At 46.8% G+C, this 71,438-nt stretch overlaps 3 protein-coding genes and 1 long non-coding RNA gene across 4 annotated transcripts; 1 reads left to right on the top strand and 3 right to left on the bottom strand.

Annotated features, from left to right (window-relative positions):
* Positions 1 to 17,164: 17,164 nt before the first annotated feature.
* Positions 17,165 to 32,219, bottom strand: LOC146191581 (rho-related GTP-binding protein RhoC). Its single transcript, XM_084602092.1, has 3 exons — positions 31,836 to 32,219; positions 25,855 to 26,085; positions 17,165 to 18,299 (listed from the first exon to the last, which is right to left on the bottom strand). Exons 1-3 carry the CDS (start codon positions 31,989 to 31,991, stop codon positions 18,108 to 18,110), a joined length of 579 nt encoding a protein of 192 aa, XP_084458218.1. The 5' UTR covers positions 31,992 to 32,219; the 3' UTR covers positions 17,165 to 18,107.
* Positions 32,220 to 33,323: 1,104 nt separating this feature from the next.
* LOC146191579 (uncharacterized) lies at positions 33,324 to 40,387 on the top strand. Its single transcript, XM_084602093.1, has 4 exons — positions 33,324 to 33,504; positions 34,691 to 34,811; positions 37,276 to 37,411; positions 38,678 to 40,387. Exons 1-4 carry the CDS (start codon positions 33,471 to 33,473, stop codon positions 38,720 to 38,722), a joined length of 336 nt encoding a protein of 111 aa, XP_084458219.1. The 5' UTR covers positions 33,324 to 33,470; the 3' UTR covers positions 38,723 to 40,387.
* On the bottom strand, positions 34,217 to 35,062 carry LOC146191580 (uncharacterized). Its single transcript, XR_014706665.1, has 3 exons — positions 35,029 to 35,062; positions 34,838 to 34,905; positions 34,217 to 34,745 (listed from the first exon to the last, which is right to left on the bottom strand). It is a non-coding gene; the product is annotated as an uncharacterized LOC146191580 (long non-coding RNA).
* A 1,507-nt stretch (positions 40,388 to 41,894) lies between the features above and the next one.
* Positions 41,895 to 49,093, bottom strand: Spase22-23 (Signal peptidase complex subunit Spase22-23). The gene is made up of 5 exons (XM_084602091.1): positions 48,870 to 49,093; positions 48,639 to 48,712; positions 48,441 to 48,517; positions 44,901 to 45,016; positions 41,895 to 42,137 (listed from the first exon to the last, which is right to left on the bottom strand). The coding sequence occupies exons 1-5, from the start codon at positions 49,010 to 49,012 to the stop codon at positions 42,008 to 42,010; spliced, it is 540 nt and encodes a 179-aa protein (XP_084458217.1). The 5' UTR covers positions 49,013 to 49,093; the 3' UTR covers positions 41,895 to 42,007.
* Between the last annotated feature and the right edge of the window lie 22,345 nt (positions 49,094 to 71,438).

Here is a 71,438-nt window from a genome sequence, read left to right as displayed (position 1 = left end):
GTAGGAGGGGATTGGCTTTTGTGAGAGGGTAGGTGACCAGCGAAACAGCCAATGCTACAGGCAGCATAGCGTTCTCTATTTTTTATGTGCCTGCTAGAAGGTAGTGTGCGTTGATAGAGGTTTCGCCGTTCAGTGGAGGGAGGCAGTATAATCTAGGCACCCTAGCTGGAAGTAAAACCGTCGAAAGCTGCTGGAACCCAGGAAGCACGTGGTCCAAACTAGGCTTAACAGATTCCTAGATTATAACGAGCTGTATCCTGGCATAGGACTTCGATCGGGACTCTAACCGCTGTCATAAATACTACAATCCGCCTTTTGCGCGAGTTTTCTGCGCATGCGCGAAGTCCCAGCGGCGACTGATGGAAACACATTGGACGGCGTCGAAGGCCTTTCTCGGCGCCGCCAGTGCACGGGGGCTGGCGACATGGTGACCGTCACAGGCTTGGCAAAGCGATGCCAACCACATCTGCCGCATACGATTTCCACTCTCGAGGCGTGCTGGGATGCAAGACTCAGTTTTTCAGGTTCCCTTCGGCGAGCCGCGACCGACAACGACGTGAAGCCTAAATTAGGGCTACCAAGCGTCAAGATGTGAATGGGCGACCTTAGCAACCGAATGCATACTCTCGACTGTGCGAAAAACACTTCGTTACAGGTAAGTATGCATCTAAGGAAAATGTGCATGATGAAAAGCACTGCTGGAGTTATCACCAAGCCTGTAACCCACCAGTGATCGCCGCAATGAGCATGTTTGGTGCGTGTTTGGTTTATGTGCGACGAGGCTTGATCGCGATGTATTTTGTCGTTTGTTTTCTTTATGTGCGAAGGGGCCAGGTAGCGCAGATATTACAGGCGGCTATGTGCGCTATAGACCGTAATATTTAGCATGATTTATCGCGACTGCCGCCCGACTATCAAGAAAAAAAAATACGGCGTTTGTTGTGATGCGCCGCCCGTTCGCGAGCCGAGTAGTTGAGCTTTTCATGAGGCTCGCGAACGGCGGTGCATGCTGCATGCGGTGCATGCTCTAATGCAGGGTTGTTAATAATGGCAGGGACTGTGCGCTGGTCGTTCTCCCTCTCTTGTTCCCGTGAGGCAACCGTGTCGGCAAGAGGCGAGTAGGCTGGTGCTTACTTTATCCGGTTAGCGTGAACCACAGCCGTCGATGCCCCCGTGATCTCCCGAATCCTGAAATTGACTGCCGAGAGCTGCTCTACTACGGTGTATGGTCTTTTCCATTTAGGGGTCAACTTAAGGGCGAGTCCTGTCTTTACCTGAATGCACTCTAGGTATACGCGGTCTCCCACCCTGAATGGAACCGCCCTAGCCCTGGTGTCGTACTGCCTTTTCCTCTGTCGGCTGCTTCCCGTAATACTTCCGCTGTCACGTTATAAGCCACCTCCAATCTAGATGTCAGATCTGCTCGATAATCCTCCAGCTACCCGTATGGCATCCGTCACTCTCCGTCAACCATCGCATTTGGCGTGTCTGGGTCGCGGCGAAATAAAAGGTAGAAAGGCGAGTCTCCGGAGCTCTCATGTACCGCCGTGTTATACGCGAAGGCAGCAAACGGTAATCCACAAATCCCAATTACGTTGATCTCGCGGAACGTAGTGGGATAACAGTTGGCTTGCGGTTTGGTTAAGCCTCATCACAGCGCCGTTACAAGCCGGGTGGTAAGGGGTTGTCTGCCTCTTGTCAACCCCAAAAAAGCCGATAGACAACTTTCATCAATCTCTAGAGAAAGTTTGACCCTTGATCCGTTAACAGCAGCTGCCTTGGAACGCACTGCCGCAAAACGACCGCTTCTACAAAGGCGCGCGCCACGGTTTCTGCGTTTTGGCCAGGCAGTGCCATTATTTCACTGTTTATGTCCAAGGTATCTGACCTGCTACTGGAGAAGTTGGCACTTCGAAGGTTTCAATTTTAAGCCAGCGGCTCGCAATCTGATCAGCATCTCAATTGCCTCGAAATGCTCAACAAAGGTGCTGTAAATGATATGATATCGTCCATGTAGACGAAGCACCTCAGGAAGCTGCATAATCTGGAAACTAGCGACTCTTTGAAACACATTGTGCAGTGGCGTGTTGGAGAACTCGTCCATGTGCGAAAGCTGGGGAACTCAAACATAAAATGCTCACTTTCGTGGGACGTAACGTTCCGCGGTACGTTCATAAGGGGATATATAAAAAAAAAAACAGTGCCAGCGTGCTACCGTTGCGGCACACTGGGGCACAGGGCGGATAATTGTCCCACCCCAGTTAATGAAAGGTGCAGCCTTTGTGGCCAAAATGTGGGGGCTGGAACTGAGGGGTTGGTCCCCCATGAATGCAAACCAGTGTGCATAATCTGCGGGGGCCCGCACCTCACCAGCTCCCGTGAATGCATAGAGAAATTCATCAGGCCTCAACAGCCAAGGCCCAGGACGCCGGGGCCCCCCGCAAAACCAAACGCCAACAAGAGACGCAGAACAGCGGTGGAACGCCAGCAAATGGCAAGACAGCGGCACCAACGTCATCACCTGGAGAAGCGGAGTTCCCAGCTCTACGCCCTCCTACTAGCGGCGTGCCTGCAAACAATCCAAGGTAGGCAGCTGGGAGAGGGTCGCCTCCTCTCCTTCTCCTCCCTCCCTGACCAGCACCGCCGAGACGCAGGAACTTAAACGCGAGCTCGCCCTTTTGCGAGGTCAAAACGAAAAACTAGCCACGAGCTTAACTCGCTGAAAGCAAAAATCACTACTCCGCCCTCCTCGAGCGACGAGAAGGAAAACGACAGGGAGATTCCTAATCCTATGGAGAGTCGCTTCCCGACTCTGGAGACCCGGGTCACCGCTATTGAAACACAATTGGCTGACCTTCCCAATTTCATGGCTGCAGTCTCCTTCCGAGGTAATCTTGGAGCCCAAGAAGAGAAAATCTGTCACAGCTTCCACTTCTTGTCCGTTGATGCTCCAGGAGTTGATAGGGCGAGACGCCATGATTTTCGTCTTTTCAGTTTAAGCCCAAACTTCTCACTTTCTTCTTGTACGCGCCTCAGAAGTCTCTTGAGTTCCACTTCACTTTCTGCCATTAAAGTGGTATCATCCGCATATCTAAGGCTGTTGATACGTTTTCCAGCAATCTTCACTACAGTTGAAGACGAGGGATGTTAACCGCCCCTCAAAATCTAAGAGTCATTTCCGATGAGTCTGACCTTTCTGAAGACTCGATCCTGCATGTCTGCGCCTGGCACTAGCGGACAGGCAAGTCTTAGCAACGTGATCCCAACCTCCGTCTCCGACCATGGTCCTCAACCCTAAGTCGAGAGCCAGAACAACTCAGCCCCTTACACTAACACAGCGGAACTGCAGAGGTCTCAAGAACGACAAGAAGCGGGCTGAACTCCACCTCTACCTTGAGACCAATGAATTCCTCGTCGCCGCGGTTGCCCTGCAGGAACCCGGCACAGGCGTCAAGCTCACAAACTGCACTACATATGAACACAACCCGCAGACATGTATACTTGTTCACAAGCAATATACTGCGCAGGAGGTCGCAACTCCCCATAACACACCCATTCGCATACACGATGGTGTCGGTACTGTCCCAAAGCGGTCTGAATCCACCTGTACACATTCTAAACATTTACTGCCCACCAAAACTTAGGAAGGTTACGTTCAGTGAAATTTTCACACAAGCTATGCAGGAGGCGGGAAGGGACCCCCTTCTGATTGCCGGAGATTTTAACGCTCCAGGCAAGCTCTGGGGGTACCCTCAGGAGGACACACGTGGGCAGAAGCTTGCGGAACTTCTTTCCGCCCTCAGACACACCCTCCACACTGACCCCCGCCAACCCAACACGTGTAGGGAATTCGATTCAACGAGACATTTGCCCGGATCTCACATTTACACACAACATACGCCATGCCGACTGGCTGAACACAGAGGAAACTCTCGGTAGTGACCATTGTATAATCAACGCAGTCATATACATGCGTCCGCTGAAACGCCCACGAACACAAGCTTCTATCCCGGACTGGACAACTTTCCACAACTCTCTATCTGTCGTAGACCCCCTCCAGTCGGGTTATGACACCTGGTACAAATCACTTATATCTGCACTGAAACAACACGAAAAGCAGATACAGCTCACGGAAGCGCAAACGGACGTGGACAACCACCTCCTACATCTTTGGGAGGCCCGCCGCAGCCTCACCAAAAGATGAAAAAAAAACAAACAGAAATATAACAGACGCCTCATAAAGCACATCCTCGAACTCACACATCAAGTCATGGAATATGCTGCTCAGCTAGCCGACACTAACCGGGTGGACAGGTGCAACACGGCTGCGCGCCAGATGTCTGGGTGCAATACGCTCATCGATCCAACACAAACGCGCACGCAAACCCAACGCCACTTACATAGGTCATGCACAACTTTACGAACGACAACACAGCTAGCGCACACACTCAGGGACCGATACCTATGCACCACCAAGGACACCCGGCCGGTTGACTACTCGTATGCAGGCAAAGAGAACACGGAGCTGGACACTCCGTTCCAGCTCTACGCCCTTCGGGTGGTCTTAAGCAAGATGAAGCGCGGCACTGCACCCGGGCTCGACAAGGTTACTGTCAAGCTTTTGGCCAACCTTCCCGACGCAGCCTATGCCATGCTCCTCAAATACATAAATAGTATTTGGGACGGAGACGCTCCTCTCCCTCTCGATTGGAAGTCGGCTCTCGTGACCTTCATCCCGAAGGCCGGGAAACCTATTGATGTGGAGACCTTCGCCCCATCTCTCTCACGTCTTGCGTCGGCAAGCTAATGAAGACAATGGTGCGTGACATACCCTCCGAATTTCTCGAAACACATCACATTTTCTCGGACACCATGTTCGGTTTCCGCCCTCAAAAATCAGCACAGGATATACTCCTTCAGCTCCACCACGGCATCTTAGATTCTGTCAAATGTCCCCGTAACGACAAGGTGGTCCTGGCCTTGGACCTTAAAGGTGCATTTGACAATGTGAAGCACGAAGTAATCCTCGACCATCTCAGTCAGACCGACTGCGGCCATAAAACATTCAATTACATAAGACAATTCCTTACAGACCGCCAAGCCTACATACGCATACAAGATGCGGAACACCGGCCATACACCATCGGCTCGAGGGGAACACCTCAAGGCGCGGTTTTGTCTCCCCTCCTCTTCAATTTGAACATGCTTCATCTTCCCTCCAAATTGGTTTCTCTTCCCTGGATACATCACGCGTTGTTGTCGTTGTGGCTGTAGGAAGAAGGCAAAGAAAATGCACTGGCCTGCTACTGGCTCGATCTGTAGCTGAGCCTCCGCTGCCTCGTGCAGACAGAAGAGAAAATAGAGAAGAAAGAAAAAAAAGAAGGAAAGAAAGACGCGCGCCGCAACAACAGCCGTCGTACACCACCGAAGCGGTGGCGGGTGCAATGACGGCCTACAACCAAAAAATTTGTGGCAGGCTAGACCCCGCCGCAAGCGGCGGTGACCTACCTAGTTGCCCCAACCCCATCAGGGGCAGGTAGGTCATCCCTATCACGCTCTTAACGCGGATGATATTGTTAAGGTTTATTTACAGAGTGATTCTGCACCTTAGTCTGATGTGCTAACCAAGAGATGGTGAGCTTCCTCTTCTTCAACCTCTATTCCGGAGAGCCTCTTTTTGCACTTCCTTGTCCTCTTCTGTGCGCATGCTTGACATTTCCCCCTTCGCAGACGAAGCCCTTGGGCTGTCAGTCAGAGTCCTGAGAGTGGCAGCGCTTCATTCTTGCGACATGAACCACCAGTGTTTTCCGAGAGGGGCGACCTTGGGAACATTGGTGAGACACGGCGTAATTCAACTCATTGATGCGTTTGAGCACAATAAATGGGCCTGTGTAGTGCGACAACAGCTTTTGGGACAAACCACGCTTGCGGAGAAGTGTCCAGAGCCACACTAAGTCGCCGGGAAGGTAGGAGACATCCTGATGTCGACGATCGTAGCGCTGTTTAGAGCGGTCCTGCGAGGCCAGAGTGCGTAATCGGGCGATTCGACGAGCCTCTTCAGCGCGGCAGAGGGTGCTCGTAACAGAAGGCTCGATGTCGAGAGATAATGGCAAAATGGTGTCGAGAGAACGTCAAGGCGGACGGGCGTTGAGGAGGGAAAATGGACTATAAGAAGTTGTCTCATGCTTCGAGGTGTTTAGGCGTAAGTAATCAACGGAAGCAAGTCATCCCAGTTCTTGTGCTGCGAGTCTACATATCGCAAGCATGTTCGTCAGTGACCGGTTTTTACGTTCAACGAAGCCATTTGTCTGTAGAGTGACGCAACTGGCAAGTACAATATAGTGCAGAAGCTGTTCCACAACATCTGCCGTAAACTGGCGGCCTCGGTCACTGATAATTACACGAGGAGGCCCATAACGGAGGACGACAGCGTGAAGAAGAAAGAACGAGACGTCAGCGGCGGTGGCGGAAGGGATGGTGGCAGTTTCACAGTGACGCGTGAGATGATCAACGCACACGATGACCCAGCGATTGCCTTTGGACGAGCGGGGAAACGGGCCTATGAGGTCAACACCCACTTGCTCATATGGTGTGGTCGGTGGTGTCACCGGATGTAAGTGGCCCGGCGGAGAAGTCATGGGGAGCTTGAACCGCTGACACTGCACGCAGGAGCTCACGTAACGCTGAGTCGTTCGACGCATATTTGGCCAGTAGAAACGTTCCTTAATGCGGGTAAGAGTCCTGGCAAACCCCAAGTGCCCAGCTGTAACGTCATCGTGCATAGAGTGTAGAACAGAGGAGTAGAGGCTAGCCGGAACGACTAGCAGAAAGCGTGCACCGCCAGACGAGTATTTTTTTCGATACAGCAAACCATCGCGAATGCAGAAAGGGTTCGCAGATTCCGGATCACGAGCTTTTTCAAAAGTGATACCAAGTCTTGATCTTTTCGTTGTTCTCGCTGGAAAGTGGCAAGATCCGGAAATTGTACGGAAACGGCGTCAAGATAGTCGTCAAAGTTGTGATCGCAGAGGGTAGTTGCGAGAGGCATCCGCGAGAGGCAGTCAGCGTCAGCGTGTTGGCGGCCACTTTTGTACGACACTGTAAAGTTGAACTCCTGAAGGCGTAATTCCCAGCGGGCCAACCGACCGCAGGGGTCGCGTAGATTCACCAGCCAGCAAAGCGAATGATGATCGGTGATGACTGTAAAGGAACGTCCATAAAGGTACGAGCGAAACCGTTGTACGCCAAAAACGACGGCAAGGCACTCTTGCTCCGTCACGGTAGTTGCGTTCAGACTTGCTAAGGGTGCGACTTGCGTAAGCGACAACGTTTTGGTTTCCGTCATGCCGTTGTATGAGCACAGCACCCACGCCGATGCCACTTGCGTCAGTGTGGAGTTCAGTGGGAGCTGTCGGGCTGAAATGACGCAGTATGGGCCACGAGGTAAGAAGAAACTTGAGCTGGCGAAACGCAGAATCAAATTCAGGAGTCCATTTGAAAGGAATATCTTTCTGCAAGAGGCATGTGAGGGGGTAGGCTACGTCAGGGATGAAGCGTCGAAAGTAAGAGCAAAGTCCCAGGAAGCTCCTGAGTTCTTTCAGACTTGGGTTCTTTGACGCAGCTGACAACTTCAATCTTCTGTGGGTCAGGCCTAACACCGTCTTTGTCAACCAAATGCCCAAGCACAACGGTCTGGCGTTCACCGAAGCGGCACTTCTTAGAGTTCAGCACGAGACCCGCTTTCTGCATGCAGTTAAAGACTACAGCTAAACGGCTATTATGCTCGGCGAAGGTCCTCCCGAAAATCACACACGTTATCTAGGTAACACAAGCAAATTTGCCACTTCAGTCCACGCAAAAGAGTGTCCATAAATCTTTCAAAGGTAGCCGGAGCGTTGCATAGGCCGAAAGGCATCACGTTAAATTCATATAACCCATCGGGAGTAACGAATGCAGTCTTCTCCTTGTATTTCGGATGCATCGGTATCTGCCAGTATCCGGACCGTAAATCAACAGATGAAAAGTAGGAAGCTGAATGGAGGCAGTCAATGGCATCAACATGCGGGAGCGGGTAAATATCCTTCTTGGTGACAGTATTGAGGCGGCGATAGTCGACACAAAATCGCCAGGTGCCATCTTTCTTTTTCACGAGAATCACAGGGGCGGCCCATGGGCTAGATGATTCTTGAATGATTCCTCTTTGCATCATATCACGGACCTGTTCGTCAATTATCTTACGTTCTGAAGGTGAAACACGGTAGGGTGTATCGGGTGTGCAGATTCAGTGTCGATCACGTGATGGGTGCGGGAAGGCGGAATCGGTGGTGGCTGATCTCGAGCAAAGTCGAACACGCCCGCATGTTTCATAAGAGCCTCCATCAATATTCGGCGGTGGTTGGTGGGTAGCGATTCATTTATCATGGACTGAAACTGGGAATCAGCATGATCAGGACGTCTAGTTGAACGAGCAACGCCGTCACTGAACGCGGCGATGTGCATAGAAAGGCGTTCTTCAAAGTCGGCGAGTTTCAAACCACGCGGCAATACGGCAGGTTCATTGATATGGTTGACAGTCCAAAGCGTGGCACAGCCCTCGTTCGCTCGAACAACGCTGCGGGGCACCAACACACTCTTTTTGGCACCGGAAAGGGAAGCGGGTTCCACCAGAGCGTCGAAGGCATTGGGAACCGCGCCCGAAGACACAACTGGAACGGAGATGGCGGACATCGCCGGAACGACCTCGAAGACAGAAAACACTTGGACCGCCCGCGGCGATTCTTCTATGAGGGCCGATCGAAGGCTGGGGCTTATTGATATCTCGCCACTGTTGAAGTCGAGAGTTGCGCCACACTGCTGTAAAAAGTCAACTCCTAGAATAACGTCGTGCGTAGAGCGAGGGAGCACCATAAATTCAGTTCTAAACTCGTGTCCAGCCATCGCTACATTTACATAACAAACACCAAGCGGAACCAACGATTTTCCCCCTACACCTCGAAATATGACAGTTCTATCCCAACCAAACATAATTTTGCGGCCGAGACGGGTCTTAAAATCTAAGCTCATCACGGAAACTGTAGCACCCGTATCCACTAAGGCCATAACACAAACACCATCCACTAACACTTCCAGGCGGTTCTTCAGCATAACGACCGGTAGAGGAATTGGCAATATCGATGACCTGGCGACCGCACCTCCATCGGCCGCACACGCTAGTTTCCCGGTGGCGGAGAAAAACGGCGGGGAGAAGGCGAACGTCGGGAGCGGCGGGCAGGAGGAGTCAGGCTGCGATCAGAAACTGGTGAGTCGATGCGTGGTGGTACGTAGCGGTAGGAGCCCGAAGGAGGGGGATAGGTCGGGTCACGGACTTCTGGACTCGCGGTAGAACGGCGATTTGACCATATGCGCTGGTAGCGTGGTGCCGGGTTCCGGCGGCGGCAGAATCTGGATACGTGGCCAAGCATACCACAGCGGTAACAGACGGGTGGTTCACGAGCACGGTCCCAATAATAGTCCTCGGTAACAGGATCGAAGCGATCAGTAACGTCCAGCCGCTGTGGTAGTTGCGGAGGAGGTGGCGCCCTGTAGTGGGAACGAGCTAGGGGAGCAGTGCCATACGAGTCGTTTCGGGGATCACGGACGGGAGGAGGAGCGGTAGAACACCAAGAAGAGCGCTGGATGGGAGCGGCCTGCAGGGAGCAGCTAGCACAGGGGATTGCACTGCGGTTCACATCTTGATGGCGGGATCGAGCTCAACACGGACAATTTGGCGAATCATGTCGGCCAAATGCGGAGGCTCATGTGAATGCTCGTGAGAATCCACGCTTGCAACAGTGGTCACGTTAGGCAGAGGGCCGAATTTCGGGGTTATGCGACGCAGCTTTGAAGTTTCGAACGTACGACAGTGCTTGATCACGGCCGTGGGAGAATGTAAGTTTTCTTTTGTAATTAAAAAGTTATACACGTCCACCGCGATGCCCTTTAAGAGGTGGCCAACTCTGTCTTCGTCAGACATGCTCGGATTCACCGCTTTGCAGAGTTTTAGGACCTCCTCTATGTACATTGTGCATGTTTCACCAGGCCCTTGGGCTCGCTGGAATAAAGTTTGCTCAGCCCATTTCCGTTTTGCCGTGGTATCCCCGAAACAATTTCGAATCTCCTCTTCACAACGATCCCAGCTCGTTAGGGACGCTTCATGGTTCTCAAACCATGTCAGGGCTGTGCAGTCCAAGAAAAAAACATTTGCCAGCATTACAGTGGCATCCCAGCGATTGTACTTGCTCACCCGCTGGTAATTGGTGAGCCACTTGTCCACGTCTTCGCCAGCCTTGCCAGAAAAGGTCCGCGGCTCACGGTAATGCTGCCATGAGGGGGCCGCTGGACCTGGCTGCCGTGCGTCGCCGTCTTGGATCATTGTGGCAGTCAAAGGGGGAAGCCCAGCGAGTCGTCGGCTCGAACGAGGTAGAGAGGAATCCGTGGTGATCGTTGCAGCACCTTCCACCACACAGTTAAGGTTTATTTACAGAGTGATTCTGCACCTTAGCCTGATGTGCTAACCAACAGATGGTGAGCTTCCTCTTCTTCAACCTCTATTCCGGAGAGCCTCTTTTTGCACTTCCTTGTCCTCTTCTGTGCGTATGCCTGACAATATCACAATCTGGGCCACGCAAGGTGCCCGGTCACCAGGGTCTCAAGCGAAACAAACAGGCCGATCAGGCCGCCCGCGCACTCCCTCCCCGGGTTATCTATCTTTCCTTGGAAGCCTATTCCCATCAGACAATCTGGCCCTTACATTCAAAGACATCACCGATTACTACAAGGAGGAGCACAGGGGCTACTCGGCCTCTTGTAAGGGACTGGATCGCGCTGACGAGCGCCTCCTCATCAAAATTTTTACCAATACTGTACTGTGCCCGGTATGGTGCGTGGTTGATGGTGCGTGCCAGTACTATGTGGAGGTGGCTGACATCTTTCACATGGTCTGGGCGTCCCAATCAAATCCATCAATTCACCCCAACGCCAATCCGACCAGAGAGGACTGGGAGGCGGCCCTGCTCGGCTGTCAAGACCTCAAGGCTCAAAAGGCCTTGGTTCAACGGACGCGGGCGGCGTTGCTTGCCAATGGGGCCCCGGAATAGGGGCTCCACCTAGTATTGTGAGGGGAGGAGGCCAATGTCTCCAACCCCAAACACCTCTGTAACAATTTAATGGTTAATAAATGTTTTAACCACCACCACCAGCTTTTCAATCCGCGTTTTTTCATAACTTTTATTTAAATTAGGTTTTGGGGAAAGGAAGGAGCCTTTTGCTTTTGCGTGGACTCCACGGAATTGTGGACACCTACACCTAACCAGGTCAATAATTATATTTTTTCTTGTACGTTGGTTTATAAGGAAGGAATGGCGCAGTATCTGTATTTGACCTTCAATGTTCAAGGTGAAAACCTCCGTGACGCTGACGACTCGTAAATTAGGTTTTGGGGTGCGATGTCAGCGCACGTTAAAGATCCCCAGGTGGTCGAAATTACTCCGTAGCCATCCACTACGGCTCCTCTTTCTCTCTTTTCACTTTCACTCCCACCTTCCTCCCTCCCTCTACGGTGCGGTTCAGGTGTCCACAGAAACAAGTGTGACAGATACTGCGCCTTTCCCTTCCTGTGAACCAATTATTATTATTATAGAAAAGAGCCTTATACTTTTGAGAGAACGCCATGGAATTGTGGACACCTACACCTAATCATGTTTTCATATTTTTTCTTGTATATTGTACACTGGTGTATAAGAAAGTAAATGCGCAGTATGTATTTGACCTTCAAGGTTGCTCAAGGTGACATCGCACAACCCAGAGCTGCCTATTCGTTTTTTTAATTGGTTTATAGGAAACGAGAGGTGCAGTATCTGTACAGGTTCTGCGGATACCTGAACCACATCGTAAGGGAAGGGAAGAAAGTGTGAGTGTAAGTGGAAAGAGCGGTGCAACCACGGTGGAAATTGGTGCCACGGCGAAATCGCTGCATCGCGGCCAATGAAGCTCTCGCTTAAAAAAATGTTCAATTGTTTTTGGTTCATCACACTATTGGCACAAAGGAGAGGTTGCAAGACCAGGCCTGTAAAGGTAAAAGTTTAATTGAGGAGCACGACAACAAAGTTTTCGCTCTGCCACGTGGCGGTGCGTGCGCATAACCCATCTAGGTGGCACGTGCCCATTGAAAATTAGTATTGAGGGAAGGAGAGGCTCATCTCTTGGTTGGAACCCCCAACAACGCCATGAAAGAAAGACAAAAAAAAAAAAAAAAACATTGGACGGTCACGATAAGCTCTACATTTAAGGGCACAATGTTCGTATAATGCATTTTTGACTCGCTTAAATTATTCATGTGCACTCTTCAGCAGCCTTAAAGAGACATTTAATTTTTGGGTAATGATGCGCAAGACATTACATATGGATCACTACGTGGTATTCGCCTACAACCACTAAATAATTTACAATCGAATTTATTAAGGCAAAAGCTTTTAATGGCTCACACTGTCGTTCGCAGGTGTCACACTTTGCGGCCACCCTAGGTCACGTGATGCCACTCAAGATGACGACCACCATAGGTCAAGGTGGGTCACCCAGCTGACATGGCCGAGCACTAACTGGACGCAGGGCGTCCTGACATTATGTTGGCAGGAGCTGCCAACTCGGGCCTCTCCTTTCATACGGGAGGGTGATACCACAATCCGCCTGCCAAAACCCTTGCATTCACGTTATCCCTAGGCCATGCAGGCACATGTTCATATGGCTTGGTTAAAGCAGGGCTTTATATGTTGGCTGGTAGTTTACGCTATTGCGTCATACCGATCCAGGCGTCCGTGCGGCGTCTTTCATTTGGCGCTTCCTCGAACTCCGCACCCTACAGCCAACAGAGGCAGACGCAGTAAAACCAGGAATCACCAAAGTTTCTAACAAAGGCTTTCGCCTTATCGCACTTTAGTGGTCCAAAGTGCCACACAAAGTTTTCCTCCCGTTTCGGTTTCAACCACATGGCTGTGATGTCAAAGTCCAGGTTACGTGAAGGATGAAATAAAAAAAATCGTTCCTTTGTCGTTTGAATTCACTACAACACTAAAGCCAGCCTGCCTCAAGAACAGTAATCACAAGAGTCAGCGACTATATCGATTTTCTTTCATGCCGCGCATGACCTTTGTGACATAACATCCATCTATCGGCTGCTGAAACCGAAACGGTGAGAGAATTCAATTAAATATCAGCGGTCTTAGGCGAGGCTGATCCATATGAAGGAATGTTTTAAGCATCATGAACAATGAGAAAAACTGCACCAAAATTTGGTGTCTATAGTCTTAAGCTAGCACATAATATACATGGATACACCAAACCCACTTATAGTATTTAAGTGCCAAGAAAATGTTGTTATAACAGATAATTGCTATAACTGCATGGGCTAAGCCGAAACAAGAAAACATGACAAACGAGAAATCTTACTGAGGAAGTAGTTTTTTCTTTTTTTCACTTATCTGCAGGCAGGAACCCATAATCAGTAATCTGACTGCTGCACAGAAATCTTGACATCTCCCTGCAGGGCATCCAACTGTTGAATGCAGCCAACCAAGTGAGAACTTTAGCACAGAATAAGTTCTGCAGGGACCTGATAAGGTTGGTACTAAATGACCAAATTAAATTAGTATAACTGATAATCTACTACTACGGCATTTCTATATGTGGGTTATTTTACCATGAACAGATGGTAAAACTGACAGTGCTACAGTTGACCATTGTTATATCTGATATATTGTTCAAAGTGGTATTGCTATAAGTGGGTTTGACTAGGTATAAAGCTGTAATTAGCTCTGGTTAAATCTGGATGGAAGCGAAAGCTTCTTTTGCCTACTACATTATTCCCCTATCACGCCCTATCAGTGTAGGGCAGTACATTATTGGGGACACGAGCTCAGCCTTTAAGGGTATGATGCGAGGCTTTAACCAAGCCTTATGAACCTGCCTGAGTGTCCTAGGGGTAACATGAATGCAAAGGGTTCTGGCAGGCTGACTCTGATATCACCCTCTCATATAAAAGGAGCGACCAGAGCTGACAGCTCCTGCCAGTGGCATAGGAGTAACGTGAATTCAAATGCCATAGCAGGCTGATTCTAATGTCACCCTCCCACTATTTAGTCTACTAGTTAGTCATTAGCCATAACTGTTACTATACTGCGTTTCATACATCAGGTGCAACGCAGCGAAAGCTACGCAAGTAGTCCGCAAGAAAAAAAACAGGAGGCGTATCACTACGCGCTCGTTCTGTAGGCGAGTGGTTCCTGCCGAAACGGGCTCTATTCCGAGCATACACGTTTGCAATAACATGCTTCGCATGCTTAGACATCTTCACAGAGCGGATGTTATAGAAAAAATGCGCACCAAAGAACCATTTTCTCAAAAAGAGATGCGCAGCGCGGAGGGCACAGCCAGCGCCATCTGGTGGCACAGCTGGCAAGGTTGCGGGGCAGCAAAACGCGGCACGAACAAAAATGACATAGAAAAACATACAAATTAGCCGAATCCGACCTTTTCTCCCTATAAAAGGTGCTCTTTATGAAGCTGATGGCAAATGTAAAATGTATTAAGCTTGCAGACAAAGCAACTTTTATTTTCTCTCGTCAAGAGCAGGCACTATTTTTTATCGCGGATGCGGAGAGCGCAAACAAGAGCTGTAGCTTTGGTAGTGTTGCACTTGATGTATGAAACGGAGTATAGTTAAGATGTGACACTACTGACGACATCATTTATTTAAGGTATGGCATACTACACCACTGATGACACCATCAAATTAAAGCGTTACAGACGGATATGAATGTGGCCGTGAGCAAGAGCCATTAAAGGCCTTCGCCTTAAAACATGCCTGCACAGTAGTAGCACCTGAATCCGAAGGTCTCAGAGATTACGATTCCATTCACTACCGCACTCAAAGGAGAAGTCCAAGATGGCATTCCTGCTAACACAGCCATCTCATGCGGTCTCATGACATCACACAATCAGACAACCAATAAATGCCAGGCCATGCCGGCTGCCGGCTACCACCTGCTGAGGTATGCCCGTGACTTTTCGTTCACAATGCTGGAGCCAGATTGTATGGAGAATGAGGCCATAAACTCAAGCTCACAGGGCAGTTACCGCTGTGCAACGCACGATTCATTGACAGTTGTGGTATCTATATTTCACACTAAATTGAACTAAAGAATTCAAAAATGACTTTATGACACTCTTGTACTGCGCCAGAACAATACTTACAAGTACGCATTTCAAGGCTGTAGAGAATAATAAAAGCAGAGGAAAACACCACTGAATGAGACACGCAACAGAATGAACTTCTACTCTTCCCTCCAACTGCACATTCCTCTGCTCTTTCCGAAACTTCCTCATTTCACGTCAATCATCCTCCACCCATGGTGTCAACCCTAAAAATGGTTCCTGTGGGAACTACTCTACAGTTGCGCCTACCATCACCACCCTTATACCGCCACGAAACTCAAGAACGGCCACTTAACAGCCACTGCTCTAAAAACCAACAAAAAAGAGAGGGCTGTACATGAATTTCCACCACTTGAGAAACTGTGTAGAAATCGTCGAGTGCACAGCCATCTTGCACAGAGGAGGCACTGTGCACTCACTGTATTACATTTAAACTCCATGAACACATGGCCACTGTGGCCAGGATTTGGGCAAAGATTACTGAAAAATGGAAATTGGTTTTGAGGAAGGTTATTGGAAAAGGAACAACTGTTCCATTCCTCGGCAGACACTTGAAATGCATGTGAAGGAAGCAAGTGAAGACAAGAGAAAAAGAACTAAAGTGCCAAAGAGGAGTGCTCCTTAAATTTGACCACATAGTGATTTGTTATGTACACTAGCACTAAGCAGCTGAGAAATGAGGCGGCAGACAAGTGAGATAAGGCAAGGTGCAGAGTCACTAAAGCTCGCCAGCATGACGTTGAGGCACTGCAGTTGCGAGCAGAGAAGAGGCATGCTAACTGTACCATTAAGCTCGCTGCATCTCCTCACTCAGCCAGAAAGGGGAGGTTATTAGAGCTAAAGCATGGTAGCTGCCACAATTGTGCATTTGGCACTCAACCATGGTCGAGCTTCACGTTGAGAGGCTACAAGGCCAGGGCAGTATTTTGTCAAAGTATGTCTAAAACGCATTAGCTCGGTTGTTGCCAATATGTTTACTTGTAGTAATGTGAGAAACCCTTTACTTCATATTGACAGAATTAGTTGCTCTGCACAGTTTTAGACCATTACAGGCATAATGTTATCACAGAGCTGTAGAGCTCTGAAATAAACCTGGCATCATTTATGAAAACAGTGCTCTTGCTCAAAGAGCTCTACTGTCTAGCCCATGTGAATGGAATCAAAAGCTTTCATACCAGTTCACATACTGGCTTTTAAACTCTTGCCTTCTGATCTTATGCACACTCCATTTAGGGCATCTAAATGAACAATTTGAACTGTTTCCGATAAGGACAGCTCCAAGTGTTTACACTATAAAGTGGTAACAAACAAAGAAGTGAGAAATCACTTTTAGGTGGTAACCCCACTAGGCGACATCCCTTGGCAATGCGTCGCACGACACCAACGCCACCACCTGTCGTTGCTAGGTCTTGGTGACAGAGTGGAGTGTTTTCAGTGTTGCTCTGTTACCCTGCCTTATCACTCAGTCAAGGAGAGTATAGTTATGCTAGTCTCCCTTTTGAACACAAAACATCATGAAGGACAATAAGACATTGATGTAAGCTAGTGCTGCGCAGTGCTGCATCAAACTACACTGCAATGCAGACTTGCAATAAGCGACTTTCTGCCGCTCCTTTCGATAATTCACAATATCTAGCCACACTAGCCTTTCTTCTCATTTATTACCCTCCCAAAGTTTTAAAACGAATTCTCCGTGCAAAAAAGCCACAGTGGAAGTTGGGAAGCCCCAAAGCCTTGTACCAATGGCTGCCTTGCGAGCTGCTTTTGGGCAACAGGTGAAATATTCTAAAAACCCAGAACCTAAGCAACGAGACGAGCAACAATGCAATGGCGGCTCATCACGCAGAGTGTCGCCTCGTGGTTAGTGCTTTATAGTCTGCTATTTTTAGTGCACTATTTACAAAAGAAAAATCGACCATGGGCTTTGAGACAACATTTATTTATCAACCAAAGAGATCATACATAACACTAAAAAAAAAAAAAAAAAAAAGAACTCTGCATAAAGAATACTTGACGGCGGTTATTCAAAAGCAATGTATTATCAGCATTTCACTGTTCTTCCTCGACAATGTCATGATCTCATTGCTGCAAAAAAATTGCCGCTAACAACTTTGTTCTTTTTAAGTGACATAGCACGCCAGAAAAAAATAAGAAAGAAAACAGGGCAAGACAACGCGCAAAACCGCGATACTTAATGACAAAAAAAAAAAGTTCTTGTGAGTCACGCTGGCATACTAGTCAATTTGGCCACAGGGCATGCTGCATTTTGAGCGATAAACAGCACAGAGCAGAGGAGGAGCCTAACTGTAGCGACAAGGCACGAGTCATGATAGAAAACGTGTGACTGCTGTCTCGTGACACTGCCTCCCCGCAGCGGCCCAAGCAAATATACCGAGTTACCTACTCTCGAGAGGCACGTCCAAAGTGGCTTCTGGAAGGAGCTCATCTGCCTGGACTAACGAAGTGAGTACATAACCAGGTTCACCAGAGAGAATCAATGGCTAGCTTCCCACCAGCAGAAGCCTCACTGGGTGGGGTGGGGGGCACTGGCTTTGCAGCGACCATTGTAAACACTGTAAAGCACTAGTAAAAGAACCAAGATCCTAAAGTGAAAATGAGAACAAGCACAGTCGCCGCAACTTTGCAGTTGGGAAAAACGCAAACCACTGTGAAGCCACAGCAGCAATGTGCGCAGAAGGGAACTGGGAGCAATAAAGCAGAGATAAACTTCATCAAGCGCTTCATAAAAAAAAAGAGGGGGGGGGGGGGGGAGAAAGAGCTGCTGCCAGAGGCTGCCAGTGAGGAGGAGGAGTCTGTGCGAGAGGGGGCGCAAACGGGAGAAGTGGCAGCCAGCCTGTCTTCTACATGAGGCAGCACCTCTTCTTCCTCTTCTTCTTGACCTGGAGCGCTGCCCTGGTGGCCATCTCGAACACCTCCCGCACGCCCTCCTTAGTCTTAGCCGAGCATTCGAGGTAGCCAAAAGCGCTGATCCTGTCAGCCATGGCACGACCCTCGTCGCTCTTCACAGGCTCCTGCTTCATTTTCCCCAGCTCCTGCACAGAAGCACTAAATGTGAGCAACAAATGCAGAGTCCCCACAACACATGCAGTGTAAGGCTGGATAATTTCTCTTGCTCATGTAGGGCCCCCCTTTTGTACACATCCCTCTCTTGTGTCATTATGACTGTTAACCACTCGCTGTTATTTACTAGAGTCATTCTGAAAGCATTTTCCAAAGAGGAAAATGTGAACTGTATGTAAAATGGCTAAAAGTTGAGCACAGGTTTTATCCATTTCAGTCTAGCTAATTACGTTTAGAACAGTCTATTTATTCAAATACCTCATGGGCTCAGATTGGAGTACTATGTGAGGGGGGTCACATAACTGGGGTGCTAAACAGAAGCAAGTAGAAGATGGTTATTTTAACATCGTTATTTTCAAAACGTTATCATTATACAATGGCAAACACAAGAAAAGAGAACAAAATTTGAAAAGTACACTATAGAACACACTTCAGTAACAGCACACTTCAGAACAAAATGCTGCTTATTTTTTCTTTGACTGCTCTAGACTGCTAGGGCACTATCCCTTGTTTATTCCCGATTTTCACAAACTGACTCCACACTGCAGTGGCGAAGCAAACTGGTCCAAGCGGGACTGGCAGAGCACGGAACCATTTGGAGGCCAATTTATGAGTGCATTATAAGCACATTGAGCGGTTGCTGGCAGAATTTTCTCATGAAAATACTGTTGACTCTCACGCCACACTGCCGCCACACCATGGTCCCATCGACAGTGCATGCAAGGATGGTTTGCACAGTGTGATGCTGGTATTAAGAGATTTTTTTTGTAGTACGTCAATAAGATGGGAAAATCCGCAAATATTGTTCCATTGCTTTCTCACTGCCAGCAAACCATATGTTTGTGGCATTTTCAAGAAAAGAACCGCATTCTCCCATGTGAGGATTCGGTGTCACAGCCTTTTTTTATTCAGTTAATCTAGGGTGGTCTATTTATTTGCGGGCCTCAATGCTACTGTAAAGCTCGCAAGTGTCTACCACATGTTAGCACAAGCTGCAAATCAGGCGCCAGCCTTTTATTTGTTTCTCTGTATTTTATATTTTTTCACTACTTCCTGTTTATTCTACATGTTTGTTTCACACTAAAATATTGAGGTGAAGAGAGTAGAGCGGGCAGGTAGGAGCCAGCGGGCAAGGCCACAATAACTCACTGGTGAAGGGTACCATAACGTTCGGCACATCATTTTCTTCTTATACATCTTATTATTTATAATGGGATTGTCCACGAGTTGGATAGAAACCCTAACCTCATTTATCACTTATGCAAATGTATAGCATTAATTTTTCTAGCGTGTCCAGAGAAGGGCATCGGAACTGAATTACTGCACTGGTACCGAGCACGGCGAAAGTGTCAATGTTCACGTCGGCAGTTGGCATTTTGTCTCTTGTGGAATGACTATCTTTACTCCATCAGACTTTATGCATAGCTGCGTGCTATGCTAAAAGAATAAGCAACCTGGACACCACTTTCAATGAAATGTAAAGGAACAAATTGATTTCATGGAGAGCTCTAGTTTGTATCTTTTATTTGCAGAGAGCATATCTTCCTATTTATGTACCATCATATTGCTTTTCATTGTTATTTGTCTGGAGCTAATGGGGAAGTGCCCACACTCGCACAGCCACAACAAGTCCATGTGGGGTAGACAGAAAGTCTGTACATTGCAACTTGTCCGAAGCTAGGTGGGCAGACCCTACGATCAAGTAGCCATACTGACCATATTTCTTTTTGTAAACAGTTTGCCACTGACCTCTCAAGTTTCCCTAAAACCCGGAAATTCGCTTCAAAGACAACGGGAGAGAATAACCTATCTTCACTGGCACAGTCGAGCAGGACAGAACATCTGAGAAATTTTGAGGTGAGAACCGAAGAGCACGAAAAGTACAATGAAAATTCCACCGGTGCCTGAGGCTCACTTCTCATCAATGGCAGTCTGCTGTGGCAGCAAGCGGAGCTATGCCAGAGGGTGTCAGTCAGATCAAGGACAGCAGCGAGAGCATCATAAGGCGCGGAACCCCAGAGCAACTGCACCAGATGGTGGCAGACATGACACCAACCAGAAAGAATGACAGCTAGGTTGGATGCAGCAGCACATGCCAGTTCACTTGTTTATCTTCTGAAGGGTGCACAGACGTCTGAACCGAGTGCTAAGACCACACTGGACTTCACGAACCACAAGAGAAATATGCATCAGTCAGAAGACAGCAAAAGCGAGACTCCTTGGGGTCCCCAAAAGATTCAAGTTGCATGACAAGCAATGAAAGCAGGACAAGTGGAGGAGGCAACGGAAGTATGAGGATACGACAAAAGCACAACCTCAACCTGAAAATAGCTGAAGAAAAGTGACGCACTAATAAATTTGCATCAATTGACTCAAATGCGGGTGTCTGTACAGGTGACGACTTAGGCAACATCGACGCTTGCATCGTCTGCTGAACTGCAATATTATTCTATGCTGCTAAAAGGAGCTTAGCCAAAATTTCCAATGGACGGAGAGGTTCCCATCTGGTTCGAGTTGGCTAAAAGCATTCAATCTACCGAAATCATTTTGAAGCTAAATTGTGTTCCCCACAACTGCAGAGAGGACAGTTTACCTCTTGTTTTATTCCAGAGCAACATTGTGCCGACAAACTGACAAGATCAGGCCGTCAGTGGAAAAATATCACAGGCAATGTTTGACCACGACAAAGAAAAAGACCTGAGAATGTTTGTTATGTGCTTACATAGCTATGATTCATTTCAAGCCAGGTACATTAAATTCTTGCGCTTATAATTTTATTGGGTTTAAACAGAAAAGTGTTCAGATCATCAAAGGTAGAAAATGTGTGGTTGACGGTGTCTTGTTAGTCCGCTCAGTAACTCAAAAAGTTTTTGGAGTAGTACAGACACTGACTCTCGAAGCGTCAGAAGGAATATGATTGCTTTCCTGGTTATATAGGGATGCTCCACAAGCAATTCCAACCTCTCATGCTGCCACAAAGATGCTTGGTTTTGATGTCCGACCCTTGGGCCTTGGTGAAGAGTGCAGGGTGAATCAGGTGCAACACTACCTCCTGTACTCTGACTGTCCTCAAGATGGAAGAGAGTGTGCATACTAGCAGGCAAAAAGTCCCTTTGCGGGCTTATTAGCGAGGCCTGAAGGGCACGAGCATGAGCTGTGGCAAGCTGTGTGAACTGGTTTCATCGGCCCAGACACAATAATGGAAGGCGACCGCCAAGAAGCCGCCCCTCCGCACGCAACACACCGGAAAGACTGATATCTAACAGGCGCAGTTCTGACAACTCTGCCAGAAGTTTCTTGCTTTTTGAAGCCTGTGCGGGGGCGCTACAAATGAAGTGTGTGTTCGAAGTGCAGTGGACGGAATGCAGACAGAATAGATGTGGTGTGTGCAGTGTGACAGCAAGCAGAAGAGCCCACAGAACATGTTCTGTTTTGTCTAATGCTTCAGGAACAGCATCAGGGAGGATTGACTGGAACAGGTACTTGGATTCCTGCCTCGACGACTGCTTGATGGTAATTAGGCTGCTGGGTACGCGGTGACAATAGGAGAGACAGCCAACATGGTTGAGGATATGGAAGCAATCGTGAAAACAATGAAAGCGACGGCTTATGTTGTAGAGAGAAATTTTCATGAAGACTAATAGGTTGTAGGGAAACCTATACAATTGCACTAGGACACTTGCACAAGATCTCATCGCAAAGACCATTTGCTACAAAGGGGAAGTCACACCCAAATGCAAACGTGCATGCAGGGAAATAATATGATGACAAATCAACTGAGACGTAACAATTGCGAGCGGAGCAAAGTGCGGTGATGACACAGGTTAGCTCACTATCGACTGTGCACCCCTGGGAAACTTTTGTGCTTTTGCTCACTTGTTACTCAATCACCTTTCACATCGCCTGCACTGGTTCATGTTACCATTATTTCACCAGGCTTCCATTGCTTGGTCGTGTTTTGAAGCCTAATATGATGCACCATTGAGTTCTAGACTTCTGCCAAAGCAAGACAGGCAATGATGTAGAGGCCTGTCTCCTTCGAAATGCCTTCGGAACTGGCCAATACTATAATAAATGTTAGACCTCCGTCACCACTTTACCGTGAAGCCCATGTCGTTAAATACCGTATTTACTTGCACAATGTATGCACCCCCAACTTTATTCGTCAAAATTTGTATTTTATTCTCCTGCGTAATAAACGCACCCCCAACTTTCGTCCCTTGTAGTCCCGCGAACGGCTGCGCTGTAGCTTTCCCACTTCACTCGATCCGCCTGTTGTCATGGCAACAGAAGCAGCAGCCGTGCACCGCCTCCCTGTCCTAGCGCTGGCGGAAGCAACATGACAAGCTGTGCACTACGAACCAGGAGCGGCATGCCTTTAAGGGACTGAAGACAGGAACGTGTCCTGGTGTGGAAGAAGAGGTCCTAGAATATGTCAGGGACCTGCGAAAGGAAGGCTGTGTCGTTTCATACGAAATGATCAGGAAGCACGTGCGAGCCACAGCCAGGAAGCATGACATCGCGACAACCGCTTTCAAAGAGAGTAATGGGTGAATGACACGCTTTATGCGGTGCAACTGACTGTGCTTGAGGAGGCGCACATCACTCTGTCAGCAACAGCCTCCTTGCTACGAAGACAAGGTAGTGGACTTTCACAAGTTTGTGATATGCCTGCGGCGGGACCAAGAATTTCTCGTCTCTCAAATCGGCAACGCCGATCAGACAACTATCAACTTCGACATGCCAATGAACCAGACGGTCAGTGAAAGAGGAGCCCGCAGCGTGCTCGTCAAAACGACAGGCGCCGAGAAGCAGCGTTTCACAGTAATACTGCCTACCACGGCAGATTGCAGGAAGTTGCCACCCTACGTTATCTTTAAAAAGAAAGCTGTGTTGAAGGCCAACTTTCCAGCTGGCATACGCGTACGAGCCCACGAGAAAGGATGGATATCAGCCGACCTAATGACCGATTGGATCTGGACTGTCTGGGGATGGCAACCTGGCGCCCTGCTTCTAGCATCTTTCGTCGTGCTCGACAGTTTTCGCAGCCACCTGGAAGAGAACCTGCAGCTAAAAGAGTTGCGAACAGAGAGATCATCATCATTTCGGGTGAACTCCCTTCGATGTTGCAGCCCCTTCATGTTTGTGTGAATAAGCCGTTTAAAGACTGTGTGCGCCACTTGTACACAGACTGGATGGTCCAGGGAGAGCACACCCTGATGCCAACTAGCAAGATTAAGAGGCCATCCGTCGAGCTGGTATGATCCTGGATATTGGACGCATGGCGCTCACTATTAGCTGACCTGACCTCAAAAGCTTCAAAAATACTGGCATTGCAAATGCACTGGATGGCACCAGTTGTGGGGGCATGATGTGGGAGTGGCCAGCGATCTGGACGACTGGTCTAGCGATTCTGACAGAGTGAGCACAGAGAAACGAAGATGAGATGAATGCAATAAAAAAAAAAAATCCTGATTGCATATACTGCACTTTTAATTAACTGCAACAGTTCAGCTGTCTAATAAAAAACAGCAAAAAAAAAACACAATTAAGCGGCAGTTTACATTGGCTAAGCACAGATATACACGCCAAAGTAATGTTTACAGGCCATGTTTAGCAATGTTTTGCTTTGTTTTACTACGTCTTGCAGCATTTAAGTATTTAACAGGTTCTCTGGGTTTTCATTAGAATGAAGGAAGCCTAAATAATGTCTTCATAGTGCAAATTTGTCATATACAGAGAGGCCTCACAGCCACCGCGGCGCGAAATCCGGCCTAGATTGTGGGTTGTATTTCTTCCACTAAAAAAAAGGCCTTTTTGCAGAATTGCGAACTTAGATCAGCGCAACACGTATAGTTGGTAAATAAGAAAATGCCATGCAAAAGTGGAAGTCGCAGTAAGAGCTGAAAGTATGCAGTTCGAATGGACGTCTCAAATGTGGTCGATAACTGCACGGCCAGCAAACACACAGTGAACGGATGTGTAAGCGGCGTCCCCTGGATCTCTCCCTCCAGCACATCGCGAAGGGGCTTCAAAGCCGGCAGTGCAGTCAGCACACTTTCCTATTCTAGCCACTGTTGTATGAAGAGAAGTACCGATAATTTTGTTATGATCCATGTTAGAGAGAGAAAAAAATTTTACACGTCCACTGTTGTGGGCTGTAAGCCCGTGGCAGGCACAGCCTCACTGCTCTAGATGGCTGACAGTCCACGTCACTGCAGCATATCCGAGGCCGACGTGGTAGCGGCCTTCTGCCGCTGTGAGTCTGCCGAACGCAGTGGGGCCCTGAGGCCTCCCATTCCTCCCAGGTGGAGAGCTTTGAGCTTGGCGGAGGATGATCAGCTGAAAACTCCGTAAGCTTCTCAACCAGACATCTGCCCATTTGGCCAATGTAGGATGTAGGCCAAAGTAGACAATCGCAACAGCAATTGTAAAGTCTTACTTCTGTAATGCCCTAACAAAAAAGTGCAAGCATTGACTAGAATGCTTTCTCAAGCCACGTGACGCAGTTAAAGGGTCCTGGCTATCTGTGTACACTTTTTGTCGATCTCCAAGAGCAAACTCAGAGAAAGCAGGAATGCGGTTTCAAACAACAGTGGGACAGATACAGATTGGGTAAATAAAGCGCTGGTAATTTCTTACACATACGCCATGGCCCACAAACCAGGGAAAAAAAAATGAAAGGGCAGGTGTGCACATGGCTTTTTTTCTGAACCAAAGACTCTTTCTAAGCTGTGTAAGAAGGTGAACTCAACTGTTGCTGTGAACAATACGGCATTGTTAGGCACCGGCGACACCTTGCAGGGTGCGTAAAAAATCCGGTGCACTCTATACCCTTGCCCTGTGGCTGAGCCTACATCAGCCAAACGGGCCGATGTCTGAACAAGAGGCTCATGGTACAGAACGTTATCGGGGCATCTTGTCGTACACAGCAGTGGCTGCACCCAGTGCAAAGAATGTGGTCCCATTTTGGCAAGAACTGCAATACTTCATAAGTATGTCAACAAATCTGCCAGAGACACAGCTGAGGCTGATCAAATCGTGGAAAAAGCCGATAATCAGCATGCCATTGTGTTGAATGAAAAAGAGCATTTTTAAAGAATTCCAACTTAGCAGACGGTTCAGACTTAGTTTTTTTTTCTCTGCCTCCTTGTACCTTGCCTTTAGTTCACAAGCTTTTTGTTTTCTTCCTTGTATCGATGCAGCATGTATCCTCGTACATTTCCGATGCCGCTGACCGATTTAGCTTGACACTTTGCTTTCTCTTTCATTGATGCACGTGTGCATGGTACTGTATATGTACGCGCTGCACACAGCACTAAATCTTTGCTGAAGTCAGTGCTTTGCGGTGTCTCTTCCCTTGTCAGTGTTCAGCGCTGTGCTGTGCGAATGAGAACAGTGTTGCAGCTCACTAAATCTACACAGATGTTTCTTTTTAAAGAAAAAAATAAATGCCACATAAAAAAAATACACGATGGTTTAGCCTGTCTGGTTGTAAACACTCCAGCATGGCTCATCAAGACACACCTTGACAGTGGCTGGGTCAGAACGCAGGTCCTTCTTGTTGGCGACCAGGACTATGGGGACGCTTGGGCAAAAGTGCTTGACTTCAGGGTGCCACTTCTCCAGGATGTTCTCCAGGGAATCGGGTGAATCGATGCTGAAGCACATAAGAATTACGTCCGTGTCTGGGTATGACAGAGGCCGCAGCCGGTCGTAGTCTTCCTGGCCAGCCGTGTCCCATAACGCAAGCTCCACCTGGCACAACAGAAAGGGCGCATCAGATGCATGGGCACAAAAACCTAAGGGACGCTTAGGCTTTACATTTAAGGGCATGACTCGACATAGTCAATTTACGGCATTATGAGCAAGATCATCCGACACTAATATAAAGCCCTGCATATACAAGCTGTATAGACGTGACTGTGTGCCCTAGGGCCAGCATGTCCGACCCTGGACCCAAAGGTTCCACGTATGATTCCAATTTCATCCTCCCATCTCAAAGGAGTTACTTAAGTTGGCAGCTCCAGCCAGCCCAACCCCGTCATGTGGTTTCATGACATTGCACAACACACCAATCAATCAGTGCCCAAACATGCTGCCTGAAAACTACACTTGCCAGAAAGATGCTGGCGATTTTGCGCTCACTACACCACTACTGGGGGCCCTTAACGTTGCCGCATTAAAATGTGTTTAAAGGGTTCCTCTCAAAACGTGCGTAGAACAAATTCCATGGAACTGCCCCATGCAAGTTCTCACAAGTGGGCCGATAATTTGCAAACAATTTCTTTAATACTACCATTCCAGTGCTTCGCAGTGATCATTGGTGCTAATCTTTCAAGAAAAATCTGCCTCATAGCGTTACAAGTTCCACGTGACATCAAAGGGAAGGGTTGTGGCTGGCTTGCCAGAGACAGCAGCAAAAAGGGCAGGGTACACACACTGCGATGTGTTCAGCTCACGTTTCCTCACTACTCCACTGTTCAGCCATAGTGGGAGAGGAAGCGGCAAAGGAAAGTACACAACTGAGAAAGATTTGCTTGGAGGTGCATTAGTGGGCGGCATGAGGAACCGGTCTCGTGCTTTCTCATTCGACCTGATGTACGAGCCGAGTGAAAAAAGTGGAGGCTGCTCTTAATCATAGATATCTTTGGTGCTACATATGCTGGACTGAAAACTGCTGCAGGAGGAAATAAAAAAGGAGAAAATCTTTTTAATGTTAGACAAACAAGACTAGTATAGCAACTTTCATTTTTACCCTGTCCATCTTTGTGCGATGCTAAATCCTTTTTTTGTTTAAAGCATGGACTTCAAGCCCTTTATTCTTTTTACTATAGCTTGAAAATTTTAAAGCTAAACATGGCTTTAAAAGAAAAAGAATACTGCAACCTCTAAACAAAATAAAAATGTGCCAGCATTTCAGAAACCAACTAGAAAACACAATGGCTGTTTATAGGTGATTGATTGTCCTTTTCTACAAAAGGCTGTCCGTCCTGGTTCAGTAACAAAAGCCATGGCTGTACATAATTACCACATACTTGCAACCAATTTTATAATCATATCCCGGAACATGTAACTACATAAAACAATGTTTGGGGACATTTAAGCTCTGCCTCTAAAGGTATGATTCAATAGCGTAGGCTACTAGCCCATATATAAAGTGCCGCTTTAATTAAATCACATGAATGTGCCTGTGTGGCATAGGGGTAACACGAATCCAGGGTTCTTGGCACACTGACTCAGGCATCACTATCCCATGTGAAAGGAGATACCCCGAGTTGGCGGCTCCTGCCAAATGTAACATAAGGTAGCCCTACTCCAGTTAGTGTTTGGCCATGTCAGCTACCAGCTACTGCCTACCAGCACCATGATCACGACAATGGCGCCCGATTTTCTGAATTGGGCCTTTAACGCTGTCGTGTTCAAATGGCAGCAGATACTTCATGTACACCAGCTACATAACGATACAAAAGGATTGTTAGCCAAATCTGGCTAGGCAGCTGCAATTTGATGAAGGCAAAGTACACAAGGTTCTAATGTGCTGTGGGATGCCAATGCACTAAGTTAGGGATCTAGGTGTATAAATTATTTCAGTCCTTAATCCATATCCCATCTGTTGCTTAAAGATATAATCCACCTTCTCTATTTTATTTGTTAGGATCTGCTTGTAACTGCAGTCAGCTGAACTAGCAACTCAAACTTGCATTACAACACAAACATTAAAAATTAACTTCGAGCATGCTGTTAACAAAGCTCGAAATCAGTGTTAGACACGCAGTTTTTTATGTGAATCAGTATCTGACCTATTGCTTTATATAAATGAACTTTATTTTAAACATGCGCGACAGAATGCTACGAAAGAAAAGTTGATGAAGGTGTCCCAGGGTTCGTAGCGGTTTTGCAGAAAACCAATAAAGGGCTTTTAAAAATGTTCAAGGCATTGACCCTGCATAAGGAGTTCTAAGCAAAGTTTCATTGAGTTGCTTCAGCAGAAAATAACACTTTAAAAAGACTGCTCATTGTCCTCACAAAGGAAACAAGAAAGTCAGGCAATCCTTGTCCTGAAACACATAAGCAATTCATAACTGAATATTAGTTCCTATGCATTTATTAGGACTTGCTTACTACCACAACATAGAGTAGAAGCTCGATATCACAAGCCCCTTCATGCAACAACCACATTTTATGAATAACTAGCAAGTGCCTGGTGAATATTCATTAGACATAACACATTAAACTTCTGAATTATATGACAAAATTACACACGCCCCACTTTACACGACTGGCGGGATCCACCCAGATTTCAGTTAAATTCCTTCCTTTTCCAGGCTGTTCTAATGGGTCACTTGGAACTAAAAGCTATGTCAGCATGACAAGACCCAAGGCCCTAAACACAAGGTAAAATACGTAAATTCATAGCACAACAAATGAATGAAAGACCTTGATGGGTCACTTCATTGGGAGTCTTCTGGCCACCTCAAGGCATTCTAAATTGGAATCAAGGTAGAAGCCTGATCGAATAATGATCCAAAGCGGTGCAAACTGCCTGCAATGAAGGTTTTGCCACCAGCCTGAACACTGCGCGTGCAGCCTACTGTCACGCTTTTTCACTCGCGTCGCTAGCGAAAACACATGTCTATTCATTCCAGCATGAAGTAATAGAGCTCAAAGTAACTGGTAACAAGATTAAACCTCTTAAGATCATTGGTGGCAATTTCAAATATGCTCTGGTTTCAGCGTGAATTATGTTAAGACTGGCGGCACCGTGCAACTTTAAAGTCGGCGGTGTCAGTGAACTTCAGTCCTGCATTTTTTTTTCTTTTTTCATTATAAGAGCACCTAGTGCAGGCACTGCTGTGTAAATGCTGAAAGAAAAAAAAAAAAAAAAAGAGCATTTCTAGGTGGAGTCAGGCCCAAACAAAGCATTGCAGGATGCTCATACTAAAAGGTTGATAAACAACAGAAAGAAAATTCAATGTGTTTCAAGTACTTCCATGAATACAAGGGTCTTCAAGGCCTTCAATATGGCATTTTAGAACCGAAGGGTTTTTAAGGGCTTCAAGGACTGCTACGAGCCTCCGTGCCCCTACAGTAACGCAGACACTGAAATCAATGTGTACAACAAACATGCACAAGCAACTCCACGCAGGATGTACTGCTCAAAAAGTTATCTCCTGTCTTGGTTAACGAAAGCAACAGGACAAAAGTATTAACCGGCTATCAGGAAAGGTAAGGCACTAACTACTTTACCAAGGGTGGACCCCTGAGCTGTCTGGTGAGGAAAGGGATAAAGGGGGGGACCCTGAAATGATTCCACAGCCTCTGGGTTCATTAACATAGAGTGTGGTGCTACAGCAAACAGGTGTCTCTTGCTACGGAACAAAATCATGTCATGCTGTATTTCAGTTGATGAACTGCAATCACAAAGCATACACAGTTTAGAATGATAAAATGATAGAATAATGTATTGCTTTTTCATTTAATATAGGTCATTTAAAGCTTCTGGCATATACAGCTGCTTGAGCTGGTAGAATATTCAAGCATATATTATGTCAACGCAGCTTGTCGCTCATTTTTTTGAGGGCAACGATTGAGCTGCAACCTTAGTAATTTGTTTGCTGCAGTGAATCTACTATTCCATTATATCTTTCTCATTTGTTCCTTTCAAAACACAAGTATGCAGGTCTTCCAAGCCATATTAAACCAATACCGGCCTCGAACAAAATGTCACCGAGCACTTCTAGACGGAAGAAAAAAAAAAATTAAAAAGGGTCGATACTGCCATAGGGCTTTCGGAACGAGTGGAACCGGCAGCCCGTTATCGCACCCGGCCTCCTTACGCCTCGCGAGATACTAAACCACGTCAGTCTAGGAGCACCGGGTCAGGTAGTATGACACTCGCCTCGCCGGAGAGCGTCCGTGCACTGCATTCAGACAAAACTGCCGTGAAAGAAGGGAAAGAAACAGGGACAGTGGAGCAAAGGACGCGCAACTACGCTGATTTGGACGCCGCCGCAATTCCCCGGAGGATCGCACGCACACCCGACCTACAGACAGCCGCGGAAGCAAGTGCACGACAAGGAACGCGTATCAGGACGAGCGCGTAATCGTTGTATTGCAGGGGCATCGACTCCCCCGACGACATTTCGCCTCTTTGTAAAGGCTACGCCCACTGACTTAATAACGCTCCGGTGGAACAAGCAACAGAAGCGAAAAGCAAGTTTCCTCACTGCACTACGAAACTTAGCACCGACGTGCCGCATACTGCTCCGAGAAATCGCTAATTCTGCGCCTAGCGTGCTCTGTGCAGGCTCTTTTGTCGACGAAAATGCCCGGTTGTAACAGGAACGAACTGTACGAAACGATGCAATCAAGCAGCAAGCGGAAGCAAGCCTACGTTGGGTGGCGGCCGGGGATGTCCCCGAGCACATGCCGCCGGTATCGATCCGCCGCTGCTGTTGTCCGGGTTCGGGCTCGAGCATCGCCGTCCAGCATGGTTCAGAGCGAAACCGGCGCACGCGAGACATCCAAGACCACGTAACCGAAACACCGGCGGGTCGCCTGCGCGCTCGAGGAGTATTTCAAAAAGCAAAGCGGCCGCTCGTCTGCTACTACCACTCGCTACCGGAGACAAGAAAACGGGGCGCCGAAGAGATTTCGCGCTCTCGATTTCCGCACTACGTGACTGAGAATGAACGAGCGCTCCAGCGTCAACGCGGCATGGAGAGCCGACGAAAACAAAACTTGAGAAAAAAAAATAAATAAAGGGGCCGCGTTGCAGCTAGCTACTCTCCTCAAGCCGTTCCGTCGGCGGGGATTAGTCATGCGCTCCGCATCCTGAAGCACGCCCTCGGAGCCGCGCGTGATAACGCCGCTACCGCAGGCACTGGCAATGAATCAATAGCACACAGTAGACGCGCCCTACGAACTCGAACAAGACGAATGCCTTGAAGGCTCCCTCGATGGGCTCGCCCACCAAAGCGTCACCGAAGCTGCTGCGTGCAAAAAGGAGAAAAAAACAAAACAAAAAACGATAACGCACCACAGAGTTGTCCCCCGCCCCCTGTAATAAAGCGCTCGTCACCGGCATGACAACACGCAGAGGTCGATGGGGGTCTGCCACTTAGAAGAAACTACAAATGCGCGCAATGACTTGTATACTCATGTGCCGGAATACAAGGGAAGCGCCGTTTGTAAGCATGGACTTCCAACCGGCAAGTCGCCGGGTTGAAGAACGTTCCTCGCCCGATCGTTTGTCACCGACGGCTGTCACGCCTGAAAACCGCGTCGACAGGCGATCTTGAGAACAAAACGACTGCGCCTACATATATAAAACATCTGCAGGCATATATAACATGCAATTATGAAGATCGAACCGGCTTGCTAAAGGACACTGCACGCGTTTTTTGTTACTGCAAGGGACGCTCACAACCTCATTAGGCTTAAAAGTGCGAATGGGCAGTACCAACGGATAGCGAGCACTCCCTGAAACTATCAGTGATACGCACCTGTTTGCCATCCACTTCAATGTCGGCCACGTAGTTTTCAAACACAGTGGGGACATAAACTTCAGGAAACTGGTCTTTGCTAAACACGATGAGGAGGCAGGTCTTTCCGCAAGCTCCATCTCCGACTATCACAAGCTTTTTCCGGATAGCAGCCATGTTACGCTGTGGGTACCTCCGAAGAACCTCGCTGTTGGAGCCGTGCTTACGCCGTGTAAAGATGCGGTCAAGGCCGACACAAACCCCAAAGTTCAGGGCATGCGACGATCGTACGCTGCCGCGCTGCCGTATCGGCTATACTCGTATGAAACGGATAAGATTGCAACGGTGACAGGACAGGCACAACGCTCCTTAGAAAAAATTCACCATGTTAGCGGGTGCCGCTGCAGCAGCCCCTGGCGGCAACAATTTGCTACTGAAATTCCTGGAATATGAGAGAGTTGCAACCAAGTTATCAAATAATGCGTAAGAAATTTAGATGCCTTAAATGATTTTACAGTGCTTTACTTGCAAGAGCTTGTTTGTTCAGGTATTTAATATTTACCCGCTCATTAACTGCAAGAAATAAAGTCTAAACGAAGTCTAGCCAAGTTCCGCCAAAATTTGAAATTTCGCGCGCGCTGTACCAATGCCTCCTCTAGAGGAGGCGATGGCTGTACTTACATTCGGTTTGGTTTCACATTGCTCTTGGAAAGAACATCTCAAGTGTTTACTAAAGTGAGAAAAGTGAATAAAAAATGCCTCAAAACCGAAAGCAGCCTGCAAAGAACTAGGAGAAAAAACTATGCAAGTGTGGCTTTAAATGCTGTCGTAAGAATGCGGACCATTTAAGCACCCAGAGTCAAACGGACTTCTTAACGCATCTTGCCAAATTTTGCTCGCAGGACCCATCTGACGACGCCAGTACTTCTAAAGACGCCGCTAAGTTTACTATTTTTGACATTCGTAATTTAATTGCTTTTGTAATCGGTGCTGTCGTTTCCTGTGCATTGCAGCAAAGATTAACCGACAGTCACTCGTGACAAATGTACCATAGCCGAAGAAAAGAGAAAAAAATTTAATCGGTCTTATAAACCAGATATTGAAACGAAAGTTCAAAATGTGACCCAGCTTCCAGACTCATTAGACGACTTTCGGGAGTCAATCTGCTAGAAGTTTCTGATAGAGATGCCGGATGAATTTTATGACTTCTGTTATTTCTGAAAGCCTGTGAGCAAAAAGAACCTCTTATGTAAACACGCGTTTAATAAGCCCGCGTAGGTGTTCTTTTTTTGTACATTTTACTAACCCCGTAACATTATAGTCCTCGTATTACACACGCATTGTCAGATATTTAACTGTTAGCTGATTTGCTTTCCAAGTATTAAAAGAGTGTTCCTTGGATGATCATTTTTATCAAGATCAAGAACGCACGAAGCAGGTGCCGCAGTTTTCCACTAAATCCCCCCCCCCCCCTCCTTTTTTTTTTTTGTTTGTTTGTTTCCGGTTCCCTTTATGACCTGCTGGGCCTGAGGATTGTTGATACATGTGATGTTTTAGCTGGAAAACTAAAAATGAGTGTCAAGACGTCTGATGACTTCGTTTGCCATTGGCAGTACTTCTACGACCTGCTTGAAATACAGACTGTTCTAAGCACTGATGATGAAACAGTGCAACACATTGGTTATTTCAGGTAAGCGCTTCAATCTGTCGACACATGCCACTATGTGACCATAAAGATAAGTAGACTGGAGTGTTTCATTGGCTGTGCTGTGGCAAACATACCAGCCAGGTGTGATAGAAGGATGAAACGTCATCAGAAATTTAAAAAAGACTGAGTACCCTAGCCATGTCAAACAGACTAAGGGCCACAGTTGAGGGCCGTTGAGAGTTGCGTTGCTGAGTCTGCAGTATGTTTTTTTTTTATATGAAATTAATTAGTAGAGATTAAATAGCAAACTTCTTATTATGGGCTCTATTCAGAAGCTGTAGGTTATCTTGAAAAACAGCTGGCTGCAGTCTTTGCAGCAGGGTACCATATGCTGCTTTATTTACTGGTCTTAAAGAAAGCAATCACAAAGCGAGCTGCTAGTGCATTGCGCTCTCCATGTGCACAAGTAAAGTTCTATTGGGAAAGCGTTGGAGCTGTTACACGTGATGCTACAGCACAGGATGCTGTTCACCCTAGTCACATCACTGCAAACAGTACACGAGAAAGCAATAGGCGCACACGCATGCAAAGTTGATGTTCATCTTTCTTTTCTGTCACGTGTTTTCATCTCTTTCTCTGTTCCTAGCTGTTCGCTGTTCCCAAATTGCGCATTTTTTATCCTGGCCATGAAGGCTGCACTTCGAAGGATGCAAAATGCACAAATGTCTATGTGCTGTGAGATCTCACTGAGCATTAGGAGAAAGTCAAATGGTGAGATTAATGTAGTTTCCCACTACAACATCTCTTATAACCGCTTCTGTAGCTTCATAACTGCTCATACCGCATTTACGCTCTCTTAATGTGTTGCCAGGCGCCAAACCCGATTGAGGAGATTTTGTTAGTGAATTAATGAGAAAGCCATGAGTCAATATTTGTGTGTGTCATGATTCTCTCTTTAATGCGTTAAGTTATGCAAAACTCAGCAACCTACGAATAGCTATTATTTACATGTCATACTTCTAGTTTCCTTGGCACTCTTAGCTGTTGCTCTCTTCTCTGTTGCTAGCAGTGCTCAGCGTAGCCCATTTGAACTAAACTCTTCCTTTGTTTTCTTCGTGAACTTGCCTTAAGTAGATGATTTAGTTTTGCTAATCAATCAGATTACTTAGCCATGCTTATCTTGCACTTGAAAGCATACACTTGAAAAATGCTTCATGGTTCACTTCAGGGATGACCCCCGGACAAATGCCTGTGTTCTTGACGTCCAGTACTGCATTGGAGAGCTGCAAAATAACACAAGTTGCAGGAAACTTGTTTGCTGTGCTCAGGCGGGGGAGACATTCTGAACAGTAAGCTATGCATCCAAGAAACTTACTGTGTGCTCATATGATGATTGTGTTGCATAACAAAGGAGCGCTGCAAACTGCATTGCCAGGTTTTCATCTGAAGAGTAGTTTAAATGCATTTTACACATAATTTGTGTAAGAGGCATTATAGAACCATGCTGTACTGTACATTTCACAAACATAGAATTGCTTCATAAAGATGTGCTGAACTGTCATTCACCTTTTCGCTCCCAGCAAAGAAATATCCAGCGCCCTGCAAGCCTGCGAACAAGCCCAGAGGAAGGCAAAGTTGTGCAAGTTAAACGGAGCGCTGATGAAATTTGCCGAGGCAAAGGGTCACTCACTGCAGAAAGCATCCAAAAAGCAGCCCCAATCACAGAGTGTCGCATTTCATGGTGCAGGACTTGTGGTTCCGTATGACACCAAGACTAATGTGGGCTACCACCATGTGCCACTTTCAGACTGTGAGTTCTGTTTTGTGATTTGAAGATTTTAAAGAATGGAAAAACACTTAAACATTGGCTAGAGCACTGCTATGTGAAGCATAGAGTTCAGAGCTTAGCTTTGCTACCGAACATAAATTTTTAAGGAAAGCGTATAAATACTGCACCATTTCTGTTCTTAGGTGCTGCTTTTGTTAAATGTTAGCAGGCTACTCTTTGCTAACATGCAGAGCTGTCTCCAAGCAGTGCTATGGGTGCTATGCCCGTGATTTTTTGCTCACAACGCCAAAGCCGACACAGACGTCGTCGGAGTTTCGGTGTAACATCCCTTTTAAAGTTATCACGTTAAAACCGATATGTGGAATTTAGTATAAACTTTATACTGGGTATTCAGTAGAGTATACATTTCTGTGCAATTCTAGAGTAATTTTACTTGCAATACCATGTGGATTCTGAAATAAGACGAACAATACCTATATGCTTGCCATTTTTTTATTTTCCTTTTTTTTTTTTCGCTGATCATATATTTGATTCAGTATTCAAAGCATTTTTTTTCTCATAGTCATATTTAATTCACATTCGAAAATTTCAATATACGCACACTCCTGAGCAATTACGAAAATAAATTTGGTAGAGGAAAGATGGAGGTCAAAGCAAGGGATCCATGGATAAAACAAAATAAAAATTTCGGGGTCACTTTTTCTCTCTCTCTCTCTCTCTTTGAGAGATCTCTCGAGTTAAGAGAGAGACTCTCTTTCTCATCACTGACTATCATTATCACTAAATATAACTATCGTTCACTATATACCAGAGCTCCGCTGATATCCCGCGGAATCTCGGGGAACCTCGTGGACAGACCTTGCGGACAGACTCGGCCATGCGACTTTCACCATGAGCCAAGTAATGGTTTTGCCTTAAAATGCACTCCAAGGAACACAGGTTTCTGCAGAACCAAAGTTGGGTATCTGCTTTAGAGTGCTGGGGCCACCATACAGGTTCCAAAACTCATACAAAAGACAGCTTTGATTACATATAGATGAAGCACCGTATAGTTTTGAAAGCAGCAAAACTATTGCATCTTACTGATTTGTGAGCACATATTATGTGCTAATGTTTGAAATTATTAAAAGCATGATTGTGTTGTCATGCACTTAACATCCCTCAGGCAAAGCACTTTACATGAAATCAATTATCAATTGCTCACATGTATGTGCACAGCGCATGAGCACAGAATGAGGCCATTAACACTATGCCACGTTAAAATAATTTTGCTTCTGGCAAAGACAAAGGCAATGTTTAAACGTGTTTTGCATTGAAATTCTCTTTGCATGAGATTTGCTGCGCTTGCTTAGTAGTTGAAGTGTTCGTATCTGAGGACCCGGGCTTAAACCTGGCCTCAATGGCGGTGTTTTTTTAACGGAGGCAAAAAGGCTCCCATGTGCCTAGAAATGTCAGCACATAATCCAGAGCCCTTCATCGCAGCTTCTCTCATAGCCTATATGCCAGCTTAGGATGTCAAACTCCACAGTTTATAACTTTTCTTTTTGCTCACAGTATGCTTTCAGTACTAGTGGGTTATGTATCACAAGACTGGCTGTATTCTGGGCGTACAAATACAGGTATATTACAGGCCAGGGCCCCCAGGGCTTTAACTGCTCATAATGACTGATTTTTTATGTTACCAAAATTGGAAATGTTCATGGTGGTCAGTGGCTTTTGTGAGGACTGCAGTGACTGAGGGGTGAATGGGCTCAACCAGTATGGCTTTCTTCAGAGCTGTGGCTGCAAACGTTAAAGTGGGAGGGAGGGGACTGGCCCTGACAGTTTAACCTTTTGGTGATTGTTGATGTCACAAGAATGGGCATAGTTTGTGTTTATCAGATCTTAAACTGCAGACTGTGCAAAGGGGGAAAATGATGGAAATAATGTGCTCCCTGACAAAAGGTGCATGAAGATAGTAGAGATGAGTAGTAGTTGATAGGCTATTGGCATGTTTTGTTGCTTAACCACAATCTTACGTTCAGGTCTTCTCTGGGGATTCTATCGAGCTTAATCCTTTGTCCTGTGGGCTGCACTTCTACATTTGCGATTACATCTGGCCATGTGCGTGTCATGCTGAGGGGAGCAGAGGAAGTTAGAAGTGCCAATCTGGATGGGCTTGTAAGTATATAACTTTGTCATCTGACTAATAGCAGGTAAAGTTTCATCACAGAGGTTACACTCATCAAGGACGTTCACCTTATAAGCGCAGGATATGTCAGAATGGTACCAAAAGTAGCACTTCGAACTAAGACCATGAGTAGCAGGCTGCTCTTTTCAAATTTCCTAGCTTTTCCATATTTTCTCTGACTATTTCAGTCAAAATTTCCTGACCAATTAAAAGGTGGGAAAACATATCGGACAGTATACACGATTTATTTACAGTGGGAAACTTTACTAGAACTGTAAAAGCTGCAGTGAACACACACTTGCTCTTCTTATTGAAAGCCAATTTCTTCTTGAAAGATTTCCAGCTTCCAACTGAGTTATAAAGCACTCACTGCTTCTCTTTCGCTTAATACTCGAGGCAACCCTGTTCATTATTCCTGTGCGCGAGTGTGTAAATTTCAAACTTTAAAGCCTCAAGCAGATAAGAGTAATATAATTTGGCAGCAAATAAAACTGACAATTTCTGAGTCGTTAAGGTATCAGAATGGAAAGTTTAAATTACAATACAAATGCAGTCCCATAAAATGCAGTGATGAAGAGAAACATGCTGCAAAAAATATTTTACTCTTCTTCCACATCATTTATCGTAACCTATTGCCTATTGGGATTCACATAACAATGGTGGAAGCCTAAGATCACGTAAAATGGATGAAGTTGATAGAAACAGTATTTGCAGGGAAAACTTTTAACAGTTTGACTTAATGCTGAATGTTGTCATGAAACATTCTAAGCTGCTCAATATTTTTTGTCCTTTTTGACAGCAGTAATTACACGAGACAAGCCCAAGGCGACTTTCACAAAGTAGCGGATTAATCCATGTGATTGACAGGGCCCTACAGCAAGGTTTCCAGATTGATTTCCAGCATGGCACTTCTAATCAGAACACAGAAAGTGCACGAATTATACACGATACTGGTCTAAGAATATACTTGTGAATGTAGTTACGTCTATTGATCGGCAGCAGCCCTGACTTGCCAAGGAGTGCTGCAATTAGTGTAAAATCAATCAGTATAAATAGTGCTCACTTTGTGGACAAAAAAAAAAAAAAAAGCGTAGCAGGGGTGACAAAAATGAGATTAAAAAGTTTATGGGGATCAAAAGGATGCAGCTGGCACAGGACCGGATTAATAGAAGGGATATAAGAAAGGCTTTTGCCCTGCAATGGATGTAGTCACGTTGGTGGTAGTGGTGACGGTGATAATTTGCTGATTTTTCCAGGTCCTGTCGTGGACAGAACTGCAAAGAACTTGCCGGAGCAAGTGAACCTGTGTTGGTGTGCCGTCTAGTAATGGCTCGCCTCGTTCACGCCATGCGCATCCTAGTTTGAGTGCAAGCAAGTACTAGTTACCACATTCACATGATTTGCTCTTCGTCTAGGAATCTTTCATGCAATGCCGCTATGTGGGCATCGGCTATGGGTATCACCTTGCATTTAGTCGAATCCATAAACGAAACCCACCTTCAAAAACCAGTGTCCATCTTGCTCGTGAAACACAGCATTCATTACCACCGATTTTCGAAGAGCACATTCCCTTGGCTTGAATGGTCTGCGGTCAAATGCAGATAGCATTGCCCAATGGGAGGTGTATCACTTTCCCACTCTGCAAAAGCTAAGTTTTGTTGTTTGAGAGCAGACTGAAAACAAAAGAGACCGCTATAATTTCTGTGCATGCTAGCTGAGGAGCATATTGTGCCCACCCAATGAGAGCCTCGACCAGCGCTACGTCGCTCCGGTGTAGCGGCACATGTAGCAGAGGCTTTCAGCGGGTACCCATCAAAGCAGCATGCCTTATTTAGTTGAATGCTTAGTGTTGCTGCAATTTTACTCATTTCCATTTCTCAGCTTCCTTGTGCTCCCCTCGCCCAAGGTCCCAACATTATTTCTTGGGAGAATTGGCAGCTCTGCGTATGAGCAAATTTCGTGTCTGTGAACCTAATGCTGTTTTCTATTACATTGTCTGCTGTGCTTGATTTTCGTCTATGCTGCATTATTATTCCCTCCACTAAAATGCGAGGTTTTCTTTTTGCACCTTAGAGCCGAGCTGAAGGAATTTCTGGCAAAGGTCTCAGGCAATAACAATGATGGTGAAAGAGAATCCCCTTGAGGACATGTTGCTGCAGTTGGTCGCTAATGTACGCATTGCCAACGATGAGTGTGATTACTGCATTGACTCTGGCTTTACCAGTCTGCACTCAACCATCAAAATGCTGGGAAGCATTGCCGAGCTTCTCAACACAGAACCATTTGACCGAATTCTAAAAGGCCACCTGAAATGCAGACTGTAAACTCCTAGTAATGTCAGTGTTCTTAATTAGAGCACCATTGCTTCCTTTGCTCAAGTGCGAGTCACCTTGGGGCAAGTAGTGGACGAAAAATAGCAACACTATTGAGGCACAGTGTTTTATCGTGCACCAAAAGTTTCATCTATGCTATCTGGGTGATAGGTGCATGTTTTATTTTACACCTGCCATATGCACTCTAGCACTCCAGAAGCAGTCTCACGTTTTTGTTATAGGCTTTACATAGGACTGAACCTTGAACCGTGCACAGGCATTTATGGTTTTCTGTGCCTGTAAGACATTTGTGCCTTTCGCAGCTATTCACAACGTTAGAAGTTTGCTGTACTGAGGTTGAGCTAGGCCACTGTTATCACATGTTATGTGGTAAACGCAAGCTGTAATTATTAAAAAGTGTTCAGGTTAGAAATCTGTGTGGCTATGGTGCAACAATAGATTTAACAAATATCTCTGCTGCCTTTTATCACTCTGATATGTATTTGTGACATAGTTATTCCAGAAAAACACTGTACAAAGAAAACGCCATGCTAACCCTTGATGCAAGGTCAAAGAACCCATCTATGCAAATTGACTTTGTTAAATGGCCCCTGTCAAGAAATCATGACTCTTTCATGAGCATTTGGGTAACCTGCTTGTGATTTTTTAATTACCATTTCAATATGCTGTTTGCTCTGAAATGGCATGCTGAATCCCCAAGCTGAAAATAGAACTTAGCAAGGTTGGGAACTTTCCTGCAGCAACAGGTCGTGATGTTAATACCGCCGTTGCTGAGTATAATGCTCACGTGCAGCAAAGGTAAGTTGTCAGTGTTCATAAAGCTGCCACATTTACCGAGAGCCCCCTTGTCATGAAGATTTGTCAAAAAGTGTGCATAAATTTATGAAATCCATCATATTCTTTGTCTGTAGCAGCCTTGCATGTTTTCTTCAGCTGTATTTTTTCATATTTTAATGTAATGCCATATTACTATTACACGCCTGCAGAGGAGAAGACGTGCTTCACTGCAACACGGCGGGCATACCGGTTTTTATCACGTGACCTCGCCCCCACTCCATCCCTTGGTGTGCTTCGCCCACTCTTCCCCCGTGCCTCCGACGCTGCAAGTACGCCACCACCACTGCCGCGCCGGTCTCGCTTGCGCCATTTCTTTGTGTTGTGCGCTGTGGTTAGGGGTCGGCTACTGTGCCGTTTTTTTGGGCGGGACTGTGCAGAAGTGCTAGCTTTGTGACCGTAGCAGTGCAGAAATGCCAAAGTACAAGACTTTAACGCTGCAGCAGAAGTTCTGCTTGATCCAGAAAGTAGGCAAGAGCGCTTGTTCGAAGACCGAGTTGGCCAAAAGGCATGGCGTGCCCCTCTTCTCGACGTTGTCCACAATATTGAGCAACAAGTCAAAAATACTAGAGGCTTACGGCAAGACCTATTCTTCGAAGCGGTCACGAGTGCGGGCTCCCACGTATCAAGATGTGGAAGCTGCTCTGCTTCGCTGGCTGCAGAAAGAAAACGCTGCCCACCTTCCCGTCAATGGAACGCTACTGCGGGAGAAGGCCAACGACCTAGCTCTACAACTTGGGCATGAGGAATTTCAGTGCAGCAATGGATGGTTTTGCCGTTTTAAAGAACGCAATAATTTAACCTTTCTCACCGTCTGTGGTGAGAACGGCAGCACTAACAAGAGCGTTGTCGAGGATTGGAGAAACCACACATTGGCGCCGCTGCTTAGCGAGTACGGTGCAGACGACGGTGCAAGTTCAGAGATGTTTCGTCTATTTGACCAAATCGAGAGCATGACCTTAGGAGCCGCAAACTACCGGACGCGGCAAACCAGCATCTCTGATTACTTTCAGTATTAATTCAAAATATGCCGAATAAAGGTAACACGTTCCTGCAACGAATTTTTTCGGTTAATTCGAAAACCCGCTTAATTTGAAGATTTCTCGCGGTCCCGATGACTTCGAATTAACGAGGTTGTACTGTATTTGCTTGTCACAGTGAGTGAGTGTGGCAGTCAATAATGTGGGCACAGCGTCACTGCAACTAGTTGTGTGTATGACTGTAGCAGGAACAAAATTATGTCAATAATGTCAATATGTACCACATGCAGCTAATATATGCAAATACAGCGCAGTTGAAAACAAAGTGTAGAAAAATGCCATTTATTGCCCCCCACCATGTTGTTGCTCCCTAGGAAATATGTAGCGCCACAATTTGTACAATGAAATTAAGATAATTTACAACCATCAGGTGCCCCCGTTACACCCTTGAAGAAGTGTACTCCACAGGGAAGGCGAAGGAGTGCATGCCAGTACCCATTATGTTGGGCAGGCTGCCTGCATTGGGGATGACATTCCACGACAGGGTGAGTGTCACGTTCTTGTTTCCCCTGAAACCACAGTAAATGCCATGGTCACCACCTAAAACAGTAATTCAAGGCAAGGAGGCACTTGACATAGGCTAAACTCTTCTAATGAAACAGGAAAATTTAACATACTTTGTACGGCTCAGCTCAAGTCTTTTTCTATTTAAACAGGTGTTATAAACAGTTGTCACTAAAGGAACTACTTTGCCAATTAACCTTAAAGAATGTGTCCTCATTCAAGTATTCTTGTGTAGGCACGTTCCCTTAACTGACAGCTCTGTGAATTCTCGACATCCAGATCATGCATGTGGAACCAATGTGGGTAGCGCACAGCACAAAACGCAGTCAGTATACAAGCAGCCTTTTCTTGGTTGATAGATTTTGCTATCAACAATTACTAATGTATAATTTATGGCTCATGGCGTACAATGTTTAATGTCTCAAGGCAACTGGCTATGAGAGATGCTGTAGTGGAGGGCTCTGAAAATTTTGACCACCTGGGGTTCTTTAAATGAGCATTGACACTGAACACTGAACTTGATTTTTGTCACCACCAAAAAGTGGCCAACGATGCTCGGATCGAACCCGCACGCTTGGGATCAGCAGTTGAGTGCCCTAACCACTGAGCCACTGCGGCGGGGCAAGGACTGGTGTGTGAATGAAGGGCAAGCCAGGTGGCACGTAGGTATGCAAGACGCAAATTCCCAACTGCAATGATATTTCCGCAGTCTGTGATGTAATGACATGCTGCTGAGTAGTCTGCCACTTGTAAGAGATGCTTCTTGATCTGCTGGTTTCTTTGTGTTCGATGATTACACAGAAAATATTTTACAGCCAATCTAATCAAGCCTGGAAGCTATATCAAAAATTTGAAGCTAAAAGCTTCACTATGAGGGTCAGAGCCGAGCTTCGCGTATGCCGTATGCCGCGACCAAGTGACGTCACCGCCAAAACCAGCTGCGCAGCCCCCTCGCCGAGCTCTGCCGGCGTTGCAGATGCCCATAGGAACCCATGCATCTGGAGGTCATCGTAACTATCACTAACCATCACTTACTAGTTAAGGGGTGTTTAACTAACACTAATCAGACATTAACTAGCACTCAAAAAGTGCAAGTCATGGTTAACTATCACTAACCAATAGTAATGGTTAGACGCTTCGGGACGTCCATAGCCGTCACATGGTGATGTCATTGGCCATGACGTCATATCCGGTCATGTATAATAACTGGAAATGATAATGACGTCACATCCGGTCATGACTGGTGGTGACGTCACAAGGAGGTTCACGCATATACGAATTTGACCCTGCCGGGCATTCCATCCCTGTGTCCATGCGGCGCCTTTCATGTGGCGCTTCCTCGAACGCCGAACCACGGAGCACATAGAGAAATAGACTAAAAAATAGTTGTCACTTAATTAGGGTGACGTCAAGTATGTGACGTCACCCATCTGTCGTCAGCTAAGAGGACGAAGCGGGAACGAGTGCGCTCCAACGCCGCCGGGCGGCGCTTCTTGCCTTCTGCGAGTGACAAATGCAGCACCTTTCCTTTCCTGTAAACGAATTATAGAACGCCGGTGAACTTAGACGTGCTCGACATGAAAGCCAAGGAGAGTTTAGCTGCTGGCGAATGGTGCAGAAAATTGGAGAAATTAACTTCTTCTGATCTCGAGGTAGCCGCTGCTTTTCGTTACATATATCCAGGCATATGAGAGCTACGCCATACTTCATTTTCTTTCACCATGTTCTAGAAAGTAAGCCATACTGTTGTGTTAAAAAGTCAGTTATCGGTTTAGCATAGGAATCATATTATAGCTATATTACGGTTATCGCAGTAGTTACTGCAGTTATCATTTTATTAGTTGAGTATTGTATGATTATCAGTGTAAAACAAGAAAATTTGATAACTGTAGCATGCTAAATTAATTTCATGAAATATGGTTTTGACATCTCTCATAGCTCGAGCCGCTTTGGGACATTAAACCCCATAAAACGAAATGATACGAGGAAATTTGGTTTTAACTGAAGAAAGTGAGTATCCGCAAGAGGTATGCTACGGTTTGCATACTTCCAAGCATTGTCCCGCTACTCTAGGTACATGCTGAGGGCAGAACAATACTGGTCTTCACCACCTCGTCTACTAGCACGATGCTTTCCACTCGCAAGCTGCCATTGCCTTATTAGAGCTGTTACTTGATTAAGGAGTTTCCACAGCATGTAAGGGAAATCAATCATTTGTAACTGTAGCAAGCTGCCATCAACCCGAAACAGTGCACAAGCGCGACAGAAATGAGTAGAGTTTTGGCTTCGGTGACAATTCAGTGGAGCTTAAATGCTTTCATGGTTTCTTCCACAAATAAAGGAGTTAGCATTCTGTTTGAAGCAACAAATATAATATATTTACAGTACTGCAGTTATTTCGATATGAAGAGTCAGCTACTCTGACACAGACAGAAGAGACCTGGTTCAGCTTGCCTACGTGAGCAAAATGCATATTGCATATTGCAACCACTGCTCTAAACATAACCAGTTCAACAATAATTACTAGCAGGTGTACTACTCTTGCTAATAAACAACCTAAGATAAACTGTACAAGACTTTCAATGGAACAAGGGTGCCCATATATTAGCAGAAAAGAAAATAAAAGAATGAAATGGTAATGCTTTTTATGGGAAACAACATTTGTTAAATCAATAAAATTGTATTATGATAAAAACGAAAAAATGTCACTCCAATATTTAATACAAACACCAAAAAGTACAAAACACTGTAGCATGAAAATGACTCACTTAAGTCCATGGCCATCATCCCAGAAGTAGTATTTTGTGTTTAGATTTTTATAGTCCAAAACAGCCTTATCGCCTCTCCTGATGATTTTGTCCCACAAAACGACTTGGTTCAGGGCCTGAAAAAAATTAATCAGCATTTCATTTAAATGGGGTGTGTACAGCTTAAATAGTAATATTTACAGTGCCAAGAATACCTGAAAGTACTTAAAGAATGAAGCAGTCTGATTGCGGCAAAAAACAAACCTACTGTTTACCTCACCATCTGAGCATTTTATCTTATTGTGCTATCATTTAATTTTTCCTTTGCCACTTTGTTCTGTGTGGCACTGAAAATAGCAAACGTTGAAACAAAAGAATGCATAAACTCAACCTCTGGACATCTGATTTCTTCTCAACAAGCTAGGCTTCACTTTATTGTGTTAAATAAAAAGGTCACCATCACACATATACACACACACACGAAAAAAAATGGGGAAAAAAAATTTCATGGTTCTGAAGCCTCCACAAAGAACTGTCTGACATAGCTGACACAAAAATTATGAGAGGAAAAATCTCTCCTCTCCTTTCGTAGGGAAGAGGTGGGAGAAAAAAAAACGACGAAAGGCTTGGACGCAACAGAAGACGAAGATTACAAAAGACATGGATATAATGAAACGTTTGGAATAAACGAGACTTGGATGCAAAAAAAAAAAAAAAGCCAAAATCACAGCACTCAATGAAGAAGTCAGCTAAACGAATAATGAATATACAAGGAACAACGAAAGAAGACGGGACTCTTGTCCTTGTCCCTCGTCTCAGCACTGTTATTCCCATCAGTAAGTACCAACTAGCCCAACTCCCCGTTTTACTAAGGATTTCTGATATGATGGAAGTGCCCTAAGAAAGCACAAGGACTTAAAATGAAAGTGAAGAAACAAAGAGCAGTATCATAAAGGAAACATCACAGTGTGAAACAAAATTAGGAAGGCGGGAATTAAGCTCTGCAATTAGGGACACAATGCGACAGCTTTAATGGCTCCTGGTTGCCGGCTATCTTTATATATCTAGTCTGTCAAAAACATCCAGCCCAAGGGGATTGCTTCTAAGCCCAGTAACGGGGACCCTGGAGGCAGTCGTGGAACACCTAATTTCAAGAAAGGTGAGGATGAGATTTCGCGTCATCTGCTGGATTGTAAATGCTGGAGATGCACCAGGAGCCCAGGGCTTGAAAGCAAACCTATTTTGGCTGCATATAAATGCAAAAGGATTTGTGGATATAGCATGCCCGCACGAACTGTCAATGAAGAATAATAAAAAAAAAAAACATTGCTGCCACTGGGTTTTGAACCCGTGCCAGAACAAACAGATCAGCTTCCTTGTCCCAGGCTTGAGAGCACTATACTACCGTTGAAGTCTATCGCACCTCATGTAAAACTACAACACACGCGCGAGCTGTGCACTAAGCATCGTCATCTCCATAAAGTGCTGACTGCAACACACTGTCATGCTGTGCAGTGAACGTCTCTTCAGGTTTCCTCTGCACGGCTCCTTCTTTTAAATATGCCATACACATAAGTCATCTCGCCCAGTGCGGCCAATGTTCGCTAGCGTAGTGTTGGCCAAATCTACCAAGCGGCTTGACAGAACTCGCAATGCTTTCACATTACTGCACTTTTGGAATTTTTTTTTTCCAGAAAGACTGTACATGCACTCTGCTGCTCATATATAACTAATCCTTTAATTTGTTCCCCTATTATCCCACACATACGCATAAGAATACAGTGGTAAGCTACCACATTACATGAAAGGCTATCTTTCACAGATAAAAAGCCATGCTTCAACCAAGCCGTACAAATATGCCAGCGTGGACTAGGTGCATCATGCCTGACTTGGGGCTAAAGGATCCTGGAGAGTTGCATTCCAACCTCACTCACCCTCTCATCCTAAAGAGCAGCTCCAGTGGTTTTGTTTCGGTTTTTTTATTGCATTATACTCCTCAGTAAGTCCTGACTCCGACACAAAAAACCGTTTTTCAAAAATCCAAGTAGAACTATTTTTAAAAAGAAAAAACAACAAACTGAAACTGCTTTCGTGGCCAGAAACGACTTTCCAGTCGTCGAAACAGTGACGTCACACACAGTAATCGAAAAACACTCACAAGTGCGTTGGATGGTGGAATTAAAATATGGAAATCATGAGGGAGTACTTAAGATGTCTGAGATAGCCCGATACAGGCCTCAAAATTTCATGATCACACGGGGAGTGGGCAGTAACACGGCCGTACTGTTTGTGATGTCACAGACTCAGTATTGCCCGTAGAAATCATTTCAAAAGAAGCCACGAAAACTGCAAATTTTAAACCGTGTTGCGCGCGAACGAATTATCGCACGGTGCCCAAATCTGGTAGAGTGCGTCAGGGCGGACAACCCATAGTAAAATTTGTATCTGAATATTCAAATGTCGAAGAACCTCCAGAGTAGCCCTTCAAAGGCGCTGCGCACGTTGGCAGCACCTGCAAACTCAGCCATGCGATGTGGGTCTCATGATATCCCGCAAGCTGATGCAGTCAGTGCACAGCCATGTCACTGGCTTGGCCAACTACCACCTGCTATGACTTCACTCACAACGCCAACACCAGATTTCCTGGAGAATGACGACATTAACTCTATTGCATCAAAACTTTTCAAGAAATATCTAATGTGTTCCTCCTCATTCTACATAAGCACAATAAAAAGGGATATGCTTTTGCATTGCTTCAGAATCAATCAAATTGATTGCCCCTTAATACAAAAATGTTTAGGAAGCATAAGCAAATAAAGACATTTCATAATCATAATATTATCTCAAACCTAACCTTTGTACACATAGCAGAGTGCATTGCTAATGCATACTTATCCCATGAATCGTAATCATTTCCTGTGAATTTTATTTCGTTCTTGTAACTGAACAGTTTATATCGCCACAACTATTTGCCTACTTTGTTTGCCGTGCAAAACCATGTTCAGCCGAGACGCTTGCTTTTGAATGAACGAATTCGTACTTCACCATCCGGCACCTGTGTTAATGGGAGAGCTGCACAGACTTTCTCTTTTTTTTTTCTTCCATGCTTTTTTTAATTCTACTTCGTATGATACATTCCATAAAAGACACCTAGAACCACAACATGCTGTTTTTTCACACAGTGAGCGCTGCAGTTTCATCCAAATCTATCTAGCCTGCAATATCTATAAACCTAGAATCAGTTTACATAGGTGTCTAGATTTTCTTTAATATCTATGACCACTTGCTTTCCTTGTTTCTTGCTGGCCACGAGCAAAAGCTTTGGTGACTAGCATATGGTGCTCTTTTTCTTAAGTTTACCAGCTACTTACAATTTGGAACCGATAAATATCACTTAGGAGTTTAAGCCGAATAGTATACCACATATATTAGCCCACAACATCAAATGTCGACACCGCTGTAAAGCGAGAGGTGTATGTAAAATTCACTTTCATTCACCGTTTGAACCCTTAAAGAGAAAAGACTAAACAATTGGGCTACTCTTAACAGAGGAATACTTACATTGCTTTCAGTCTCGTATTCAGCGGTCACGTAAAGGAAAAGCTGTTTCACGTTCCAGTTGAACAGCTGGGTGAGGTCTGTCCTGGAGTCAAGGCTTATACTCCCATTAGACGTAAACAGGCACAAACACTTGAAAAGAGCATCAACAGAAGACAGCTATTGTGTAATATTACTTCACCGGGACGTTGCAAAGGATACTGGCCTTGAGGTCGAATGTAACGAAGCCAAGATCATTCTTTCCCCTTGCTGTACTGAAGTCCTGAACGTTTTTGCTGAAAAAGATTACGATGATAGTATTAACAAAACCTGCATGAAGTCTGGAAACCTTTGGCAGTCATATGGACAGCTAGAACCATTCAGAACTTCGGAAATTAATCAAAAGCCAACATTTCCAAACGATAGACGTGTTCCTAATCCGAGGCAACTCACACGACAGCTTTGATAGTTTGCAGCTCAACTTCAGACTGGTAGCGATGAAATGCTGTGGACAAGAAACAGCAGAAGGTTAACGCTGTAAGTACGCTTAATGTAAACGCAAATATTGCGTTCGCTCGAGAAATAACTGTATTCATAGCTGCTTCGAGCAAACACACGTAATCAAAACTACACTGGCTACAGCTACAGCGGCTGCAACAAGCGACGTGCCAGGAAGCCGGCACAATGTTGTTGGTAGAGGCTACTATCTGTTTTCGGCTAAACCCGCTAAAGCCATACTCGGCCAGAAAACTGTCACCTTAAAAACGCTTAAAATGACATGATCTGTTTGTTTGTTTTGTTTTGGGGGTTTAACGTCCCAACGCTACTCAGGCTATGAGAGACGCCGTAGTGGAGGACTTCGGAAATTTCGACCACGGGCGCCTTGCTTTTCGCCTCCATCGAAAAGCGGCCGCCGAGGCCGGGATTCGATACTGCATCCTTGGGAACAGTAGTCAAGCGCCGGGTCAAGCAAGCATGTAAGACGCCAGGGGCCGAATTACGCCCCAGTCACATCACAAAAACTAAACGACAAACTGACAAACCTGTCGCAAACCGATCGGTTAGCCGCGCTCCTTTCGGTCGATTCTGACTGACGGACCGAATGGGGATGATTGACAAGTATAGCAGTTTTTGTGATGTGACTGGAGCGTAATTAGGCCTCCTGACTGTTGGATTCATTCATATGTTAATTGTTCCTACTAGATGAGGCAAAAAAATTTGTTGTTTTGCTTGGTGGACACTCCCAAGTTCAAGCTCCCTCACTAAGACCCTAGGGGGCCTCCAAGAAAGTGGGAAAGCGTCCCGAGCCAGACGCGGATGAGCTTGCTGCTCCGGAGCCTGGCTCAAGAGAAAGTATCCCTGTTTTATTGCTCTGTGATTCCATCAATATACCCCGGGAATTTCGGGGCATTATGATCCTGATTGGGTATATTATCCCGCATTTTGTGCAGAACTTTGGAGGTTCCCCTACCTCCCCGTATAGGTGGAAAGAATATGTTTATTTGTACTTTCTCCTGCCTCTGCACTCCTTGGGTGTGAGAGACCGATCTGGAGGCACGGGAGGTCTAGTCTTTCATTCTTGTGTTCAGCCGTCATTTCCGTGTATGTGATGAGCGGATCCTTCGACCCGGGTTTCCACAGCCGCCCGGGTGTAGATATCTTGGGCGAGACTTCCCCTTGTAAGCCGGGACCCACATAATGGAGATCTCCCTATCAAATGACGATTGTCCACGTATCTTAACCGCTCCTTTCGAAACGATCCCGTTATTAAAGTTTCTTGCTGCATGCTATTTTGCGCTCGCAAAGTATGAATTTGGCTTTGGTGCTCCATGTAGGCTCACGCCAGGGCAGACTCCTCCGCTAGTGTTGAGGGATCCGGCGACCACCATCTCGTAGTCTCCATCGATTACTGCCAAAGAAAAAGCAGTGTGAGAGAAAGACGCGCGTCGCAACAGCGGTCGTCAACCACCGAAATGGTAGCGGGTGCAATTACGGCCTACAACAGATAAATATATGGTGGCAGGCTAGCCCCCGAAGGTGAAACAGTTGGCCTCCTGAGCAGGAAAGCATTTTTGGCATGCCCGGGAGCCCCGAAGGCACAGCGCACGGGCGTCGGACGTGCCTCGAAATCGTACATAGCAAAGTGTATCCACAAGACGGACCACGGACCGGGCCGCGCACCGGTCACGTGGTGTCGATCGCGGGCGGTTTGGCCCGCGACAGCATCCACACGACGGGCCAAAATAGCAGCCGACAAGCCGGACCACGGGGCGGGCCAAAGGGCTAGACTATTTTACCTCGCTGTTTCGCGACGAGCTCGTTGCTCACTGCCTCCGATTTCTTTTTTACATTATTTTACAATGCCCAATTCGGCGTGCATTCGGGCAATATTCCTGTGCTATTGGCCTTCGTCTATAGGCTGGCCTCATATAAACATGACGCACCTAGACGAAGTGCTGCGCCAACAACACACCTAAGAATTCACAGCATTCCACTTAATTCGTTTAATTCCAGACGCAAAGATGAAGGAGGGACCACATCCACATACGCGGACGCCTTAACTGCATATTGAACTTAACCACAGTTAACACTAATAGCAGTTCACCACTGCTGCATAGCTCGCAACTGTTACGGCCCTCAGCTAGGCGATCAGCATAATGAAGCTGCGGTTAGATTATTTATAACACCATAGCGCGCTCAAGCATCGTCCCGTGCATTGTTCCTATTGCCGCGTCGAGGCTCGCTACGGCAGCGGCAGATATCGCTTGTGCCAGCATGCGTAGTGAGTCTTTCCTAGAATAATAAGCCTAACATAAAGGCGTATCTGAACTGACCACTTCGTGGCGATCGCTGACTCATACATAGTGGCTGGTATAGCGTGATAACAAGCAACTTTCTGCATAGCAGCTGCCGCCTGTGCAGCGCCGGCTCACCCGGCCTTGTACGCAATCTTCGCTGCTAAGGCCTCGCCCATATGGCCATATTCTTTTTTTTTTACGAGGCAGTTTGTAGACCTCTTCTTTTTTATTTCAATGGGCAGGTCATTTACTACAGCGCTAGTCAAATAGAAAGCACTCTTCGCTGTGGCTTCGATGCTCCTTGCTTCGATGCGGAACAATCTAGGCCTAGTGACGACTGGAGTAGGGCGCGGTCAGTGCGCCGTCGTCCACCGCGCTCACGGCGGCACCGCTCCGGCAAACTCGCGGCATTCGGTGTCGCACGTGTTCGTTTGGGAACTTCTCTTTCCTGATGTAGCTGGGGCCCGACGTTATTGACACTTTCCACTAAACACGCCGCTATGAAAGAAGAGAAATAGAGAAGAAAGAAAAGGAAGAGGGAGAGAAAGACGCGCGCCGCAACAACAGCCGTTGTCCACCACCGAAACGGTGGCGGGTGCAATTCTGTGGCAGGCTAGCCCGCTAGCCCCCGCTGCAAGCGGCGGTGACCTACCTGTCCCAGCCCCATCAAGAGAGTACAAGTCTGGTGGTTGTTGTTGTTGTGGCTGTAGGAAGAAGGAAAAGAAAATGCACGGGACTGCTACTGGTTCTGTAGCTGAGCCACCTCCGCTGCCTCGTGCAGACAGAAGAGAAAATAGAGAAGAAAGGAAAAAGAAGAGGGAAAGTAAGACGCGCGCCGCAACAACAGCCGTCGTCCACCTCTGAAGCGGTGGCGGGTGCAATGACGGCCTACAACAGATAAAAATTTGGTGGCAGGCTAGCCACCGCCGCAATCGGCGGTGACCTACCTGCCCCATCCCCATCAGGGGAGACCTTCACAAGCCTGGTGGTGCGCGGTACTCGAAGGCTCTGTAAATACGCCGTCGGACGCAACTCTAAACAATGCCTATATTATTTTGTGCTCTTCAAAACGTGTGCATAGTTAACGTTGTTGTTGTTGTTGTTGTGGCTGTAGGAAGAAGGAAAATAAATGCACGGGCCTGCTACTGGCTCTGTAGCTGAGCCACCTCCGCTGCCTCGTGGAGACAGAAGAAAAAAATAGAGAAGAAAATAAAAGAAGAGGGAGAGAAATAGGCGCGCGCCGCAACAGCCGTCGTCCACCACCGAAGCGGTGGCGGGTGCAATGATGGCCTACAGCAGATAAAAATGTGGTGGCAGGTTAGCCCCCGCCGCAAGCGGCGGTGACCTACCACGCATAGTTAACGTTGTTGATATGGGCTATATAGCTCATGCTGCTACTGGCTCTGTAGCTGAGCCACCTCCGCTGCCTCGTGCAGACAGAAGAGAAAATAGAGAAGAAAGGGAAAAGAAGAGGGAAAGTAAGACGCGCGCCGCAACAACAGCCGTCGTCCACCTCTGAAGTGATGGCGGGTGCAATGACGGCCTACAACAGATAAAAATTCGGTGGCAGGCTAGCTACCGCCGCAATCGGCGGTGACCTACCTGCCCCATCCCCATCAGGGGAGACCTTCACAAGTCTGGTTTTGCGCGGTACTCGAAGGCTGTGTAAATACGCCGTCGGACGCAACTCTAAACAATGCCTATGTTATTTTGTGCTCTTCAAAATGTGCGCATAGTTAACGTTGTTGATATGGGCTATAGCTCATGCGCTTTCATTGGGAGCCAACGCGCTCCCTCCGTTCACAGGCGCCGCCAGGCGTGGTCCGCGGTAATTATGATAATAATTAGTTCACAGAAGGAAAAGGCACAGTATCTGTCACACTTGTTTCTGTGGACACCTGAACAGCGCCGCAAGGGAAGGGAGGAAAGTGGGAGTGAAAGTGGCAAGAAATAGGAGCCATAGTGGAGGGCCCCGGAGTAATCTCGACCACCTCGGGATCTTTAACGTGCGCTGACATCGCATAGCGCCCGGACGCCTCTTCGTTTCGTCTCCATCGAAGCGCAGCCGCTGCGGTTCGGGATCGATCGAACTTGGCTACTATGGTCCGCCATATTCTAGAGCACTGTATCCGCGGTCCGAGATAAATGCCCAGCCATTTTCGCCCGCTCCGGTCCGCAGACCTGTTGTTGTTGCGACTGAAAAAAGAAGGCAACGAAAATGCATGGGCCTGCTACTGGCTCTGTAGCTGAGCCACCTCCGCTGCCTCGTGCGGACAGAAGAGAAAACAGAGAAGGAAGAAAAAGAAAAGGAGAGAAAAACGCGTGTCAAATGAAAGACGCCACGCGGACGCTATCAAACGCCAGGCGGCGTCAGCTTCGTATAATATTCTAGTTCACTGTAGTCGCCTGGTGACGTAATCGCCAGTCGTGACGCCTTGACCGGATGTGACGTCACTTCAGGTTGTTAGCCATGGCCAAATGGTTGGTTGGTTGGTTCCCAGGAAGGGAAAGGCGCAGTACCTGTCACACTTGCTCTGTGGACACCTGAACCGCGCCGTAAGGGAAGGGAGGAAGGTGGGGTTGAAAGTAGAAAGAGAGAAAGGGGAGCCGTAGTGGAGGGCTACGGAGTAATTTCGACCCCCTAGGGATCTTTAACGTGCGCTGACACCGCACAGCACACGGACGCCACTTCGTTTCGCCTTCATCGAAACGCAGCCGCCGAGGTCGGGTTCGAACCCGGGAACTCCATGGCCGGATGCGATGTCATAATGACGCCACCATGGGGGCGTCATAGTCATCTTTGTCATTACTCTTTTGTCATGACTAATTAGTATCAGTTAAATGCGCCACTGACTAGCCTATCATCATCACTACTGTCATCCTCACCGGATGCGATGTCATAATGACGCCACCATGGGGGCGTCATAGTCATCTTTGTCATTACTCTTTTGTCATGACTAATTAGTATCAGTTAAATGCGCCGCTGACTAGCCTATCATCATCACTACTATCATCCTCACGCTAGAGAAGAAGATGTGCTACTCGCGTGTCGTTTTTCATGTTTTCAGAGTTTCGCCCCGCCGGGGTGGTGCAGTGGTAAGACGCCCGACTACTGTGCTGGAGTACCCGGGTTCGATCCTGACTACGGCGGACGAGAACCGGAAATAGGTATACAACCGAAGGAATACTGGGACACGACAGAGGAAATGAGAACGGAGGTCCGGAAACGGATCCATATCCCCCCATTACCAAAGAACATGCACCCTGAATATAATAAGCAAAGACGAGAGAAAAGGGCCGAAACACAGACACGGAGATTGGAGACGAGAAATTCAGGTAGAATTGCATATGTAGACGCTGCATACTGCGGCAAAGGAAAAATGAATGCAGTCGTACTCAATGGCAAGCGAGAAATGGTTACAGCAGTGTCTATAAAAACAAAATCGATACAGACAGCGGAAGAGACTGCAATAGCACTGGAACTTGCTCAGACCGAGGCAAAATACATAGTCAGTGACAGAAAAAGCGCTATCAGGAGCTACAACGCTGGAGTAATAGCAAAGATCGCGGGTAGAATCCTCGATCAAAAGCTAATAAAAAGAGACGTCACCCTTGTTTGGACGCCAGCCCACGCAGGCGTGCCCGGAAACGAGGCGGCACACAAACTAGCCCGAGATCTCACACACCGGGCTGGAGGAGTGCCACCGGAGCAAGGCAAACAAGAGGACCTGATTTACTATAGCGAGATAACAATGCACTACAGACTGAGCAGGAGGGTCCTACCACCACCAGACCCCACATTAGGCAAAGAGGAAGCAGTAGCATAGAGAAAGCTACAGACCAATACATATCCGAACCCAGTTCTTGTCAACCATATATGCCCAGAAATACGATCAGACCTATGTTCATTATCTAAGGAAAGGGGATCACTAGATCACATAATATGGGAATGTGCGAAGTCACCAGGCAGGGCTAAAAAATTTGGAGGACGTTTAAGCTTCGCCTTTAAGAATGGAACGCGATAGCGTTATCGCGCCCCGTTGGTTGGTTGGTTCATAGGAAGGGAAAGGCGCAGTATCTGTCACACTTGCTCTGTGGACACCTGAACAGCGCCGTAAGGAAAGGGAGGAAGGTGGGAGTGAAAGTGGATAGAGAGAAAGGGGGGCCGTAGTGGAGGGCTCCGGAGTAATTTCGACCACCTGGGGATCTTTAACGTGCGCTGACATCGCCTCCATCATTTCGCGTTTCGCCTCCATCGAAACGCAGCCGCCGAGGCCGGGATTCGATCCCGGGAACTCCGGCACAGTAGTCGGGCGTCTTACCACTGCACCACCCCGGCGGGGCGACCCGTTCGCACTGTCTACTCATTTGCTTGTCGCGCTTTTGAGTGACACAAAGACGTAGTTCACATGATACAACACTCAACTTGTCCAGAGCATGACTGTTTGGTAATTGTTCTGAAACGTGATTCTGGGACGTAGAAGCGCTGACAGCCACCTTGCCGAAACGCGCGGGCCTCAAGTTGCAGTCGTAGTTCGTCGGCAACATCGTTGCTGATACGAGACGGCGCGATGAAGATCTCGGAGGCCACGCCCTGTCTTATTCCATGCGCCACACGCATGATGGCGCTACGTGCACGCCAAGTGAAGTGGAAGTACAGCGGAAAAGTAATTTGCCACTCGCTTAATTTGCGTGTTCTGTAATTCTGTAACCCGACCACGGCGGCTGCGTTTCGATGGAGGCGAAACGAAGTGGTGTCCGTGTGCTGTGCGATGTCAGCGCACGTTAAAGATCTCCAAGTGGTCGAAATTACTCCGCAGCCCTCCACTACGACTCCCCTTTCTATCTTTCCACTTTCACTCCCACCTTCTTCTCTTCCCTTAAGCAACACCATTAAGGCGCGGTTCAGGTGTCCACAGAGCAAGTGTGACAGATACTGCGCCTTTCCCTTCCTGTGAACCAACCAACCAACCGGCACAGTAGTGGGCGTCTTACCACTGCACCACTCCGGCGGGAGGCTATATATAGCGTTTTCATGTCAGTTATTGAGGTTTACCAGAGAGGCGACAACTAGGAGTAGGTTTCCTTGTCAATAAGTATATAGCGGGTAATATAGATGAATTCTATAGTATTAATCAGATGGTTGCAGGCATCGTAATTAAGCTTAATAAGCGGTATAAACTGAAGGTTGTACAGGCCTATGCACCTACATGTAGTTATGATAAGATATTTGCGAAGGTTCTTTCTTCTCGTCTGCATCTTGTGGCATTAGTCTCTTCGACGCGTAACGTTCATATGGGCCCACGCGTTGCCTCCCGCAACCTCTCGATAACTTAATTGCTCTCCATTTTTTTCCGACCACAAAGCTTCCCTCATGACAGTCAAGAACTGTTAGTGGAGTTTTTATTGAAGGAATATGTGTGAAAAATAAAACAGTTGTCTGTAATTGTACATACATGTTTTACTCGAAACCTTTGCCTTAATCTATCGAAAAAGGTGAAACAGATAAGCTGCGCTCAAATTTCTCTTCCCTCATGACAGTCAAGAACTGTTAGTGGAGTTTTTATTGAAGGAATATGTGTGAAAAATAAAACAGTTGTCTGTAATTGTACATACATGTTTTACTCGAAAACTTTGCCTTAATCTACCGAAAAAGGTGAAACAGATAAGCTGCGCTCAAATTTCGTATTAGGAAGTAACGTAATCGTCTGCTATTGTTTTTCCGCACTGCTCATGCGCGTGCATGAAGGTGGGTTCTGGATACAAATTCAGAAGTGCTTTGTTCTACAGTGCCCAAACAGTGCGCATACCTTCAGTTTACAGCTTCAATTACCAGCTATATACCCTTTTGTTCCTCTGCCGTTGTCAGATGGGAAGGGGGATTGACACCCGAAAGTGCTGTGCCCCAGAGTCACACATAACTCATCAACCCATCATCATCCGTTCAACACCACCGGCAGGCTCCCCCCCCCCCCCCCCTTCCCCTAGGGCCAGGCGGGGACTGGGGGAGAGTTTGTGTTCGAGGTAGGCCCTAGCCGGACAAGGGGGCCGCCGCGCTATGCCCCCACAGGAGTGGGTAGCATCTTACGCTAAGACGGCCTGCAGCGCTATCGTAGCATTGAGCCAACGAGATGGGCCTCCATGACCACGCAACTGGTGTCACCTAGGACGACCATTCCCTGCAATGGAATCATAGCGCCACGGAGAGTGTTTCACCTGTAACCGAGAGTATCGGAGACTGCTGACAACAAATCTCCCAGAGCCTCCGCTCGCAAATGATGCGACGTTCCCGCAGCAAGTGGAACCAGACCTCCTTCCTTATCTTTTTACGCTTCATGCGATTGCAAAATGTTGTACAGCCCCCAAAGAGTCCGCGCACCTTAGATTTGTGCCCTTTTGTTCTCCTATGCCACGTCTCGCTCCGAGAGCCTCCGAGAGCCAATGATGCGGCGTTCCCGCAGGAAGTGGAACCAGGCCTCCTTCCGTATCTTTTTCCACGTCATTTGAGAATTTATTGGGTACATGCTTGGTGACAAACGCAGTCTCTGCAAGGCAGGTACTACATGAGAATCACTGCTTGCATTACCATTTCCCCAGCTATCTTTTTAAGCTTCATGCAATTGCAAAATGTTGTACAGCCCCCAAAGAGTCCGCGCACCTTAGATTTGTGCCCTTTTGTTCTCCTATGCCACGTCTCGCTCCGAGAGCCTCCGATCGCCAATGATGCGGCGTTCCCGCAGCAAGTGGAACCAGGCCTCCTTCCGTATCTTTTTCCACGTCATTTGAGAATTTATTGGGTACATGCTTGGTGACAAACGCATCTTTTTCCACGTTATTTGAGAATTTATTGGGTACATGCTTGGTGACAAACGCAGCCTCTGCAAGGCAGGTACTACATGAGAATCACTGCTTGCATTACCATTTCAGGCCTCCTTCCGTATCTTTGTCCACGTTATTGGAGAATTTATTGGGTACATGCTTGGTGACAAGCGCAGCCTCTGCAAGGCAGGAATCACTGCTTGCATTACCATTTCCCCAGCTATATACCCTTTTGTTCTTCTATGCCACGTCTCAAAGCGTGTGTATTTGAACCAGTGACTTTCGGAACTACTCTATATTCTTTGCATGGGCTGTCGCCAAAAATCATCCAACATAAATTCGTGCATTTAATTTCTCTTGGCGACACATATTATTAATATTGTCACGTAGGGGTGACAAGGCCGTACACGCCAAAAGAAGACACAGGCGTGATGGTACTGAAATAACTCTTTATGGGGGCTGACTTGCGCCCGCAAAAGAACTAAGCAACTCGGCGGCGGCGATAGCAACAAACGTGCTCGTCGGTCGTCGAACAAAGAATGCCCGTCGCAGTCGTCAACGCTCAATTTAAAGGCTGCTCAGAACAATCTAGATAACGTCACAGCACAGGCTGGAACATTGTAGAAAGACACCCGAGTGGCCGGAATCTTCGAGATAGATCTCTGTGCATCTTGCGCTACAACGAAAACTGATAAAGGTGTGACTCGCGACATCGAGCATTAACAAACAAAGATTACGGAACTGCTACGCGATCCAGAATCAGAGTGATAAGGCCGTATGCCGGCGGCTGTTAAAAACAACAAATAAAGTTTTGAAGGTTTCGCGGCAATATAAATAACCTAAATGTTAATTTATTGTTTCTTGCAACTGTTTGGAATCTTTCTGCCCGCACGAGGCTGCTGTGGTGGCTAATATACAGCCAGTTGGCAGGCTCGTCGCATTTGGGTGCTCGTGGCTTGGAAATTAAAGGGCTTCTAGAGTCGGGAGAGCATTACCCAACATTCTGAAATTTAATTCGAGGAATTAGTGAAGGAACCTGTCGGCTTAAGGCCTCAGGAGAGAAGGACGAGATAACTGACACGGATCTAGGACAGAGCAGCCAGCCATGGTTTCACGTGCCACCGCCAGCCGCTGTCTTTATTTTCTTGTTCTAGCGGCCATATATTGGTCGCGCTCTTAGCGGAGCCAGAGGAAGGCGCTACAGACCCCCGCCTGGCTGGAAGTTGAAAGCGAACTGAATACCGGCGGCTCAGGAGGGGCAACAGCTAGTGAGTAAAAAACCACGGAGGTTGCCGATGTCAGGCGGCACTGCGATGCACTCCTCCGTAGTTTCTAGCTACGCAGGCTTAATACAGTCGAAACTGACCGTCTCTTGATGGCCATTCTGCAGCAGGATGGAAGTTTTCGGGGTGACTGCTAATGATGCGGAATGCTCCGTTGTAGTTTGGGTTTAGAGGTGGCCGGACAGCGTCGCGGAGATACAAAAACATGTGTGGAAATGGAACTATCTGGGTATAAAAAATGGCGATCCGGCGGGAAGAAGGAGGCGGAACAGGCCTGATCTCTTTAACACAATCCACAAGATCCTGCAGGTACTCTCGCGGCTGGTCTGACAGCTGCGTTGATGTCAAGAAGTCGCTAGGGAGACGCAGGAAAGGGCTGTACACCAATTCTGCTGCACAGCACTGTGGGTCTGCTCGAAAGACGGCCCTTAAACCTGGGAGCACAAGCGGCAAGGAATCAACCCAGTTGATACAATTAAGCCTGGTAGTTAGGACGGCCTTCATTTGAAGATGACGGCGTTCCACCATGCCACTGGCAAATGGGTGGCGCGCGGTGGTGCGGAACTGCCTGGCGCCGAGGATGGGGTTGATGGAAGCAAACAGGGTGGGCTCAAATAGGTGCCCATGATCTGTTGTTGCTGCAGTGCCAGGACAACCGAAGCGAGATATCCACGCAGAAACGAAGGTGCGCGAAACAGACCCAGTGGTGATATGGTGGTGATAGGCACAGCCCTCGCCAGCGTAAAAACGGTCGATCGTGGTGAACAGGCAACGATAACATTGTGACGTGGACAGAGGACCCACGATGTGAAGATGAACTTGGTGGAACCGACGACCAGGTGGAAGGAAGGCCTGATGAGGTGTCTTGGTATGACGGGAGACTTTTGTTGCCTGGAAGGAAAGACGCGTGCGCGTCCTCGCTCGGACAACACCATTAAATCCGGGCCAGGCATAGTGCTGGGCACTATTCTTACACCGTGGTGCTGGGTGAGAAGACGCTGGTTAGCTCGAACGCCTGGATGACATATATCGTGTAGCTAGTGGAAAATGGCGCGATAATGAAGCCGGAACAGAAGGGTAGGGAAGCTCGGCTGAGAGATCGCACAATAGCGTCTCAGCCGAACACGGATGGGGCAAAAGCCGAAGTAGGGGAGAACGAGGGTTCTCCCGGAAAACATTGAGCGCGCAGTCATCCTGAGGCGCTATTATTGGCACCTTTCACGTGGCCGATGTCGGAAGTAAATTACGATATTTATGTGAGATGACGAAGTTGACGGGGCACGTTGCTATGAGTTGGTCCGAAAAACATACGCTAGTGGCTTGTGATCATTCTGCGGATGGAACTAGCATCCTTCTAGAAAATGCCGGAAGTGCTATATCTCAGCGTAAATGGCGAGCAACTCGCGGCTAGACACCGTAGCGAATCTCAGCAGGAAGTAGCTTGCGTGAGTAAAATGACTACGGCCGCCACTCGGCACTGATGTACTGTGACAAGACGGCTCTTACGGCCGAGGCATCCGCCATCAATATAGTAGGGTAGGTGCTGCGCGAATGGATCAGAAGCACAGCGTTGGCAACAGTTTGCTTGGCAGCAGCAAAGGCGACCTGGGATTCTGATGATCAGGAAACGGTTGAGAATGGGCCAGCGGTTGACCAAAGAAGTCTGTGAGCATGCGAGAAGCTCTACGCAATGCTGTACAAACGGCGGGAAAAACTCACCAGCCCCAGGAGTAGGCGTAACTGGCGTAGGGTGTGAAGCTGGGGATAATCCTGGATGGTCCTGACGTGGGACAGAAGTGAACGGATACCATGCAATGAGGTGTGATGGCCTAAAAACGGGAGTATAAATGCACTGAAATCAGACTTGGTGGCGTTCAGAACCACGCCATATCTGCTTTGCTATAGGCATTAAAAGAGGCTGCGCTGATGGGGCTCACGATTTTCTGGCGTTAGACTGGCAGTTAGGACGTCATTGGTGCACGCGAACATATTAGGGAGACCCCGTGTGACCTCAGCAGTGAAGCACTGGAAGGTTTGAGCTGAGTAGTGGAGCCCAGAAGGCATCCGCACGTACTCGGACAAACCAATGGGCGCCGTGATGGCGGTCTTAGCAATGTCCGTTGGCTCGATGGGAATCTGGTGGCACGCTCTAACTAGGTCCGCTTTGCTGAATATATTATATAGCCGTCCATGCACGATATCAAGTCTTGTATGTGCGGCAGCGGATAGCTGTCGTGGATAGCTCGATAGTCTCCGCAGGGACGCCAGTCATCGGGATCCCGCTTAGGCACGGAGACGTCCACGCACTGGACGACGGCCGTATAATGCCGAGCTGCAGCATGTGGTCAAACTCCTGTTTGGCAATATCCAGACGGTCCCCAAACAGGCGGCGGGGTCTAGCGGTTACTGTGGGCCGCGTATAACGACGTGGTGTGTCACCATACTCTTAGGGGTTCGTGTAAGGTCGCACGGCTTGGTTAACGTGGCAAATATTCCCCGAGGAGTTTCTCGAACGAAAGGGAAGGTAAGGATGACAATGGGAAGAATACCGGACAGGACGCCAGAGATGAAGAGGCGAGACAAAGCACCTTTCAGCTGATTATGCCACACGCTGACGTCCAAGTCGAAGTAGGACAGAAAATCCGAGCCAATAATGGGATGGACACCGTCAGAGATGACGGAAACACACTGAAAAGTGCAGCGGAGTCCCAAGTAGAGAGTCAGGGAGCCAAGTCCATTTGTTGTTATAGACAAGGCATTGGCAGTACAAAGGGACTGATCCGTGTACTTCAGATGGTCAGCCCTAGTCTCGGGAACTACATTGATTACCGCTCCCGTGTCTATGAGGAACCGAGCGGCAGAGAGCTTTTCGGTAACCTATAAATGGTGGCTGGTACGATGAGCGAGATCACAGGCCGCCGTCAGTGTGCCTCAGCAGGCATTTTCGGACCACGAACATGGAGATGTGCATCTCGCGGCGCCATGTCGGAAGCGCCGGTGGTACTAACAGATGGGTGGAGAGCTTGAGCCCAAGTTTGACGAGGGCGTAATGGAGAGCGCAGGCTGTAATGAGGCGGGCGGTACTCCTGGGACAGGCGTCGGAATTCGACGACTGTGGCGGTCAACTGATCGATGAAAGCCTCAGGGCACGAAATCGTTTCTAATGCTTTCGAATAAAAACACCAGTTCAGTTCAGCAGTTCACCTACTTTGGGCACTTGCTAAACCTGGTTCCCCTGAAAATTTTCACGATTGATTAAAAAGTGAACGAAATACTGAATAAGGACTTTTTTCTTTTACTCCTGGACTACTAGGCACACTCGGCCACTTTTTCAGCATTATCGCGCGAGCGTTTTCAGATGCAGCGGCATCGAGGCGAAGCAGGGCGGCAACTTTAACCAATAGATTTTCTTTCAACAGTTGTAACTGGTTTCCTAGGCACGGTAAGATGCTTATTGCGAATATCTGTTCTTAAGATATACCGCCCGCGATATGCGAAGAGGGTAAAAACTAGTTGGCCACTACTTCTTGGGAGTCAGACGCATAGCAACTGATATGGGGCAAGGGTTGACTTGTACAGTTATAACATTTATGAGCGTGAACATGGCAAGGCATGCCGCACTGTACAATCAGCGCAGGCGCTGTCAGTGACTTCTCGTCCGAGATGCGCACGGCTAAAGCTGTTAGATGAACGAATGCACACCCGGCCAGCTCCCGCTGGCTGTGTGCAACGCACGATAACAACAAAAGCGTGGGCAGAGCTCTTAGCTCTTTCTCCCGCCTTCTACACGTTCTTCCGCTCGGTTATATCGGCAACTCTGACTGCGACACTGCTCAAACGACGAACAGGCGCACGAGAGCTGCGTTCAAAAAAAAAAAAAAAAGAAACTGGAGAGTTGGACGGCACATCATAATTCTGGTCGCTGCGCGCTTCGCACGTTGCATTCATATTCGTTCGCCTTTATTGAGATGTTATCGCTACGTGTTGCAGATATCTAATGCAGCTGGCTACCCGGTTAGACGAGTCAACAGACGGCATTGGTGGCAAGAAGTGTATCTGATCATCTAACAGCATTAGCCGCACGTATCTCGCTCGCGAACTCTCTGCTAGCGCTCGCTTGGCTGCGTTGATTATGCAGTGCGGCACGCTTTGCCGTGTTTACGCTAAAAAATTGTACACTCGCGCGGAACTTTTCAAAAAGGGGCCGGCTGTAAACTGCGCACAAATACGAAGTGAGCAATGGCAGCACGAAATTCCTGAAACTACTTTGCTAGCCTCCCAAGGATGCGGGATCGAATCCCGGCCCCGGCGGCCGGTTTTCGATGGAGTCGAAAAGCAAGGCGCCCGTGTGCTGTGCGATGTCAGTGCACGTTAAAGAACCACAGGTGGTCGGAATTTCTGGAGCCCTCTGTACGGCGTCTGTCATAGTCTGAGCCACTTTGGGACGTTAAACACCACAAACCAAACCAAATCAAACCAAACATTGCTTGCCTAGAAAGAAGCTGCACTACAAAATGCTATGATAATCGAGGTTGTCGTACGACGGAAATTAGAAGGCCCGTCTTTCTTTGCTATCGGTAAATTTTTTTTTGTCGCAGTGCACACACAAAATCTCTAGACCACAGAAATAATTTTCCTTATCTTCCGACATACCTAAGCAGTTCCTAGCTTCGGAGTGTGTCTGCAATCAGAATTGTAAGCATCTTCACGTCGCAAAATCAAATGACATCTGCAACCGCCGGAAATACAAAGCTGTTCCCTATCGGGAAAAGCGAACATTTAAGTGATTGTTTTTACTGTGTAGATGCTCCAGAAACTACGTGTCGTTCATTGCGCAGGCCGTCTGATTAATATTAAGTGCTTTATCTGTACATTTATTACGAGGCAATTCATATAATTTTTAGGAGGTTACCCAGTTTGCTTAGCGTTGCCTTTCCAACTACTGTCGCGTTTTTCTGCCAAATACAGTCAATAGCGTACTATCTAGATTGCTGGAGCTGTATGACGCGGAAAACAGAGTTCTTGGCCCAGAAGCTCTGTTAGTGACTACAATACAATTGTCAGTATACGCGCCTCCACTCCAGCGCAAGAAGCGACATTATATTCTAGAGCACTATAGCCACATGCCCCGGATCGTGAAATGTTCTTCATAAGTCCGCTTGTCTGCCGCTAGGATGATAGCGGGATTTCGAGAGTCACAGATAATGCGCCTTTCTTTTCCTGTAAACGAATTATAGAACGCTGTTCAGAGAACAGTGTGCTATGGTGCGGGGAGTATATGCTGCGCAGCAGCAACCTCCTGCCTGGTTACCTTTACCAGCTAGATGCATGTATATGTCTCCCGGAATTTTGATGTGTGGCCAAACTGAGAGCTCGATGCTGGTGTAACTGTTTATGACAGGCTGCGGGATGTAACGTGATTAAATTGGCTCGAAGTGCTTCCATGCAATAAAGAAAGAAAAAAATCCGGGGCATGTCGCAGTTGGTAAAGCGCTGGGATTCAAGAGATGGGGGTTCGGCTTCCGATGGAGACAAGGTTTATTAATTTATTTTACACTCTCCCTCTCGAAAGCGTGACACCTCTGCTGAGAACCTTTTATCGACAACGATGAGGCATTAAAGGCCTTCGCCTTAATATGAATCTTGACAAAAACAGTTGTTGGGCGAGTTGGTGTTTTCGATGATCGATAACTATAGCGCAAAAGACAGGACAGAGATGAAGGAGGGACACCACACAGCGCTGACTCCCACCTAAAAGTTTTATTGGAGGCCAGCAAGTATAAATACCTCCCTGGCGGCCAGAAGGAATGCAGTGCACACTCGACATGAGCAAATGACATACCACAAGTATACCAGGCACGTGTCAACAGGCAGTTGACATGCGTGTGAACTATACAATAAAATTAGTGAGCAGGCACTTGCCAATATTCACAATCAAGGTACCGTCTTTCTTTTTCTGACAACGCGACAGATGAAACACTGCTGCATTCTTCCGAGAGCCTTCCTATCAAGTGAGCTTCTATTATCTCCTTAGCTAAGAGTCACGGTTCTTTCCTATCACTGTGCATTCCTTATACTCCGGCGCACAGACGTCTGTATCATCGTCATCTTTATTGTCTTTGCAGCATAATGGATCTTCGCGAAAATAAACCCTAATAAAAGAGTAAAATAGGTAAAGTAAAAAAAAAATACGTATAACGAAATGAAGGACGAGCTCCTAACGGAACTAAGCACGGAACTCGCAATGCTTTTGCATTTCCCCGCGTAAGGAGACGTAAGTGCGTCTCTCAATTTTTATTTCCTTAACCATCCCTATTATTTCACTCATGGACTCATTGCTTTGTATATCAATGGCTGGACTCAATCGCCGGCAAAGGCGGTGCCACCACTCGAGTCCGGCCATGGTATGATATCATGAGGTAATAAACATTACATAAAAAATCGTGCTTATTATTTTTAAAGTTTTATTTCGCAAAGAGAAGTGTCGAGGGAAGCCAGGGAAAAGCTGCACGAACAGCATGAGAGATCTCGACTTCCTCTTTGCACAGCCATAACAACAATGACGATAATAAAATTACGCTGGTAGACAGAAAAGAATGATAGTAGGTGACTATAATGAACTTGAGAAAAACACACATAATGAATGCATCAGCATCGTGTTACACACATAGTACAAAAGGAACACCCAATAGGACTACGGGGGAGAAGAGGAAATCGAACAATGAAAAGACACGAGTTAGCAAAATGGCAATAGCAGCAAAACTACAATGTGAATATTCCTTTACTGCGCGGTTCAGGTGTCCACAGAAACAAGAGTGACAAACAGTACGCCTATCCCTTCCTGTGAACCAATTAATAATTAATACTAATATTTGGCGAAGTTCTATGAAATACATTTCTGGCAGAGCAAGACCGTCACAGCGGTACAGTTCATTCAGTAGCGTGGGCAACCTATAGAACATCATTTTTCGGCCGTTGTTGGTACGGCATTTTTCAACATTTCAAGGCTCTCCGTTTTGGTAATCATGCCCCTTTTTATTAAGCGAAATCTTATACAGGTTGTTCGACCAAAAAGCTGTTGGTGTCATAGTAGTACTTGCTATAGGCACCACATGTTTCGGAAACAATCAGGGGCTACCTAAAAAAAAAATGCACCATGGCAGTTTGTGATTTTAGTGATTGATGATTGATGCTCTGACTGAAAATGCAATGATTTATAATGGTAATTAGGTAAATATAGAGCGTTTATTTGATCTATTTGTAATTTGAAATACTGAAAAATAAACAATGAGAAAAATGGGGGTCGAAGGGTGCCAAAATGATCGTAATGAAAAGCCAATACCTGATGCTGCTAACTTTAGAGCGGGCATTTGTTGAAATAATTGAAATAAATAAGAAAAGTGAGAAATGCGTTCAAAGGTGCCAAATTTTAGGAATGGAAATCCAATGTTTGCTGATGCTAAGTACTGATGTATAAAATTAAAGTAAAAAAGAGAAAGTAATATAAAAAACATTTTGAAAAATGTAATATTAAAGAAAATGATAAACATTGTCCGTGTGTGCGAAACGCTATCACATCATACCCTTAACAATTGATCTTGAGTGACCTCTAATTTCGTTTTTTTTTTGGTTCTAAACCCAGCAAGTCTAATAACTTTTTTATCTTAGTTGCTTTTGCACTCGAGTGTTGGCTTCATGGTGACTCCGGGGTAAGGGCACTCCGGTGCTGAGCTCGAGGACGCAGGTTTCGATGCCCGCTTCGGCAGCCGTGTTCTGATGAAGAAGAAAAGCAAGGTACCACTGCTAGTGGTGACATCAGTGCACAATAAAAAGTCCCAAATAAAAAGACAGGAAGAAGGGAGAAGTATCCTTGCTGAGGTGGCTGCTCATCGCTTGAGTGAAAGCCTTACCTTTCGCGTAAATACGATCCTTACATCAAGAGAATTGACTCCTCAGAGTCCGAGGAAGTTCCGAACACTCATGTATCCTCTGGTAGTGTGGAATTCATCACATAATTCCTGCAGCTGAACTGCGCTTCGGGACTAGGCCTAGTGCCTTCGATGGCACGCTGGCGGAGGTACCTTCGTCGGCGCCGCCTGTCTCGGCGGCATTACCGACCGCACAATTATTGATATCCGAGCCTGAATCCCAACTTCTGGTTCCTGCTCCTGGTCCATCGGTTGCAGCACATATCCTGCCGTCTCAAAATGCACATCAGCCCGTGAGTGATCTGTCCCCAGGGCGGAGGCCGGGAATGGCTAACCATGCTTCCACTTGGTGATGGAGTTCCCACCAATGTGCGTGAGCAGCCGAGCACGCTAATGGACATGTATTCAGCGCTACCATCTGGACAGGCGGCACAGCGTGGTGCTCAGAAGCGTCCTTCAGAAGACATTGCACCGGGGTCATCTTCCGAAAACAACAGTTCACAAGGCAAGCGTTCCTGTACAACGACTGATCACCCGGTATTTTCGACACCCGGATCGCCATCCCATAAAGTGACCATTAAGGCTCTGACAACCAAGTGTCTTACTGAAATACCGAATAGAGTCATTCAGGCGAACCTGGACGCATGTCTTGAAACCAAGGGTTTCAGTGGTTTCACGGCCAGGAAGAAGTCGAATACCATTTCTGTCTGACTTCCGAGTTTGGCTGCTGTTGAGTGTCTTCAAACAGTTAAGTGTATTTCAGTAACAAGCGAAGTCTAGGTTCCAGTCCAGGTTTATCTTGTTGATGGTTCCTATCTACAACGCTTTATTGTCTGCAACGTAGACGTTGACCAGAACCAGGCTGCACTTCAGCGTGAGCTCTACTGCCTATACTCACCGCGTGATTCAAGCTCGTCGCATGGGAAAGGGGCGTTCTTGCATCGTCACCTTGTAAGGCCTCATGACTCCCCAACTCGTCTATACTGTTAAGGCTGCATTCTACGCCCTCAACCATATAAAACAAGTGTCGTCTACTATTATAGCTGTTTCCGACCTGGACATATGCATAAGTCCTGTCCTTTTACAACACCAGATGAAGCTATGCCAGAAGAAACAGTATCCTACCGATGCGGACTTTGCAAAGCTAATGACCATGAGATCACCTCTCCAACTTGCTCAACAAGACAAAGCAACTCAAAAGGTCCGTCGTGGGATACAGATGCAATGGTCTCAACATGTTACTTCACCACCGATTCAGACATTCAACAGATTTGAGGCTCTCTAGTTGGACGACAATGAATGGCCACAGCTATCAGAGACAGAGCCACATGCTTACAGAGCTAATGTGAGTGCACACCGTCGTCAAAAAACAGAGTACAAACGTGAAGGACATGCCGGAATCTCCGCATGATAATGTGACGGCAGTTGACGATCAAATTGAAAGGCTTTTAGCGGAGCGGGATAAGATCCGCAAACATCGTGAACTGCTTGCTCGTCGTAGGCGAGCAACAGAATCCAAGGCCACGAATATCAATGCTGCCTTGCCAACGATTATGTCCCATACTTCCGTGCCGTTCACCGATTTCCAAAACTCTTCTGCTGCCCTGCCTGATAACTCTTCTACATCATTACTGAAGTTTATGGTCACTCAGTTATCTAACTCCTCTGCCCTGCAATCAGTTTTGGATATTACGTGTACATATGCATCTTATATTGGGCTTGAACTTTCCGCCAGTAAAACAACATTCATATAAGTCGCCAACCGCTGGGGCCGCCGTAAACTATCGGCAACACCTATTCGTCTACATCTATCCGGAACCCCACTTCAGGAAAATTCAACAGCAAAAATATTGGGCTTAACAATTAATGAGTCAGGAACTGGAACTTCATGGCTATCTGGCGCTAAAAAACAGGTGTTACAGACTCTAGGTCTGATTAGACGCATTGCTCCAAAAATGGGCAGCGCTCGCTCAGATGTTGCAAGACAGTTGGTGCGGGCAGTTGTGCAACCGCGCCTTGTTTATCAAGCCCAATTTCAGCTTTGATAAGGGCACAGTGGGATCGACTTGAGGCTATAAATCGAAAGGCTATGAAGGTCATCACCTGCCTTCCTCGCATTACACCAATCGTGGCGCTCCAAGAAAACGCACAACTGAACACAATAGATGAACTGGTGCAGCAACGACGTGATGCACGCAGGCTTAAGGCCACACTCTCTCACGCAACGTGCGCTATGAGGGCTTATGCTTCGACACATTCACTACTACTGCCGCTACAAGTCTTCAATGAACAAGACATCAAGATTTCAATTACTGGAACCTCCGTCTTCTTTTTGTGCGGAACTGCTTGCAGTGCAAGAGGCGCTTCGCTCTGTGACCGCCATTCCCATGTTTCCCACGTCCCGTATTGTCATACGTACTGATGCCCTCCAGGTGATAAAGCTACTTAGACGCGTTAGTAATAGCCCGGAAATCTGCCAAAACATACACAGTCTAGCGGCTCGCATACCAAATCCAATTCGTATTGAATGGACTCCGCGTGACCTTTTAAAGGTCAACTCCGGTGGTTTTTCCATCATTTGGTGTTTTTGGTTGAATTACGTTCCTCGGCACGTCCTGACTCGAACACAAAAAACCGTTTTTCGAAATTTCAATTAGAAGTATTTTTAAAAAGAAAAAACAGCAAATCGAAATCGAAACTGCTTTCACGACCAGAAACGACGTCCCAGGTGACGAAATAGTGACGTCACACTCAGTATTAAAGAAACACTCGTACGTGCGTTGGATGCTGAAAATAAAGTATGGAAATCATGAAGCATTGCATAAAATGTCTGAGGTAGTTCAATATAACCCTCACAATTTCATAATCATGCGGGAAGTGGACAGTAACGCCGGTATACTGTTTGTGACGTCAGAAACTCAGTGTTGCCGGCAGAAATAGTCACAACTTAAGCCATGAAAACAACATATTTCAAAGTCGTGTTGCGCGCGAACGGATTATCGTACGGCGGCCAAATTTTGTAGACTGCGTCAGGACGGAGAGGAGAATCTACAGTAAAATTTTTATTAAGATATTCGAATGTCAAAAAAACCCCGGAGTTGCCCTTTAAGTGCTCAAAGCCATGCGGATTCTGCGACTCGCCTTTCAAACTCAACCTCGACATCGCCAAACCTCATAAAATTGGACATTGCTACCCTGCTTTTAACAAGAAAGGAGCACCTCCGGCGCCGTAAACGTGCTTTTATACCTCCGTGTACGGTAAGCCTCCCCCTCGGTCTAACCCGTGCACAGGAGGTTGCGCTTCGGAGAATTGTTGGAGTGGCCCTAACACCAGCAGTGATCCGAAAGTGGCCACAATTTCGGTATTTATATCCACACCCTGGGTGCCCCGTATGCAAGTCTAAAATATAGAAGCTGACATCCATCACCTGCTGTGGCAATGTCCAGCGTTGAAGCCGACGCGGATCCGGCAGCTGATGGCAGCTGGCCTTTCCTCTCATAATCCGCAGTCATATGCTGTTTGGACGCTGGGACCGCATCATCGTTCACTCCTCGATTTCATTGCATCGGTCAACCTTTTTTCATTTATTTGACCCCAGCCTTCATCCATAATAACATTCCTTTTATGCCCTGAGCAATAAACTTCGCAAAAAAAAAAAAAAAAGTCCCAAGTGGTTGAAATTGATCCGGAGCTCTCCACTATATACGACATTTCTGACAGTCCATGTCGCTTTGGGATGTCAAACCCCATAGGCCCCGATATAAACCATTTGAGTTTTTATTCACGTCTACTTATTCTCGACATCATCATGCCAAATTGGCTTTGGTCAACAGCTCGACTATTTCATATTCCTTGTTCCGTGCCGTTTAAATCCACAAATATCGCTGCACAGTATACTTCTTACCTTTCTAATCAGAACAGCGTCTGTCTGTGTCACTTCCAACGCAACCACATCAGGCTGAGTTTTCATCTACACATCTACAGTAGCTGATATCTCTGTGATGTTCAGCCCCACTCGTGCGTGACGAGACCTTACGCAGCGCCGTATCAATACATTGCGATTGAAATGTTGGAGTTGCCATGTCATTTCCTAACATCAAAAAATGTTTCCCAATCCTTCGCTTTTCTTTTTCACCGTTATCTACGTGGCTGCATGGATACTTTGCATGTTGCCAAACTCCTGAAAGTGCAAT

This window comes from Amblyomma maculatum, chromosome 4 (genome assembly GCF_055883805.1).
Source record: "Amblyomma maculatum isolate TAMU_Amacu chromosome 4, ASM5588380v1, whole genome shotgun sequence".
Lineage (NCBI taxonomy): Eukaryota > Metazoa > Arthropoda > Arachnida > Ixodida > Ixodidae > Amblyomma > Amblyomma maculatum.
The sequence above is the reverse complement of the archived record's forward strand: the minus strand, read 5'-3'. Positions and strand labels throughout refer to the sequence as shown.

Excerpts from the sequence above, each read along its gene's own strand:
- LOC146191581 (XM_084602092.1), bottom strand. The coding sequence starts at position 31,991 with ATGGCTGCTATCCGGAAAAAGCTTGTGATAGTCGGAGATGGAGCTTGC. Across the intron at positions 26,086-31,835 it reads TTGAAGTGGATGGCAAACAG|GTGGAGCTTGCGTTATGGGA; the intron begins GTGCGTATCACT and ends CTGTTGTGCCAG. Across the intron at positions 18,300-25,854 it reads CTGACCCAGCCACTGTCAAG|GAGCTGGGGAAAATGAAGCA; the intron begins GTGTGTCTTGAT and ends GCTTCTGTGCAG.
- LOC146191579 (XM_084602093.1), top strand. The coding sequence starts at position 33,471 with ATGATGAAACAGTGCAACACATTGGTTATTTCAG. Across the intron at positions 33,505-34,690 it reads CAACACATTGGTTATTTCAG|GGATGACCCCCGGACAAATG; the intron begins GTAAGCGCTTCA and ends GGTTCACTTCAG. Across the intron at positions 37,412-38,677 it reads GTGCCAATCTGGATGGGCTT|GTCCTGTCGTGGACAGAACT; the intron begins GTAAGTATATAA and ends TGATTTTTCCAG.
- Spase22-23 (XM_084602091.1), bottom strand. The coding sequence starts at position 49,012 with ATGAATACAGTTATTTCTCGAGCGAACGCAATATTTGCGTTTACATTA. Across the intron at positions 48,518-48,638 it reads TACATTCGACCTCAAGGCCA|ACCTCACCCAGCTGTTCAAC; the intron begins GTATCCTTTGCA and ends ACTCCAGGACAG. Across the intron at positions 42,138-44,900 it reads GATGATGGCCATGGACTTAA|GGGAAACAAGAACGTGACAC; the intron begins GTGAGTCATTTT and ends CTGTGGTTTCAG.